Source organism: Hibiscus syriacus, unplaced genomic scaffold (assembly GCF_006381635.1).
Source record: "Hibiscus syriacus cultivar Baekdansim isolate YM2019G1 unplaced genomic scaffold, ASM638163v2 tig00110641_pilon, whole genome shotgun sequence".
Taxonomy (NCBI): domain Eukaryota; kingdom Viridiplantae; phylum Streptophyta; class Magnoliopsida; order Malvales; family Malvaceae; genus Hibiscus; species Hibiscus syriacus.
In genome coordinates, this window is record NW_024062809.1 from 1 (window position 1) to 72,089 (window position 72,089).

The 72,089-nt window shown below is 34.2% G+C and overlaps 1 protein-coding gene and 4 pseudogenes across 2 annotated transcripts; 3 read left to right on the forward strand and 2 right to left on the reverse strand.

Moving 5' to 3' along the window:
* Window positions 1-238: 238 nt before the first annotated feature.
* Window positions 239-1,599, forward strand: LOC120136964 (annotated as a pseudogene).
* A 1,392-nt stretch (window positions 1,600-2,991) lies between these two features.
* On the reverse strand, window positions 2,992-6,921 carry LOC120136962 (annotated as a pseudogene).
* A 62-nt stretch (window positions 6,922-6,983) lies between these two features.
* LOC120136963 lies at window positions 6,984-8,739 on the forward strand (annotated as a pseudogene).
* Window positions 8,740-9,319: 580 nt separating this feature from the next.
* Window positions 9,320-26,674, forward strand: LOC120136968 (phosphatidylinositol N-acetylglucosaminyltransferase subunit C-like). 2 transcript variants are annotated; one of them, XR_005517394.1, is made up of 3 exons: window positions 9,320-9,468; window positions 16,963-16,969; window positions 26,664-26,674. XR_005517394.1 is itself a non-coding variant. In XM_039152874.1 (2 exons), exon 2 carries the CDS (start codon window positions 10,244-10,246, stop codon window positions 11,153-11,155), a length of 912 nt encoding a protein of 303 aa, XP_039008805.1. In that variant the 5' UTR covers window positions 9,320-9,468; window positions 10,129-10,243; the 3' UTR covers window positions 11,156-11,178. The 2 variants fall into 2 exon arrangements, 1 of the variants encoding a protein (XP_039008805.1); XM_039152874.1 differs by lacking the exons at window positions 16,963-16,969; window positions 26,664-26,674 and adding an exon at window positions 10,129-11,178.
* Window positions 26,675-44,337: 17,663 nt separating this feature from the next.
* LOC120136966 lies at window positions 44,338-45,783 on the reverse strand (annotated as a pseudogene).
* Window positions 45,784-72,089: the final 26,306 nt, after the last annotated feature.

A 72,089-nucleotide genomic window follows, 5' to 3' on the forward strand; every position in this document is an offset into this window, starting at 1 on the left:
TACCTACACAATTCCAGTTTTATCTTCTTATTTTATCATAAGTTTTCATAATTATAAATCGTAAAGAAAAACACCTAACGCTAGAATAAAGATACAGATTATGATTATGTTGGAGAGAGTGGTGGGGGAACATGCGGGTCCCATCATCATCACTCCTCCACCACCAACTCTCCCTCTCTTTTATGCGTCCACCTCTCCCAAACTCTTACTTGTACTTTTCTTTGCTCTACTTTTGGTAATGGAAGGTAGCTTAGTTTTACTCGACGGCGGTAACGGTGGTGGCTGTCTGGGTTTTCCACTAATGAGTCAGCCGTGTCGAAAGCTGAGGTTGTTCTGGAGGTGACTTCATATCCGGCCGAGACCGAGCTCGAGCTAGGGCTCAGCCTTGGTGGTCTTACAGGGAGGACTAATGCTACCCCTGGTAGAATATGGACTGCCAAGGACTTCCCTTCAGTGGTTGTTCCGCATCGATCTTCCATCAACGGCGGCCCTACTCCTTCGGTTTCCGTTTCTGGGACTAAAAGAGTCGCCGACGACTGTGGCTCTCCGACTGCTATCAGGTATAAATGGGATCGTTTCTTTCCCGACGTTTTGTTAGTGCCGCTAGTTTATTGGGACATCTGAAACGCCACCAATAGCGTAAACACCGTCACTGTTGGCTCTAAAAGTTTTGGTCTAATAACCTTAGTTTAGGCCTTATCTCCTCAAATTTCGAGTTTAAATACTTAATAAACCCTTAGGTTTTTGAAGTTCAATAATTTAACCTCTTTTGATGTTCCATGTTGTTTTGAAGCAGTCAAGTTGTGGGATGGCCACCCATACGGTCTTATAGGATGAACAGCTTGGTTAACCAAGCTAAGCACCGAGAGCTGAAGAAAACAAAGCGATTAATGAAGTAAATAACCCAAAAGAAGATGGTTCCAAACTGAAACAAAGTGATGAAAAATTAGTGCATATTGGGTACATTAAGGTCAACATGGATGGTATTCGTATAGGAAGAAAAGTTGATTTGAATGCACATCTTCTTATGAGAGTTTGGCTCGAGCACTCGAAGCCATGTTCCTCCAATCCACTAACTCCGGAGGTAGTGTCGAAACCTAGGCTCGGTTTATTCAGTACGTTTAAGGTTTGATTTATCGAACATTACCCTTTTGTAGGTACTGAGAAGGAACAACTAACAATAGCCTCTAAGCTTTTGGATGGATCATCTGAATTTGTTTTGACTTATGAAGACAAAGAGGGAGATTGGATGCTTGTAGGAGATGTACCATGGGTGTATGCTTCTATGTTTTGCTATGTTTTTAATCCGAAATCGACCGAATCCGGGAAAAAAATCAAAAGTATAATTTGATCTTTCCATGTTTTTAATGTTTTTCATATTTCAGGATGTTTCACCTCGGTCCGGAGGCTCCGAATCATGAAGACTTCCGAGGCCAATTGCCTAGGTAAAATTTTTACTCTTCCCTTTATGTTCCTTTTTTTTCCGGTTTTCGACTTCTGATTCCCGTCATTCATATGTTTCAGCTCCGAGATTTCACGACAAGACCGAGCGGCAAAGAAGCAATCCGATATAGCGTCATTGGCAACACGATCCATCATTTAATTCCATATAAACAAAAGAAAAAGGCACAAAAAAAAAACTTTGTTCCACAGTTTGAACACAGAGCTATATGAATCTAGCCAAGTTGATCATGAGTTGAAGCACATCAATGCCACGATTGTTTTTTATCTCGAATTTTCTCGAGCTCGATCCTGAATCAATGTACTCGGTCATACTGTAAATACACGAGTACTGGAAAGTCTTTAAGAGTGTTGTTTGAGTTTTTATTGCAATCCAAGCAGCTTAGTTCATGTTGAAATGTTTTCCCTTCGTGTGCGATTCTGACATTCAAAGTGTTCCCGTTCTGTTTGTTTTATGCTTCAATTTTAATCCAAGGTTCAGAGTGTTTTGCTTTTGATGATGTTGATATGTGTTCATACGGATAAAAGAAAAATGTTATAAATTCTAGTTTATGTCAAATAAGAATATTAAAAGTCGAAGCAATATTGTAATTAGAGATGATCATGACTCGAGTTGGATAAGATTTTAGTCCATCTAAACCTGATGCAAAGAAAAATATAAAATAAGTACTATAGTGAGTCATTAATTGTATAAAGATCAATTGTACTTTTATTTTGGAGTTGGACTGACTATTTTTTCTCTAACCGAATCAATCATTTCTTTAAAAACCTCAGTCAGATCTGAATCGGTTTTTTTTTTTTAAAAAAAAATTATAGAATTAGATCAAATCAAAGTACATCACAATCAGATTAAATACTCAATCAGAACTTAAGTGGGTGGATATATGATAATGTTGGCTTATTCTTTAGAAGCATCATTCTCTACAAGTGCTGCAGTTGGAACCAACAACAATGGATTACATTTTTTTTAATTGAACATCTTTCAGAATTTTACATAATCACTTCTTTCAGAATATTTCATCTCTAATCACGTTTGGGTAATATTTTCCCCTATCCAGTCAAAATATCATTAAATTATATTAAAATATTATTTTAGTAAAATTTTTAAAATTATAAGTATCATTAAATCTATCGAACTATTCATAAATAATGAGTCCACATTATAAAATAATGATAAATTTATAATTTTTAAACTTTAATTGTTAAAAAGATATTTGAATATAGTCTTCATTTATGTACTTTACCTTAATTTTTCTTTGTTGTAGCTGGATTCAATCAAATGTAATATGGGGCATGAGAGAGAGTGGTGATGAGAAATGGAAGACATGTAGGTGATACAAGATTATGCAATCATTTTGATTTTGACTTGCAGATTACAAGCCATTGATGAACAATGGTTCAAGTTTCACCATATTATCAAAGAGCAATTTCAGTTTTTGAAGGTGAAGAAAAAGATGATCCAGTTACTGCATGAATCCCCTGAAAATGAAACAAGATTACAACACAAGAAAGCATTGCCTTCTCATTTCATGTTCCTTTTCAGCCTCTAGTTATTCATAGACTCATACATTAAGCTTAACACAAGTTTCTTACTGCAAAAACTCTCTTGGATCGGTGGCATAACCGGTCAAGCCGATGCAGCGCAGTATAAGGAGAAGCAAGATATATCTGGCCTTCCTTGTGCCCATCCGACCGGGGAAGTTCCTGTTTGTTGAGACACAAACCTGCAATGGCGATCCCATTAAATTTCTCAAAGGTGCGACTATATGTTCAATACGAGTATGCTCAACATTTTCAGTGTTTTTATATAATTGAAAGTTTAAACTCTCATTCGTATGTCGAATATATGTTGAACATGGGTAGGTACTTCAGGGAAAATGAAATCGAAAACAAATCATATGTTCTTTAAGGTACACCGGGTGAAGAAAAAGATTACCTTGTGCGTATGTGTCTTTAGGGCCACCCAAACAAGTGCCGCAGCTAGGGCTAGCAGGTGTATCACAGCCAGCTTCTTCGGAAATCTGAGAGCATGTCTCCCACCAGATCCGGGTATACAAGTCCAACCAAACTGCCAGTTTTATAACGAGTTAATACCACATTCTTCTATCTTTACTTCCTTGATTCTAATCACAAAGCGGATAATGTTTTAATTATTGAAGATATGAGCAAACACCTTCTGTGTAGCTGGCACAAGAAATGTAGGAACTTTGACTTTCTTTCCTGCAGATCAATCAAACTAAGTTTCAGACACAGCTTAATATTCGCTATAGCTCCAGGGGTTAGGAATGAGAATGTACGACTCTTACCGAAGCTAAAAAGACTTTAGTAGCAGCAAGAAAATCTTCAGTTTTTCCACCAGTACAAGATCCTATAGAATATACTCTATCGATTAACATCTTGCATTCTCTTGCCAATGCACAATTATCAGGAGAATGTGGCTACAAAATACATTTAAGAAATCATTCCAAGAGAGAAAAAGAGAAGAAATAAGTCCAATGTACAGACAGACGTGCACAAGAGAAGGGCAACGATGAAGATCGAATTAAAAGCAACTTTTATGAGATACCCACCTTAGCCACCAATGGCTCCAACTTTGAGATATCAAATCTGTACTCAGAAAGAAAACTGGAAGCAAGACCCAAAGATGTAATCATATTAGGACTGTCTCAAGGCAGTTCCAAGCATAAATGGTACAGTAAATATCACCCATGAAAGAACATAAAACATCCTATTGAACCAATTGAATAGTAGCAGACGCGGCCATCATAATAAGAAAACATTCTCTTCATCAACCATTTAATCACAAAAATATACCTTGCATGTGCATCATTGCAAACCGTTTCATATGACAGATGTTTATTCTATGCAAAGCAAACAATAGTAACCCGTAAGCTAGGCATGAAAGCAGAGCAATAGACATTAAATGAAATCAACCTGGTTCGATGATTTTTGCCCTCACCTCAAGGTACTTAAATGTAGTACTATCAGCAGGAACAACTCCATTCTTTCCCCGGCTTCAACAACCATATTGCACAACATTATCCGTTCTTCCATCTACCAAATACAAATAATCAGAATCAGGGTTTTAAATCGCGGTCGCGTTTTCGGTTATTTCGGATTTACCGTGATTGCGGCCGTCGCGGGCGCTATTGCGGTCGTCGCGGACGCTATTGCGGCCTCGTGGGTAACTCGGACGGCGGCGAAACCACTATATCGCGGCCAATATCGCGGTCGCGGACCGTTTTTTGAAACCCTGATCAGAATACCAAATTCATGATTTCTGAATCAAACTAGGTCAAATGAATTTCTAAGGACCTAATGTTAAAAGTTTGCAACATTTCAGGTTCACTTACATTTAGCCTTTCAACGGTGGTTCCAACAAACTCCATGGATTTATATGTTGCACCGGCTACAGATATTTCACCAACGATCTGCCCAACGGGAACCATGTTAAAAAAACATATACGACCAACCATTATATAAAACAGTGATCAACATGAACAAGAGTAGAATCCCCACAGGAATATAATTAAGATTAAGAATTAAATCTTATCAAAAGGGAATAATTGCCTAAAAGTATATGATCTTACCTGCAAAATCAAATCCTTTGCGAGCAGATAAGGAAACATTTCACCATCCATCACAAAGCTTAAAGTTGGTGGAACCTGCAATTGAAAATGCAATCAAATACGTGTAAAAATTTACCACTAAATTAATCGTAATTTTGTAAGTAACAGACTTCAACTCATAAAAACCTAAATGTCTGTTCAAAAGCAATAAATATAATTAACAAACCTTGAGAAGAAGCTTCCCGGTGCCTAATACAAAGCCTGCATCTGTCTGTATTTCCAATTCCCCGTAGCAAAATGCTCCAGCAGTTCAGGTGTGAGAATCTGTCCCTAACAAAACCTGAAAGCAGATATAAAGAATATAACAGCAGCTCGAGAGCGGAACACGTGAATAGAAGTTTTACAATTCAATATTCACGGTAAAGAATTGATACCTCTCCTGGCCTGCAGTGACCCTCTTGGGCAAGTGCAACATGGCATACTCCTTTGTAATCGGGGTTTGCCTGCAATGTTGTGAATTAGGATCAGCTCTATGTCAATAAACAGAGAATATACCTGTAGTTCCTCAGAATATTGGACCAGAATGAATGACAAGATAAAGAGTGTCATACCTTAAAATTACCGAGATCTTTTATATCATAAAAATACTTGATATTTTTCTCCATGCAAAAATCCCTCAAAATATCCACTTACGATTCGCACGTTCATCACTTGTGAATATGTAATGGTCGGGTATAATAACAACCTTTTCACAATCCCAAACCTTCAATACCAAACGATGGTACACAGTTAATGAATTCAGCAACTGCAAATAGACAGCTGTGAACAGGAGTAAAGACACACACGAGGCCGAACTCTCTACAGTCTACCAAAGTAATAATTAGGCTATCAAGCTAAAGGAAACTTAAAGTATTTTGTTGGAAAAATGAAACATGAGAAACCACAAAAACCAGTTTCCCTAACAAAAAAAGGTTTTCTTCTCCTTTCTCAGCAAGTCCCTCGAGGAACTTTCTTCCTCCTCCTGTACTTTGCTCTCAAAATGCCCTCCTTACACGGGTCCTATGCCACCATGGCAGGCGGCTCTAAGTCCAAATCAGAAAGGGTGAACCACCAACGACCACCAACACCACCACCCCCATCCGTTGCACATCAAAAAAGCTTACAACAGTGATATAGCTATTGTTACTTGATGATTTTTTTAAGTCCATTTTATTCTAACAAACGTAAGCAAAAGCTCAATTATGCACAAGACTAACATGAGAGAAAAGAGAAGAAAAAAACGAGTAAGATGGCATAAGAACAGAATACCGTTGCATTTTCACCAAATTCTTTCTTGAAGATACCAATGGAACCAGGACCACAAACATCATGTGTCATCAAAATATCAACATTAACCCAAACATTATCACCTGGACTCAACTGTGGTTTCTCAGAGGCTCTTGCAAGAATCTTCTCTGTCATTGTCATTCCAGTCTTAACCTGAGAAAAACAACCCAATTTTTAACAACAACAAATCCATTATCAAATCAATAAAAAAAATTAAAAGGAACTAACAGAGCCAGTGGTGGCTGGTTTACGCTCAGATTGCTGGGGTGCCATGACCGAGAAGATTTTGTTCGAAACTTTTTTTTTGCATTTCTGAATGGATATTTGAGGTGTAGAGGGAAAAGCAGAGAAGCCCAAATCTTTCTGGCCATTAAAAAAGGGTGTTTGTTATTCGTAGAAATAATCTAAACCAATCAAAATCATGAAATTGGGTAATCTAAAGCACTGACCTTGTTCTGATGAAGGAAGAAGCTGGGGAGGCAGAAACCAAAGAGGAGGTCATGAGATTCAGCTCTCAGTTACTTTCTCGTCGGTTTTCCGTTTGTTTCGCGAGAGAAAAACGAAAGGAATACAAGCGGCGTGAGCAGAGAGATAGGACACCTGCAAACTCCACCAGACCTTTTGTAAATGGATCCCACTTCTAACCTTTGGCTTTGGATCTTCGTACGCCACCAGTCAACAATATTGATTGAATGGTTAAATTACGTGTATTAATATATATTGGGTAAACTACACTCATAGTCACTTTTATTTTAAATTTATCTTATTTTATTCACTGATTTGGGAAAATTATATTTCACTTAAGTATGTATCAATTTATTATATTTTTATCACGAAATTATAAAATATTTCGATGATGATGTAACATATCAATAAAAATATTTAATTTTAATTTGATATCTAAATTTTAAAAAATTATTTTCATGAGAAACATTTAAAAAATTTATCGACCTTTCTCCTTAAAAAAAAAAAACTCTCTTCTCTTATTTAATCCAAACTCTATATTTATTGTCGTGCTATCCGTGTTATTTTTGATATCGTCTTTTGGTCTACGATTTAAATTTGTTGATGGAAATTGAATCACTTAATAATTGTTCTTTATTTATCTTTCTTATTGCTAACCACATGGATGAAATAATGCGAAGATTATACGTCTAGCAAAAAAAATCATTCTTTTTCGTTTTTTATTAGGCTAAAGAAGTTTATTAAATATTTTAAAATTTAATGATTCGACCAAAAACTTATTAAAAAAATTGGTAAAGTATATAAATAGTCTCCGAACTTTTAGGACGATTGTATTTTGATCACTTAACCTTTGAAATTTTCAATATAGTCATCAAATTTTAGTTCATTCCATCCCCCCTTTTATTACGTGGTTGGATCAAGCCAATTCTTCAAGGCCTTACCACTCTTCATCAAATGGAAAGCAAGTAATTGGAAATTCCTCTAGGTATCCTCTGCAGTTAGTAACGCTAGAAAATCATAACAAATCCTCGGAAAAAGCTATCATCTCAGCTGGAAACAGATTCATCTGAAACTAGTAGCCTTCGGGATGAACCAGAAAGTGCCCGAGCTCATACCTCCACCAGGAAAGATTCAAAGAGGGTTGCATCATGAATCCAACAATGTTGCTTCTAGGGATGTTACAGTGATTGGAGTTGGAAACTCTAGTGTAGCATCAAACTTTAGACCTAGGAGAAAATTTATTCAAAGATTTGGGTTAGGCAACCAGGATACTCTGGCCAGTCCATCTGTTACTTTGGGATCTAAAAGCACTTCCTAGGTGACTTGTTCTAGCACAAGCAAGTATGGTTTGAGAAATCTAAGATGTAATTCTATTTCTGATGTTTCATAACTGGTTCTTCATCTTCGGATTCAAGCCTCAGCAAAAAGAAAGACATGGTTAAAAAGAGAAACTCTGATGAGGAGGGTAGTTCCTCCACCAAAGGGAAAAGTTGAGTGGGCCATCTTCGGAGGGACAAAACAACAGTTTTGGCCACGGTGTTTCCATTTCTGGTTCAAGACGGGGCAGGAATTGGCCTCCAACGCTGTTGTTGCTTCAGTTAGAACTCAGAGGTCAAATAGTAGTTATGTTAGAGGGAGACTCCCTAACCAAGCAAACATAAATAGTTTAACTTAGAATGAGTCCCTTGTAGCAATGCCAAAAGTGCCTCGATAAGATATACCTAACGATTTGAGTGCTCCTGTTTCCACAGAAACTGTTTCAACTGGTGCTAGTCCTTACAGTCAGTCGGGTAGTATAAGTGAGGGTTTACTCAATATCATGCAGTCTAGTCCTTCAGAAGTTGGCACTACCCGCATCTTAGTGAACCAGGACAGCTTCTGGCGCTACAATATGGATGGCATTGCAGAGTTATATTGATCTCAACCTGCATTGTCCTATGCATGGAGTTAGAACTTTCTCATTTTTTCATTGATAGAAAAATATTTCTACATAAATCATTGATAAAAAAATAAATGATAAAAGGGGAGATTTCAGTCTGAAACAAATGAATAAGATAGGTTCCATGACTTCCATCACATACATTCTGGAGTCAAACTCTCCATTTTTCTTCACCTTCGACAAGTTCAATGGAAATATGGGACAAATTTTAGGGTTTACAGGAGAAGCTTTTGATATTCTTGAATCGAATTCTCCTTTTCATTTGGATTTAAGGCTTGGGTCAACCCATAGCCATGGACTTTGACAATCAAGAAGAAGAAGAAAAAATGGTTAACGAAAGTTAAGTGCCACGTCAACAAATACTAATGGGAGGTTACGACAAGTACCTTACCGAAAACGAATTAAAAACTCGATGACTGTATTGCAAGTTTAAAAATTAGATGATTAAAATACAAGCGCCCTAAAAGTTCAAAGATTATTTATATATTTTACCCTTCAATTAACTTATTTTATTTTATTTTCCTTAAAAAATAAAAGAATAAAGAATTTCACCCAACTGTTGGGTCTTAGTTGCACTTCATCGCCTCTCTCCAAAATCAGAAAAATCTCGCTTAATTTCCCTCCCTGGCCTTCGCCATTTCTCAATTCACTGACTTGAGAAGCTCCCACCTTTCTCATATCCAACGTTTCTCCGTCTCGGAATTTAAGGTACAGTTCCTTTCTATTTCGTTGCTATTTCTTAAATCTAAAAGACATAGGCGTTAAGATGTTTTGATTTAGTCGGCTTCTTGTTTTTGATTTCTATGTTGATTTACATTTTTCGGATTAAATTTTGAATTTTTTAGAGAATCCCATGTCGAACAGTTGATTTAATTGATGATTGTTTATTTGGGTTCTTCAACTTAATCTATTTTGATGAATTAATTATGGATATTTTTTTAGTACTGTGAATTTCTGCGCAGAAACCTGCATCTCTTTGATTGATGGATTGGAGTCTATTCTTCGGATAAATTGGGTTTCCCCAGATCAGGGGAACTGATGAAATGAACATGGGTCCATCCATCTGATGAATTTGAATCTGTTATTTTGATTTTTTTGAATATATGTTTGTGTCCAATTTCTACTAAGTTTTCTTTTTTGGAGGGAGTCTTGCAATATCATATTTTATCTGTGTTCGAAAATGTGTTTGACCCCAGTGTTAATTCAAAATTAGGGATTCTGTCTACTTCATAGTTGATAGATAATTCAATCATTGGAGCTGTTAGCTTAGTAAAGCTTTTTATTAAATTTGGATATTAATTGCTGCAATATTTGAACACTTTCTTTGTTTACTGTTCAAGCTAACCCCGTAACATTCTTCAATCGTAGATTTTCCTTAAAATTCTAATGGAGTGGAAGCAAAGGTTGCCCTAGAAGATGAACATTTTGCTTTGTGACAATCTGAAGCAGGAAGTTGTATTTCTCCCACAGCAGTAGCCTTGAGATGGATATGAATTTCGGTGTAGATTCTTCCCAGTCTCCTTCCAGATGGAGAAAAGTCGCATACGGAGGGATGCAACCCGGTTACGATGACAATCACACGGATGAAACTTTCCTGGAAGACATGGTCATGAACGCTAATGTCGTTAAACGGAATATGCTTAAGGTGATTCAAGATTCGGTTTCCATCTCCCAATATCTATGCATCGTTGCTCTTGTAGTCTTGGTATGGATCTACACGCTTAGGTCAACCCTCAATGAAAACTCCCTCTTGCTTCTCGATGTAAGCCTTCTCGGTTCCGGTTTCATAATCCTTGTATTAACCGAAGAGATGCTCTCCCTCAAACGTCTTTTGAGCTATGTCCTCAACGTTTCCTTCTTCACAACCGGGTTGTTTGTGTTGGCTCCTATATACCAAACGTTAACAAGGTCCATCAGCTCGGATTCCATATGGGCAGTAACCATCTCACTTCTCTTGCTCCATCTTTTCCTACACGACTACTCCGGCTCCACGATAAGACCTTCAGGGGCTCTCAAGAATCCTAACTTAACCAGCTGTATTTCCTTGAATGCTTCCATCGTCGCTTCGGTTTTCATAGCGTCCCGGTTACCCTCCCGAGTACATGTTTTTGCAACCATGCTATTCTCCTTGCAAATCTTCCTGTTTGCACCATTGGTCACCTACTGCATCAAGAAATACTCTTTCAGGCTGCACCTTTTGTTTTCTTTGGGGTTAATGACTGTAACTTTAACATTTGTCTATAGCCTTCATTGCCTGCTTTCTGTGTTATTGGTGGGGATATTGATCTTTGTTAATGTGGTTTGCCCTTACTGGCTTATAAGGATTCAAGAATACAAGTTTGAGATTAATGGGCCATGGGATGAGGCTAAGCTTTGCTTTGATATTACAGATTGAAAAATTACTGATGAGAATTCGATTTCTATGTTCCTCGGACTCGGGTTTGAACATCGGCACATGATATTATGTTGTTAACTATGTATTTTAGAGCCTTGGAAAGGTTGTATCTTAGCATCCATTTCCACATGTTGTAGGCTGCAACTAACTTTCAAATCATTTATTATATGCTATATTATTCAGATTTGAGATGAATGTCGAATATATATATAAATCTGATAGCATTTATATTCGTATGGGAATATGCTACCAGTGATGACATGTATTTATGCGTTAGAAAGATAAATGATGATTGTAATTATATAGTATATTTCCGTTTGTATATTGTAGTGGTGCAGTTAGTAGTCACCCGAAGATACATATATATATATATAATTCAGATTTGGATGTCACAAGAACAAAGCTAAGAACAGCTCATCAATAAGCACAACTTGATCATGTTCTCTTACTCTCTTGTCAATGCACACAAAAGTTCACAAATGGATCAAATAACCATAAGGGGGTTTTATTTGTTAAAATCACACAGCTTGTTCTTCTACCGAAACAACTTTTTCCCTCACATAGAAGCAACTGCTTTAGCCGGAACGAATTTGATCGAAACGCTGTTGACACCGTGGCGTTCGTCGGTCGGCACCGAGAACCCTGTTGCTGATCTGGTTAGGGAGATTAAAGAATGTGTTCGTATGAGGCTTAGTGGGATTTTAATTAGGAGGGGTTTATGGTCAAAATACTCTAATCTGACGGGCCTCGATTTGACCTGATTTTATAGGAGCGAGTTTTTTTTTTTTTAATTTGAGACTCAAGACAAGGCGGGACGAGTTATATATAGGCGTGCTTATCGAGCGAGTCGATCATGAGTTAAAAGTACTTGACTTGTGCTTATTAAAAAATTTTGTTACTCGACTCGTGCTCGTTAAAAAAATTCTTGCTCAATTCATGGCTCGTTAAGCTCTTTACTCATTAAATTCGTTGCTCGTTAAGTTCATTGAATTTTTACCTTATTTTTTAACTATAGGTAAAATCTACTAATAATATATAAAACTTAATATAAACATAAATTAATAAATTTAACCAAAAAATTATCAAAACATTAATAATTTAGTTTTTCCTATTGTTTATTAAAAAATTAATACATTGATAATTTAACATCATATTATTATCTATTAGAAAATTATTTAAATGAAATATTTTTTAAGATAACTACTGAAAAAATTATAATAAAAAAATAATAAACTGCTCACAAACTTATCGAATCGAGTTAGATTTTACTCGATTCAACTTATAAAGGTCTCGAGTCGAGCTCGAACTTGAGTCAAGTTAACTAGAATTGAGCTTTTATCGAGTTTTGAAAGAATCAAATTCGAGCTGCTCATTTGCTGCTCAACTCATTAAGCACCCCTAGTTATATAGCATATAACTTCGGGACAAGGCGAGGCCGGGTTTAAGGTGTAAAATCACCGATTCGATCCGACCCAATTAATTTTTACTTATATATATCATATTTAATATTTTAAAAAAATTTATTTTTATATTATTAAAATATATTATTTAATTATTAAATATTATAAAATATATTAATTTAAACGTATAAAATATAATAATAATTATAAAATATATTATTTTTAAAATATTAACTTTAGAAATTGGGACAGATTCGAGGCGGGGGAAAAATCTAAATTCATCTGGCGAGGCAGGTTTTATATATATATATATATATCGGGACCCAAAAAAACCCGTCTACCCCGCCCGCCCCATCTCCTTTTAAATGATATGCTATGTATGAATTGGGGTAGAGCTGCTACTGCGAGTTAAGTATATAGGTGTATGTAACCTGTTTCGGGTTGTGGGGGGCCTTAAGCTGATTTTTTCTGTTGCTCAACTCTCTCGTGATTGCTAGGTTGTTAGTTCTGTAGCAGTTTTACTGCTTCTTTGGGTGAAAAAAACCCATCGATTATCCAAAAAAAAAAGAACGCTCCTCATGAAGTGACTCACCTGCCAAAGGGAATGTCAAAGGAGAATCAACCGGATAATGCATATACGCAAAGACCAGAGAGTCAAGCGGTTAAAGTATATACGCAAAAACCAAAGCCTTCACCTTAGGTCACCAGCTAAAGTTGCAGTTATGGAGAAAGCAAACAATGACGCTCCTTTCAGGAAATAGTAGTGAATACTCAACATAAGTAGGTTGGCGAAGCAAAACACAAGTTATGAGGTTAACATTACTGTCATAACCATTTTTTTTAAACAATTAAATATTATTTTAAAAAATCAATTATGACTTTATTTGAAAAATTGATAATTTTGAATTGATTTGGATTAAATTGGACAAGGAGTCGTCATCGACCTTTGGGTTAGGTAAGTCGAATACCTAAAAACCGTCTTTTAAAATAATTTTAAGGAAAAATCGTTTCTTAAGACAAAAGCTGGTCTGCGTTTACCAAAATTTCGAATTAAAGGTCCGGGAATCGATTAAGCGTGGGGAAGGATTAGCACCCCTACAGCGCCCAAAATCGGTATTGTGTCGCTTACACTTTGTCGTAGTAGTGGAAATTATAAATTGAATATAAAGTTAAATTATGATATATTTATTAAAGTTTAATTAATTTGTTTCGAATTGATTAATAGGGAAAATCCTTTAATTTGAAAAGAAATATCGAGATTAGCAATCTTCCATCGAGAAAACTATATTGTCTATTTCTTTGTCTAAAAGAATATTCCCTCATCGATATAAAAATGTGAATCAAATATAAATTGACTATCAACGTTTGCATAAAATAAAAATGCATCGAATCATTCACACAAAAATATTTAATTAATAAAACAAACTAGAATTATTTCAAGTTCCCATTTCGTTAAAATGTCGTATCGAATCGCATTACTTCGACCAAGTAATACTTTCCACACTCATTCTACAAATCGGTGTTCTTGAAAAACATTCGAGTGATCTCATCAATATATAGAAAAATCCAAATGGAAATAAATGCAGCTGGAAATATATAAAATAAAATATTTACATTAAATGGAGCTAAACATATTTATAAAATATAATACGAATAACTACATAAGGTGTGAAATAAATATTTAATATAAAGGACTAAAATACACATTAGAAAATATTACATATTAAAATACAAACAATACAAATAAGCTCATTCAATGATTTAAGGGACCAAAATAAAACTAACAGAAACTTGAAGGACCTAATAACAGTTATAAACAAATCAGAGCCTCAATAGTCACTTTAAACAAATACATGTACCAGAAATGGAAATAACCCATAAATGATGCTGAGGACTAAAATAAAATAAACCAAAAACATAAAATACCAAATAATAATTAAACCAAATGTGAAGCAGTGGCCAAAAGGAAATAATTACAAATATAGTGACCAAAATCAAACACTAATAAAAAGTAATAATCAACCAGATAAGTACTAAAATGAACTAATCAAGAAAATAGTATGCTTAAGTATAAATAAACTAAAACAAGATTACCTAGGCTTAAATAAAACATAAAAGCATACAAAGGTAAACAAGGACTAAATTACAACATACACAAAACAAGAGATCGAAGTAAAAATAAACTAAAATTGTATTGATGACTAAAATAAAAGGTTACAAGATACAGAGGACCTTTTTTGTGAATAACCCAGGCACGAAAATGCTCTTCAGGCCCCCCTAAAACGACGTCGTTCGATGCCCCATATATAAGCTAAAAATCGGTCCAAACTGACCCACCTTCTTCATTTTGCTTCATTTCCTCTATTTTGAAAGAGAGAGAAAAGAGAGAAAGCTCTAGAGAGCTTCAAACGGAGTATAAGGATTCCCAGAATTTAGTAGGACTCCGACGCGTCGGTCGACGCTGGCCGACGACAACCGCCATTTGTCAGCGCCGGAGAAAAGAGAAAAGGGAACTATTCGAAGTGTTTCCTCCTTCTCAGTATGAATTTGGGGTCAGATTTTCGAGATGGGGGTTAGGTCGGAGCAGATCTAAAGAAAAAGGTAAACTTTTTCTTCCTTTCTCATTTCCTTTCTTTTCTTTTCTTTTTCTTTCGATGTTTTTTTCTTTTTGATTCTGGTATGATTCGGTTCTCCCTCTCTCTATTTTTTTTCTCTCTTCGAAAAGCTCCCATTACTCTCTTGTTTCTTCTTCTTTTATCTTGCATGTGCTTCTTTTGTGATAATTTGTTGTTTTTCAAAAATAGGGTTTAAGTGCCCTATTTTAGGCAGATTGACATCCAGACTACCTCGGTATAATGGGGGATTTTCTTTTGTTTTTTTTCCTGTTTTTCTGACTGATTTGGTGGATTGTTGATTGATTCGGTCACTGTATGGACAGGTTTGTCAATGGTGGCATCAGAGGAGGTCGGCGAGGGTGAGGCTCGACTTGAGCGACAGCGATTGAGTTGGTGTTAGTGTGAAAACCTTAAACTGGGTCATCTTAGACTGTTGGATCAAACCTGATCCAGCGGTTGTGAATGAGGCGGTGATGGGTAGAAGATGATGAAACCCTAACAAGTTTAGGTGTTAGCCTGGACCGGTTTAGATTTGGGCCTCAAGTCTGGGCTCTATTGGGTTGGGTTTTACTGTTGGATTGTAATCTGGGTTCTGGGTTTTTCTGGGTCTATTGGGCTTGATTTGTAATTTGGGCTCAAGGTGAGGGCCTGTAAAAATATGTCAAAAATTACAAGAAATAATAATAATAATAATAATAATTAATAATATTTTTTAAGGGTCAGACAAAAACGGGTGTCTATAGCTGCCCCTATTTGCACATTCATGTGTTAACAAGAATAGGGCAAAGACAAAAAAGACAAAAAGTTTTTGTTCGATTCTCTTTTTCTTGGAAATTTGATATGTTTGTTGTTGATGGCGACCTTGCTCATACGTGATAAAGTGTTCTGGTCATATGAGGAGATCTTATCGGTGGATGGCATGGTTCCTACGCGATAAGGACGTTTGGCCTCTTTGGGGATGATGATAACACGGTTCCTACGCAATGAGGAGGACTGGTTATCTATGGGTGACGCGGCTCTTATGTGATAAGGAGATATGGTCGGGGGATGACACGGTTCCTATGTGATGAGGACGGCTGGCCATCTTTAGGGATAATGGTTTCAAGACAAACCGTCTCAAGAGAGATCAAACTTGTTTCAAGGGAAACAACCTCAATGTTTGTATTTAAAGGGAAACTGTCTCAAGAGAGACAAAACTTGTTTAAAGGGAAACAAACTAAAAGATTTGTGTTTCAAGAGAAACTGTCTTAAGGGAGACAAAACTTGTTTCAAGGGAAACAACTCAAAGATTATTTTCAAGAAAAACTATCTCAAGAGAGACAAATCTTTGTTTCAAGAGAAACATACTCAAAGACTTTTGTTTCAAGAGAAACTGTCTCAAGAGAGACAAAACTTTGTTTCAAAGGAAACAGACTCAAAAACTTTTGTTTCAATAGAAATTGTCTCAAGAGAGACAAAACTTTGTTTCAAGAGAAACAAACTCAAAGATTTTTATTTCAAAATAATGTCTCAAGAGAGATAAAACTTTGTTTCAAGGGAAACATACTCAAAGATTTTTATTTCAAAATAATGTCTCAAAAGAGACAAAACTTTGTTTCAAGGGAAACAAACTCAAAGATTTTTTTCAAGAGAAATTGTCTCAAGAGAGATAAAATTTGTTTTGAGTAAAAATTGTTTCAAGTGAGACAAAATTCATTTTTTTAGAGAAAACAATCTCAAGTGAGATTAATTTTGTTTTAAGAAAAATTGTCTCCAGCGAGATAAAATTTGTTTCGAAAGAAACAATCTCAAGGATTGGTGTTTTAAGAGAAATTATCTCGAGCGAGACAAAATTTGTTCTTAGGAAAACTATCTCATATGAGATCAATTTTGTTTTAAAATTTTCAAAATTTTGGGGAAAATGTCTCAAGCGAGATGAAGTTTGTTTTGAGAGAGACGATCTCAAATGTTTACAGACTGCCTACTCCTACATGTTGAGGAATTTCTTCAGAAGATTTGATCGTTGACTTCAAGATGTCCAAATCTGTGGATGGCATTGTACTCCTGGATGATATGAGCCTCCAAAAATGCCCCAACATTCATCATTTCTTGCTTCAGCACTAATTCCAAGCATGAGCTTAGTGTCTAAGAGCCATGTGTCAGCTATCAAGATCTACTCGAGAGAGATTGTCTTGTTTGAAAAACGTTTTTCTTCTTCTTATTTTATTTTCAAATGTCTGAAAAATATCACTTAAAAGAATTTTGAAAAATGTTTAATCAAAGATTTTGAAAAATATTGTCCCTTTCTAGGTTTCATAATTAAGACAAATCATAAAACAAGAGTTCATTGGATATCAAAGAATTAATTACTCTTTTAATCCTTCAATAAATTAAAGCTATTTGACAAGTGTCAAGATCAATGCTATCTTTAAGGTATGGTTAAGTAATGAAAGAACAATGTGTCTTGGGTTATTGTCTTTGGTCAAAGGTATGACATTCTCGTTTCTTTGATGTTCATTGATCTACTGGAGTAGCTTCTATGATCATCTACTGGAAGTGTTCTCCGGTTCTCAGCTCTCCTAATCATATCCGGGTTGTGCAATGCCTTATCAAGGGATTTGTGAGGTTGCATTCTATACAACAGCTGCAAAGTCTTTATTTCAAGCCGCCTTTTCATGTTTTCAACTCGAATCCTCCTTTGTTACAAAACGTTATTAAGAATCTACGTCTTGAACCCCTTTTTTATTTTTCTATATCATGCATTAAAGATTTTAGAAAACCTTTTTGTAAATAAAAGATTAATCCTGATGCGTGGGATGAGATATGAAGATAGTGTCTTCTGTTTAGAAATCCATGTATCTTTAGAAAGGACTTTTAAGGCATGTAATGTAGGTTGTGGTTCATGGTTATGAAAGAAATGGATAAAAGGCCCAAACAAGTGTAAGGGTAATTGAACCAAGAATCAATTCATTTTGATGTCTTCAATATTGTCTTGCTTTATTTGAATCTGTTTGTATGTGTCCTTTATGATCTTCTGGTGAATTGATCTTTGAACCGACCGTACTTGATCAATCTTATGGTTTGAAGCTCGATGCATCATTTGACTTGAGGGAATCTTTGAGTGTGCTTCTTGTCCCCTTTTCTTTGTTTTTCTTTGCTTATTTTTTCTTTGTTTTTTTATTTCCTTTTTTTATTTTCGTTTTTTTGTTTTTTCTTTCTTTATTTTTTTTCTTTCTTTTCTCTTCGCTTCTTTGATCTTCACACTTTGCATTCGGTTCACCTTTCGGTATCTTATATGGACTGATGCCTTCACTCATGCGAGCATATTTGCTTCACGTTACCCCCAGTATAGTGGGTGATCCTTAGTTAGGGTTGAATCAGAAGAAAACATAATTTAGGCTCAAATGGGGACACAAGCGATATATATTTTCTCCTTTTGTGAAGGGATAATGAAAGAAAGTTGTTCATAATTTCATACACAAAAGTATTTGCAGAAGAGGTATCCCCACGGGGATAGATTTTTAGGATTAATTTTATTCATATGAAAACAATGTAATTAATGCATGATAGAATTATTTTCAATTAATTTCCTTTTTTCTGCTTCTTGCTTCTAGTATGTCTCACTGTTCAGGCTCTTTTTTAGAAAATTGATACGAGATTCCCCAAGTTGTGTCTTCTTGTAGGAAGGTTCATGTTCAAGTGAACATCTTGTACTCTATGTCTTTAGGTCTTATTGGTAGAAAAATGTCGGTTTTGCGTCTAAGAAGACGATGGTGACTTTATAGGCTCAAGAAAGGTAAGGGTATGACCTTTTTTTGTGTATCGAAAAGATAAATGCAATGTTTCAAGGTCTCAAAGAGAGGGAATGTCAAAATTTGGTTCTTTGGTAGTGACCATGAATTATTTTGGGTAAAGAATCGAGAGATTTTATTTTTGGTTTTGGATGGTATAAGAAAGGTCTAATCTTGTCATATGTTAAAATTCTATAATTCTTGAAGAACTAAAAGAATCTGTAATTCATTCGATATTCTAATAACTACAAAATTAAAATTCGTTCAATTATTCAACCTTAGAAGGTAGCATAAATTTAATCATTAAAAGATTTAAAAATATTTAAGCAAATAATAAAGACAAAACAAAAACTAGTTTAAACAAAACAATGCTCTTAATGCAATTGCAAAAATGTTTCTTGGCAGATGCAAAAATATCTTCTTGATTAGAATGCCCCATCATTCTTTGATTGTCTATGCCCCTGAATCAATTAGATCTTGGACCTTGCACTTCAATGTCCCACAATTCTCAGTAGTGTGTGAACGAAGTTTATCAGTTAGAAACACTTCCTCAAAGTCCCCACGAGATACGATTAATGCATGTATAAATGCTTATATGAATGCCATGCAGAATGCAATGATGCAAATGCAGATGCAAAATGTTGATCCCAATGGTGAATATCATAGATTAATTTTCACCAGAGATAAAAGCCTTCACATTACAAGGTAGTCCATTTTACAGACATGTTTTAGCTTAGATGTTGAGTCTGAAATGTATCACTGCTTCGTCTTTGAAAATGATGCCCCTTAAGCACTCTGTAACCTAACACCGTTAATACCCCGACAGTGCTGAAGTCAGTGTGTCACTCATTGGTGACTAGCAATAAAATTATCATAGATAAGAATCTACTGCTGGATTACTCCTCGGATCAGTGGATCATCATATCAATCTCGAATGCTACACGATCTTCGAGTAAGTCTCATTCTTTTACTCTGAACTTCTTTTAGCCCTCGGCGCATGTCTGTGTACGTGACTGATTGATTGAAAACTTTTACCTCTTCTTGTGAAAAGTTTCTCTCGAATATCCCCTTATGGATAAACACTTTTGCATTATGTCATGTCGATGAAATGAAATGAAAAAAAAATGTGAAAAATGACACAAACAAAAGAAAAGAAATAAGTTAGTACAAGTAAAATAATTTATACGGATAAAATGTTATTCAGAGATGAATATAACATCTACCCCGTCATGATGTCTACCCGAACATGCTTTTATTAAATAGCATTCCTACCCGGACATGCTTTCTACCCAAAATGATTAATCTCAAGAAATTGATCATAACTACATGGTATCTAGTTCGCATGCTTTTATTCAACAAAATTTAAAGCAAAAGGAAAGGTTTAGAAGTGGTCGTCCTTTGTGTATACTTATTTTGGGTACCAATTTGACGGAAAGAGGTTCGGTATAACTATATCTAGGGTGAACGTTTTACGATTCATTATATGTATGGTTTCGGCTCTATAAGGAAAGGGTACTCGAATTGTCCTTGATGTCAGTGCCCCCTTGGGCTACCAAACCCTCGATCCTTACCCATTACAGGTTTCGAATGGAATGAGTTCAATTTGAGGGGATTCACTTCCCCTTATATCCATACGAGGAATAAATCCCTACGAAGGTATAAGGTATGTTTCCCATCAGTTATTTGCTAAAAATCAAACGAAGAATAAATTATTACGAGAGTAAAGCATTCACCTCGACTTATTTGGAACGAAGCTCGGGTCTAGAGCTTATGTTATGCAAATGTACTTGATGTGTATGAGGAGGAACATACAAACCTTTGACTCAAAAAACGAAAAAGTAAAAATCTCAACAAAAACTTCGACAGAGCTGAAAGCAAATAATTAAAATGTTAGTATGACAATTAAAAATGAAGAAATTAAAAACTTCAATAAACTCGCCAAACTGTCATAACTATTTTTTTTAAAACAATTAAATATTATTTTAAAAAATCAATTATGATTTTTATTTGAAAAACTGACGATTTTAAATTGATTTGGATTAAATTTGATAGGGAGTCGCCATCGACCTTTGGGTTAGGTAGGTCGAATACCTAAAAATCGTCTTTTAAAACAATTTTAAGGAAAATTTGTTTCTTAAGACAAAAGCCGGTATGCGTTTACCAAAAAATCGAATTAATGGGCCCTGGACTCGATTATGCGTGGGGAATGATTAACACCCTTACAACGCCCAAAATTAGTATTGTGTCGCTTACACTTTGTCGTAGTAGTGAAAATTATAAATCGAACATAAAGTTAAATTAATTTGCTTCGAATTGATTAGTAGGGAAGTCCTTTAATTTGAAAAGAAATCTCGAGATTAGTAATCCTCCATCGGGAAAGATATCTCGTCTATTTCTTTGTCTAAAAGAATATTCCCTCATCGATATAAAAATATGAATAAAATATAAATTGACTATCAACGTTTTCATAAAATAAAAACTCATCGAATCATTCACACAAATATATTTAATTAATAAAACAAACTAGATTTATTTCAAGTTCCCATTTCGTTAAAATGCCGTATTGAATCGCATCACTTCGACCAACTAATGCTTTCCACACTCATTCTATAAATCGGTGTTCTTGAAAAACATTCGAGTGATCTCATCAATATATAGAAAAATACAAATGGAAATAAATGCAGCTAGAAATATATAATATAAAATATTTACATTAAATGGAGCTAAAAATATTTATTAAATATAATACGAACAACTACATAAGGTGTAAAATAATCATTCAATATAAAAGACTAAAATACACATTAGAAAATATTACAGATTAAAATACAAACAATACAAATAAGCTCATTCAGTGATTTAAGGGACCAAAATAAAACTAATAGAAACTTGAAGGACCTAATAATAATTATGAACAAATCAGAGCCCCAATAGTCACTTTAAACAAATACAGGTACCAGAAATGTAAATAACCCATAAATGATGTTGAGGACTAAAATAAAATAAATTAGAAACATAAAATGCCAAATAATAATTAAACCAAATGTGAAATAGTGGCCAAAAGGAAATAATTACAAATATAGTGACCAAAATCAAACACTAATAAAAAGTAATAATCAACCAGATAAGGACTAAAATGAACTAATCAAGAAAATAGACTGCTTAAGTATAAATAAACTAAAACACGATGACCTAGGCTTAAATAAAACATAAAAGAATACAAAGGTAAACAAATACTAAATTACAACATACACAAAACAAAAGATTAAAGTAAAAATAAACTAAAGTTGTATTGATGACTAAAATAAAAGGTTACAAGATACAGTGGACTTTTTTTGCGAATAAACCAGGTGAGAAAATGCTCCCCAGGTTCCCCTAAAACGAAGTCGTTCGATGCCCCATATATAAGCTAAAAATCGATCCAAACTGACCTACCTTCTTCATTTTGCGTCCTTTCCTCGATTTTGAAAGAGAGAGAAAGAGAGAAAGCTCTAGAGAGCTTCAAACGGAGTATAAGGATTCCCAGAATTCGGTAGGACTCCGACGCGTCGGTCGACGACAACCGCCATTCGTCGGCGTCGGAGAAGAGAGAAAAGAGAACTATTCAAAGCGTTTTCTCATTCTCAGTATGAATCTGGGGTCAGATTTTCGAGATGGGGGTTAGGTCAGAGCAGATCTAAAGAAAAAAGTAAACTTTTTGTTCTATTCTCCTTTTCTTTCTTTCTTTTTCTTTTTCTTTCAATGTTTTTTCTTTTTGATTCTGGTATGATTTGGTTCTCCCTCTCTCTATTTTTTCTCTCTTCGAAAAACTCCTCATTTCTCTATTGTTTTTTCTTCTTTTATATTGCATGTGCTTTTTTTGTGATGATTTGTTGTTTTTCAGAAATAGGTTTTGAGTGCCCTATTTTAGGCAGATTGACATCCGGACTGCCTCGGGATAATGGGGGATTTCCTTTTGATTTTCTCTATTTTTTTGACTGATTTGATGGATTGTTGATAGATTCGGTCACTGTTTAGATAGGTTTGTCGACGATGGCGTTAGAGGCGTTCGGCGAGAGTGAGGCTCGACTTGAGCGGCGGCGGCTGAGCTAGTGTTAGGGTGAAAACCCTAAGCTGGGTCATCTTAGACTGTTGGATCAAACTTGATCCAATAGTTGTGAGTTAGGCGACGTTGGACAGAAGATGATGAAACCCTAGCGAGTTTGGGTGTTGGGCCTTGATCGGGTCAGATTTCGGGCCTCGGGTCTAGGCTCTAGCTGGGTTGGGTTTTTCTGTTAGGTTGTAATCTGGGTTCTGGGTTTTGATGGGTCTGTTGGGCTTGATTTGTAATTTGGGCTCAGGGTGAGGGTCTGCAAAAATGTGTAAAAAATTATAAGAAATAATAATAATAATAATTTTAAGGGCCGGATAAAAACGAGTGTCTACAACTGCCCCTCTTTGCACATTCTTGTGTTAACAAGAATAGGGCAAAGACAAAAAAGACAACAAGTTTTTGTCCAATTCTCTTTTTCTTGGAAATTTGATATGTTTGTTGTTGAGGGCGACCTTACTCATACGTGATGAAGTGTTCTGGCCGTATGAGGAGATCTCGTCAGTGGGTGGCATGACTCCTACGCGATGAGGATGTTTGACCATCTTTGGGGATGATGATAACATGATTCCTACTCAATGAGGACGACTGGTTATCTAGAGGTGAAGCAGCTCCTACGTGATAAAGAGAAATGGTCGGGGGATGACACGGTTCCTATGTGATGAGGATGACTGGCCATCTTTAGGGATGATAACACGATTCTTACATGATGAGGATGACTGATTATCTAGGGGTGACGCGGCTCCTACGTGATGAGGAGATCTGGTCGGTGGATGACACGGTTCCTACGATATGAAGATGATAGACCATCTTTAGGGATAATGGTTTCAAGAGAAACCATCTCAAGAGAGATCAAACTTGTTTTGAGGGAAACAACCTCAATATTTTTATTTCAAGGGAAACTATCTCAAGAGAGATAAAACTTGTTTCAAGGGAAACAGACTCAAAGGCGGCGTTGATTGATTTTTTTTATTTTTCTCTATTTTTCTGACTGATTTGGTGGACTGTTGATTGATTCGGTCATTGTTTGGACAGGTTTGTCGACGGCAGTGTCAGAGGCAGTTAACGAGGGTGAGGCTTGGCTTGAGCGGCGGTGGCTGAGCTGGTGTTAGGGTAAAAACCTAAGCTGAGTCATCTTAGGCCGTTGGATCAAACCTGATCCAATGGCTGTGAGTGAGGCGGCGATGGGTAGAAGATGATGAAACCCTAGCGGGTTTGGGTACTAGGGCTGGATCGGGTTGGATTTAGGGCCTTGGGTCTGGGCTGCAACTGGGTTGGGTTTTGCTATTGGGTTGTAATATGGGTTCTAGGTTTTGCTGGGTCTGTTGGGCTTGATTTGTAATTTGGGCTCAGGACAAGGGCCTACAAAAATGTGTAAAAAATTATAAGAAATAATAATAATAATAATAATAATGATAATAATAATAATAATAATTAATAATATTTTTAAGACCCGGACAAAAATGGGTGTCTACAATTATCAGTCTGGTTTTGGCTACAATATTGTGTTACTGTATATATATTTCTCTCATTGGCATCTTTCCTTTCAGGTTGTGGAGCTGACATGCTGCAAAACAACGGCAATTGCGTGAACAAAAGCAGTTGGCAGCTGAAGCTGCACTTGCCACTTAGAATGCCAGTTCGGCAGAACAATGATATAAGATCATTTTTTTCTTGTTCTACTGCAATTGTCGGATTGTGTGAGTTGTTCCGAGTTTTGTCTTTTGTTTTCTGTGCAAGTAATTCTAATTCTAATTTCTTATTTGAGACATTTACACTGAACCACTGCTCCTCTTCCACCTGAAAAAGATAGTTTCCAGTTCAGTTCTGGTGGCTGTGATGATTCATTGTGTGGACACATTGCCTTAATTTCTCTTCTTTCATTGTCTTTGTTCTTTTTATCGATCCCTGTGATGAAACATCATTCTATGTTCTCCAGATACTAAACAAGGAGATCAACTGGAGCAGAACCAGGGTTGGTCCCGTGGTTGTTCTCTAAGATAATGCCTTCTGCAGAAGATAGTAACGATGATGATTTAGCCAAACATCTCCTGGTTTGTCGATATGGGTTCCTAGCTTATCTGATACCAATCAAACCTGCTGTCTGTCAATTGTGAAGGATTCAAATTATGTTAATCTAGATGAGACCGCATCTGGGGAAAGTGCAATATTATTCCTTATCTTATAACATTCCATGGAAGCTCCAAAAGGTCCAACTACATAACCTTCTGAATTTAGTTCCTCCTGGTTCATGCTTACCGCTTCTGGTCTTAAGTGGTTCTTATAATGTAGAAGTTTCTGATCCTTCCTCAGTTATAGTTAATGAACTGAGGCTGCATGACATCCACAAATCACGAGCAAGTGGATTTTTGGTTGTTTTCCTTGTTGGTAAGCAACATTCAGAATGCTCGAATGGGCTTTTCAGTGGAGCTCAACAGAAAAAACTGCACCACTCGAATGCGCATTGAAAGATTGTCGACTTCCCCGATTTCCTGACGACATCTTATTGTTGCAAAGTGGTTCCAAGATATTGATAACCAGTACAGATTACTAGAAAACTCCCTGGTAGAATACCTAACACAATCCACAAAGATGATGGGGATTCAACCAGATACAAGACAGACATCCGTGATGCTATAAAGAACTACACAGCTTGAACTGCGGAACTTGAGACCTACTATCTCCTTCCAGACACATTTTCAATTGGCGGGTTTCAAGTTTTTCAACCGGGGCCTGCTCCTTTTCTTATGTATTGCAGTCTCATCGTGTCAGGAGATTCACTTTAGTTCCAACTTGAAGTCCACACTCACCTTATTATTTGGCTCATCCATCCCTAGATGAAATACTTGAAGTTGGTTGTACACCCTGTAATAACCATTTTTTAAAAAAAAAATTAAGTTTAAAAAAACAGTTATGACTTTTTTTAAAAAAATTGATGATTTTGAATTAATTTGAATTAAATTGAGTAGGAGTCGCCATCGACCTTTAGGTTAGGTAGGCCGAATACATAAAAACGGTTTCTAAAACAATTTTAAGAAAAATCATTTTTAGATAAAAATCGGTTTGCGATATCAAAGATTCAATTTAATGGGCCCGGGAGTCGATTACGCGTGAGGAATGATAAGCACTCCTACAGCGCCAAAAAATCGGTGCTTAGTCGCTTATATATACGTTGTCGTAAATGGTGGAAAGCATAAATTGAATATAAAGTCAAAATATGATCAATTTATTAAAGTTTAATTAATTTATTTCGAATTGATTGAATAAAGAAAATTCTTTAACTTAACACGAGATTTGCAATCCTCCATCGGGAAAATTATCTCACCCATTTCTTATCTGTAAAGAATATTTCATCTTTGAATTACTTTAAAAGAATAAATTAATATCAAAATTTTGCATAAAACAAAATATAATTCATTTTTCTAAAATTTACACCATTAATACTAACATTAAATATAATAAAAAGAAAGTAAAAATTAAAACAAAATAAGACATTATGAAAATAAAATATAAAATACTATAATAAATACATAAAAATGCTCTCTTTTTCAAGTTCCAATTCCGTTTGAACGTCTTATCGGATTACACCATTTCGATCAAGCGGTGTTTTCCACGCCCGTTCTACAAATAAAGTTCTTGAAAATATTCGAGTATGACAGATGTTAAAAATTAACAAATAAAACGAGCTTTTTGTAGTCTTTGAAAAATATCGAATCTAAAGAAACGAAACATACACATGGTATATATATATCAGGGTCCTAAAACATTGAATGTATACACATCTACTAATATTGTAACATTAATATCTACTATTTATAAAAATATGAAAATAATTATATAAGATGCAAAGCAATCGTACATAAGAATACATATATATATATATATATATATATATATATAGCACCAATGAAAATAAAACACAAAACATATCATACAACCATTCCAAGGATTAAAATAACTAAAAACAAAACAACGAGGATTAAATGGGCAATAAGCCCCAAGCATTAAGCACTACTATAGTGACTAAAATGAATATGATGCTACATTTGAAACCTAAAACATAAAGTACATAATAATCTTTTAGGCATATAAAAATACAACTAGAATAAACTAAATAACAAATCAGGAGTTATCAAAGTAATTATCCCAAAACACATTAATGAAAAAATAATGATCAAAATGAAATGTAAACAAATATTGAATCCAAAATGAAATAGACAGAAACCATTAAATGATGACCAAAATGAAAACTACGCAAAATCAACAAATGAATATCTAAATATTTAAACAAATATAATACTAAACATATATGACTAAAATGAAACACAAAACATATAAGGAGCTCAAAATGGAAGAATGAAATTTCATTAAGTGACCTGATTACAACCATTACAAAGATAGAGGGACCTAAATTGTGATTTACCCCAAAAAATAACAAACACAGGTGAGATTACAAAGTAATAAGGACCATAGCTGCTATTAACCCAAGCATGAAAATACATTGAACCCCCTTTCTTATACGATGTCACACTGAAGCTGAGATATAAACCCATTTTAAGGGTTTTCTCTGAAACCCTATTCCATTTTCCTTTCAGCTGACTTCTAAAGAGACCAGAAGGGAGAGATTTCTCTCACAACACACCCCGCTGCTGTGAAACAGAAACCATACAAACTAATCAGCCATCGTGAATCGGCGGTCCCGATGAGGGAAAAGAGGCTAAAGCCCCTCCTCTCGATACCCCGAGGCCCCAAAACAACCTCATTCAACGGTTCAAGACCCAAAATCAACCTACTAAAACCTAAATCCCCACTATGAAGGAAAAATAGAACTTTTTACCTTTAGTGGGTGTTTCTTCGCCCACGATAAAGCTGAGAAGCTTCAGATCTTACCCAAAAGGTAACTCTTCATCTCTTTTTCTCTATTCTTTTCCTTTTTTTTTCTGGGGTTTTATGTTTTTGTTCTTTTTTTTTTCGAACTAGTTCCTCTCACTCAAAACTCCCCCTTTGTTCTTCTCTGATTACCCCCCTGAATCCTCTCTCTCTATTTGCTTCCTCTCATTTATGGTTGATATTGGGTGATAATGATGAACTCCTTTGGGTAGGGGCATGGTCCATCCAATTTAGTAGGGGAATCCTTGATTTTTGGGATTTAGGGTATTTTAAAATGGGGGGTTTTTAGATTTGGTAGATTGACTGACTGATGGGGTTATTGGTACACTGTTTGGCACAGATTGCTGACGACAGTGGCTTGGGAAGTTATCGACGATGACTCACGCGGCGGGGAGATGAGCGGTGAGGCTCACGCACCGGTCTGGGTGGTTGATCTTCATTGGTGGCGACGACTGCTTCACATATTAGGGTAAAACCCTAATTACTTGATAGTTAAAGACCGTTGGATCTCCATCAGATCCAACAGTTGGAAATTGGGGTGGCTAGGGCTAATAGGTAAAAACCCTAGTCGGGGTTGGGCCTACTGTTTGGGGTTGAATCGGGTCATCATGGTCGGGTTGGTTTCCTGGTGGGCTGCTGGATCCTCTTGGGTCATTGTAATGGGTTTTGTAATTTAGGCCTGTAAAAATGTAATAATAATAATAATAATAATAATAAGCGTAATTAAAATCCGGACAAAAACGAGTGTCTACAGTTGCCCTTCTTTGCCCATTCTTGTGTTAACAATAATAGGGCAAAGATAACAAGGCACCAAGTTTTTGTCTGGTTCTCTCTTAGGCTTTGAAACTTGATATTAAAGATGACGCTGCTCATCTATATTGAAGTGATATGGCCGCTTTCAGATAGATTCTTTGTTGAAGACAATGTTGTTCATTCTTGGTGAGGAAATCGAGTCAATTCGGAAGTAATTTGTTGTTGACGATGACACTGCTCATACGTGATAAGAGTTCTGGTCGTTTTTGGATAAATTTGTAGACAACACAGTTCCTACGTGATGAGGAAATCTGGTTATCTAAGGGTGACACTGTTCCTACGTGATGAGGAGATCTGGTCGGTGGATGACATTGTTCTTACGTAATGAGGACGTCTAGTCATCTTTAGGGATAAATGGAGATAGCACGGTTCCTACGTGATGAGGAAGTATGGTTATCTAAGGATGACACTACTCCTACATGATGAAGAGATCTGGTCGGTGGATGACATTATTCCTACGTGATGAGGACATCTAGACATCTTTAAGGATAAATGGAGATAACGTAGTTCCTACGTGATGAGGAAGTCTGGTTATCTAAGGATGACGCTGCTGCTAAGTGATGAGGAGATCTGGTCGGGGGATGATATTGTTCCTACGTGATGAGGAGATTTGGTCGGGGGATGACATTGTTCCTACGTGATGAGGACGTCTAGTCATCTTTAGGGATAATTTTTTTCAAGAGAAACTGTCTCAAGAGAGTCACAATTTGTTTTAAGGGAAACAATCTCAATTGTTTATGTTTCTATAGAAACTGTCTCAGGAGAGACATAATTTGTTTCAAGAGAAACAATCTCAAAGTTTATGTTTCAAAAGAAACTGTCTCAAGAGAGACAAAATTTGTTTTAAAGGAAACAATCTCAAAGATGTATGTTTCAAAAGAAACTGTCTCAAGAGAGACAAAATCTGTTTCAAGAGAAACAATCTCAAAGATGTATGTTTCAAAAGAAACTGTCTCAAGAGAGACAAAATTTGTTTCAAGAGAAACAATCTCAAAGTTCGTGTCTTAAGGAAGACTGTCTCAAGTGAGACGAAATTTGTTTTTAAGAGAAACTGTCTCAAGCGAGACAAAATTTGTTTTTAGAGAAAACAATCTCAAGTGAGATCAATTTTGTTTCAAGTGAAACAATTTCAAAATCTGTGAAAATCTGTCTCAAGCGAGAAGAAATAAAACAATATCAAATGTCAGTAATTTTGTTTCAAGTGAAATAATTTCAAGATTTGTTTTTCAAATAAAATTCTCTTAAGAGAGATGGATTTCGTTTTGAAAGAAACAATCTCAAGGCTTGTGTTTCAAAAGAAAATGTCTCAAGCGAGACAAAATTTGTTTTGTGAGAAACAATCTCAAAGGCTTACAGACTGTCTGCTCCTGTATGTTAGGAATGTTATCATTAGAAGATCTAATAGTTCACTTTAGGATGTCAAAATTATTACTTCAGATTGAGGACATTTGGTCATCACCAAACTTTGATTTCCTGAAAGATCAATATAAAAATGATGCATTTATGAATGACTATCTTGGATGTTATGACGAGTGCCAAGATGAAGTTTATTTTATGTGTTTGATTTGATGATTTTTGAATTTCTCCTCATGAGAGGGAAAAATGTCTCTAATAAAGACAAGATTTCAAGAGAAATTTTTAAAAGTATCCTCATGAGAGGGAAAATCAAAGTCTTTATTGCACGTGATAATGAATGTATGATGCAAAAATACAACTTTCATGTAACATTTATGTATACGTTGATGTATGTTTTCTCGATTTATGAGGGGAATGGTTGCGTGAGCAGTCTTCATTCTATCCCTAATTCAGTTATCTTCATTTTCCACCAGGGTGTAGTCTTGCAAACTTCGATCTGTGACAACTTTTTTCCTTGCCCCCAAAAATTTGGTTTCCCTTGCCCCATCTTCGATCATGAACTTCAGAGATATATTTGTTGAATTCCAAGATATACTTCTAGAGAGATTATCTTGTTTGAAAATGTTTTTCTTCCTTTGAAAAATAAAAATCAATGAAGAAAGAATATGTGAATTTTTATTGTCAAAGGATTTAAAATAATATCCCATCTTTGGCCTCACAATTGAAGCAAATCACAAAACATGAGTTCATTGAATATCAAAAGAATCAACTGTTTTTTTAATCTTTCATAGCTATAAATGTTTGACAAATATCAAGATTGACAGGTTAGTTTTGAGGTTAACTACCTACATTTTGAGGTTTGTTTCATCGATTCATCCTTTTTCCTTTTCTCGGTCATCGTGAAAATTAGGTCATACCCCTCTTTCTTGGTTTGACATTTTGATCGGAGGTGGACAAAATGATGCAACTAGCATACTCAATTGCTAGACTTTTTAGAATACTTCTATTTCAGTTCTCTGAAATCTTCCATTTGTTCAAGTTTCTTAGACTCCTCTAGCCAGGGTAGTGTAGAAATATCGATCTAAAAATGAGATTCCTGAGTGCTCGTGTGAAATTGACTATAACAGGTGTTCCTTAACTCCCTTAGTCTATATTCACCGAAACTCCTTATTTAGTAAATTCAATTTAATTTTTCATGGTTTGGCTAGTTAAAATCAGCTTTATTATACATATATATATTATAATTGCCTTTATTTGGCTAGATGAAGGATTCATGTCGTCACAAAGTCTTCGACTTAACAATCACATTAGAGCAAACACCGAATTGCCAAGTACCCTATCAATGTAATGGTTTGAATGTAATCTATTCATAACGCCAGGGCTTTTGAGTTTCTTCTATAAACAATTATTTATATTCTGGGTATACGGATTCCATTTCTTAAGTTTGTCAAGAAGAACATGTTATAGTTCATGTGTTGTTAAAGGTAAGAAAATCTTATCGTTAGAGTTCAATTTCCAAGCAATTGACCTAAACTAGATTTACCTACTCAACCATTTCATCTGTGAATACCATGATCATAATTGAACATCATCAACAGAAGTAAAAACCAATAAGCTTTGCAATCTCATGTGCAAGATGCCCCATTTTGTCCGCTCCTAACACATACATAAATGTCAAGCCCTTAATTGACTCTACATGCAAGGAGAAAGTTAGCTTGGTCCATGTAAGAGAAGGGTACGTATTCTGGTGTATATTTTGGAGTAAGATTAGGGGTTCTTATTTCATGCCCCTAAATCAATCAGATCTTAGACCTTGCGCTTCAATGCCACACAATTCTCAGTGGTGCGTCCTGAGCTCACAATATGATAGTTGCATATGGCATTAACATCATGGCCTTAAGGATATGTGGCCTCTCTTGGTTTGGATTGAACTGGAGTCACAAGGTTCTTCTCAACTAGTGTTGGGAGCAATTCCTCATACATAATTGGAATTGGATTGATATGAGACTTTTCATAGAACACCTTATGAGGTATGGTCCCCTGATTAGCTAGATAAGATCCCATTATGTTAATCTCAACTCTTTCCTCAATATCAGTACTGTAAGTGCCTCTTATCCTGTATTCTTGACATCTCTTTCAACCATTTCTCCACACATGATGACGTCAGAGAAACTCTTAGTAACAACTCCTATCATGTGGTTAATATATGGAGATTTTAATGTATCGATGAATAAAGTGATGAACTCTCTTTCAATCATTGGTGGATGCACTTGAGATTCAACATCCCTCCATCGTTGTGCCTATTTTCGGAAGCTCTCATAACTATTCATCTCCATATTTTACAGCATTGTTCGGTCAGGGGCTATATCAGTCATATGTTTGTATTGACCCAAAAAGGTACGAGTCAAATCTTTCTAAGAGCGGTTGGTTATACCACTTAGAAACGGGTCCAGTCAAACTGTCTTGAAAGCAATGAATCAACATCTGATCATCGTTGGTGTATCTAGTCATCCTTCAAATAAACATCATAAGATGGACAGCAAGGCAACTAGTTCTACTGTACTTTTCAAAATCATGTATTTTGAATTTAAACGGGAGCAACAAGTTAGGAACTAAGACTAGTTCTCTTGCATCCATTTCATTATGAGAGCTTTGTCCTCTCATTCCCTTGAATGTCTCTCTACACCATTTTTTAAGTTCTCAAGGATCTCATTCTTGGCTCTTTTCATCTCATCAGAAGTGGACATGTTGTGATCAGTAGGATTATCCCGAGAATCTAACACGGTTGCTTGAATTTTAGTGACGGAGAAGCCTACTTGATGGCTTGGAAGCCTGTCTAGAGAAATGAGTATTTATGGATTAGCATGTGCCATCACACATTCAGAGGTTTCCACGATCGAGGAAATATTCTCTTTGCCTCTTTCTTGGTTGAACCTAGTCAGTTTTGCTACAATTTGGTCAACTAGGTTGTCTTGGTTTTGTAAGATGCGATTCACAGTGGTCTTTTGCACTTGCTCCATTTTAGCTTTCCAATCTTTTTGCATTCTTTGCAAATTCTCTTCCAGTTCTTTATTCAGTTTCTCAAATTTTGCTTTCATTATCAGTACTGTGTGAATGAAGTTGTACAGTTAGAAACACCTCCTCAGAGTCTTCCACCAGATAAATCCATGTATCCATGATTAATACATGTAAAAATGCCTAAATGAATGTCATGCAGAATGCAAAGATGTAAATGCAAATGCAAATGCAAATGCAAAAATGTTGATCCCAACAACGAATATCATAGAACAATTTTCACCAGAGATAAAAGCATTCACATTACAAGATAGTTTATTTTACATACATGTTTTCACTTAAATGTTGACTCTGAAGTGGGTCACTGCTTCATCTCGGATCTTTTTCCTTGATAATGATGCCACTCAAGCGCTCTATAACCCAACTCTGTTAATGCCCGGTGGTGCTGAAGTTAGTGCGTCGCTCCTTGATGACTAGCGATGAAATGATCGCAGATAAGACTCAATTGCTGGATTACTCTTTGGATCAATAGATCATCTTTCCCGTCTCGAATGTTGTATGATCTTCAAGAATGTTTCTTTCTTATAGTCTCTGAACTTGTTTTAGCCCTCAGTGCATGTTTGTGTACGCAACTACTTGATTAAAAACTTTTACCTCTCCCTATGAATTTTTTTTTCTTAAATATCCCCTTGTGGATCACCACTTTTGCATTATGTTATGTTGATGAAATGCAATGAAAAAAGAATGAAAAATGACACAAACAAAGGAAAAGAAATAAGTTAGTGCAGACAAGATAATCAATAAAATTAAAAGATGTTATTTAAAGATAAATATAACACCTACCCAATCATGATATCTACCCGAACATGCTTTTATTAAATAACAATCCTACCCGGACATATTTTCTACCCAAAATGATTAATTTCAAGAAAATAATCATAACCGCATGGTATCTAGCTCACATTCTTTTATTTTGAAAAGAATAAGTATATTCTACGAACTTAAAGCAAAATGTAAATGTTTAGAGTCATTCCTCCTTTGTGTACACTATTTTGGCACCTACTGATGGACAGAGGTTCGGTATGTCTATACCTAGGGTGACCGTTCTACGGTTCACTATATGCATGGTTCCAGCTCTATGAAGAAAGGGTACTCGAATTGTCTTTGATGTCAGTGCCCCCTTGGGCTGCCAAACCCTCAATCCTAACCTATTACAGGCATAAATTGATCGAGTTCAATTCGAGGGGATTCATTTCCTTATACTCATACGAGGAATAAATCCATATGAAGGTATAAGGCATAAGTATCCCAGGGGTTATTTGCTAAAACTCATACGAAGAATAGATTCTTACGAGAGTAAAGCATTCACCCTGACTTATTTGGAACAAAGCTCGGGTCTAGAGCTCATGTCATGTAGATGCTCGTGATGTGTGTGAGGAGGAACATACAAACCTCTGACTCAAAAGAAAATAGAAAACTCTCAATAGAAACTTGAACACAGCTGAAAACAAATATTAAAATATTAGTATCACAATTAAAAAGGAATAGATTAAAAAGCTTCAATAGATGGATCATAAGCTAACTATAGACTCAAACCCATAATTTCCACCGCTACGGCAATGTGTAAGCGACTTGCAACCTGACTCTATCGAAAAACTCCACAGTAGAGTCGCCAAGCTGTTATAACCATTTTTTTTAAAAACAATTAAGTTTAAAAAAACAATTATGACTTTTTTTTTGAAAAATTGACGATTTAGAATTAATTTGAATTAAATTGAGTAAGAGTCGCCATCGACCTTTAGGTTAGGTAGGCCGAATACCTAAAAACGTCTTTTAAAATAATTTTAAGAAAAATCATTTTTAGACAAAAATCGGTCTACATTATCAAAGATTCAATTTAATGGGTCCAAGAGTCGATTACGAGTGGAGAAGATTAAGCACCCCCACAGCGCCCAAAAATCGGTGCTTAGTCGCTTATACGTTATCGTAAATGGTGGAAAGCATAAATTAAATATAAAGTTAGAATATGATCCCTTTATTAAAGTTTAATTAAATTATTTCGAATTGATTGAATAAAGAAAATTCTTTAACTTAACAAGAAACCTCGAGATTTGTAATCCTCTATCGGAAAAACTATCTCACCTATTTCTTATATGTAAATAATATTATATCTTTGAATTATTTTAAAAGAATAAATTAATATCAAAATTTTGCATAAAACAAAATATAATTCATTTTTTCTAAAATTTACACCATTAATACTAACATTAAATATAATAAAAAGAAAGTAAAAATTAAAACAAAATAAGACATTATGAAAATAAAATATAAAAATACTATTACTTTAATAAATACATAAAAAAAGGCTCGCTTTTTCAAGTTCATATTTCGTTTGAACGTCGTATCGGATTACACCACTTCGATCAAGCGGTGTTTTTCACGTTCGTTCTACAAATAAAGTTCTTGAAAATATTCGAGTATGACAGATGTTAAAAATTAACAAATAAAATGAGCTTTTTGTAGTCTTTGAAAAATATTGAATCTAAAGAAACGAAACATACACATGTGCGTGTGTGTATATATATATAGGGGTCCTAAAACATTGAATGTATACACATCTACTAATATTATAACATTAATATCTACTATTTATAACAATATGAAAATAATTAAATAAGATACAAAGCAATCATACATAAGAATACATAAATAAATAATTAATAATACATATATATATATAGCACCAATGGAAATAAAACACAAAACATATCATACAACCATTTCAAGGATTAAAAAACTAAAAACAAAACAACGAGGATTAAATGGGCAATAAGCCTCAAGCATTAAGCACTAATATAGTGACTAAAATGAACATGATGCTATATTTGAAACCTACAAAATAAAGTACATAATAATCTTTTAGGCAGATAAAAAAATGACTAGAATAAACTAAATAACAAATCAGGAGTTAAAACAAAGTAATTATCCCAAAACACATTAATGAACAAATAATGATCAAAATTAATTGTAAACAAATATTGAATCCAAAAAAACATACAAAAACCATTAAATGATGACCAAAATGAAAGCTACACAAAATCAACAGCTGAATATCAAAATATTTAAACAGATATAATACTAAACATATAGGGCTAAAATGAAACACAAAACAAATAAGGAGCTCGAAATGGAAGAATGAAATTTCATTAAGTGACCTGATTATAACCTTTACAAAGATAGAGGGACTTAAATTGTGATTTACCCCCAAAAATGATAAACGCGGGTGAGATTACAAAGCAATAAGGGCCATAGCTGCTATTAACCCAAGCACAAAAATACGCTGAACCCCCTTTCTTATACGACGTCGCACTAAAGCTGAGATATAAAACCGTTTTAAAGGTTCTCTTAAACCATATTCCATTTTCCTTTCAACCGACTTCTAAAGAGACCAGAAGGGAGAGAACTCTCTCACAACACATCTCGCCGTCGTGAAACAGAAACCATATAAACCAATTGACCACTGCAAATTTGTGGTCCTGATGATGGAAAAAAGGCTAATAGTCCCTCCTCTAGACACCCCAACACATCGAAACAACCTGTTGGGATTATTAAGATGCTCAATTGAACAACCGAAAAAGTGCAAAGGGGGTAATTGACAATAATTTTGATAAGGGAGTAAGGAGAGTAAAAGATAGAAAGATATGGCACAATGATTTAAAGTGGTTTGACTTATCAACCAAGTCTACATCCACTACCTTAGTTCCTCACTAAGGATTTTATAACAAAATCACTAATTTGTTCTTTCTTTTTCAAAGACAAAGAGATAACCTTTACAACTCACTATTTTTCAATTGGCTAAGATAGAACCAAATCCCTTTACAAAGGATAAAAAGAAGTAAACAAAATAAACCTCTTCAAGGTAGGTTGTTTACAAATTGAAAGCTCACAAGAACAAAATATTTACAAGAGAAATGAAATAAAGAGTGAAAAGCTCTTCTCTTGTGTTTGATTGCTTGGATAGGTGTTATAATCCTTCTTCAAGTATCCTTAACTTGTATTTATGTGTTGGAATGTTGTTATGGTTGTTTCTAGCCGTTGGAGGTGGTTTCAAGCCGTTAAGGATCAATTTTTGTGCAAAATAAAGTTGCCCAGACCAAGGGGTATCGATACTCCTAAAGGGAGTATCAGTACTACCTTTGTCAATATTTAAATCAACAAGCCGTTAATAGTCGTTGGGGCCTCATGGTATTGATACTATGCTTATGGTATTGATACTACTATACAGAGTAATATTGGTACCCCTTTGGGTATCGATACCATTTTTGCATTCTGGAATTTGAGCAATGTTGGTAGTATCAGTACTACATAGTTAGTATCGATATTTCCTTTACTTTGGTATCGGTACCGTATGAACAATATCGGTACTTGTTCAATTGGTATCGATACTGTAAGAACAATATCGGTACTGCTTGTCTAAAAAATTATTTTGTGCTCAATTCCAAGTTTTAAGGACTTTGAATTTTTTTTGAAAACTTTGAAAAACTTTAAATAAATTCAATTCAAGTCCAAAAACATTTTACCTTAATTGTTATATCAAAATATAGTTCAACAATCTCCCCCTTTTTTGATATAACAAAACATTGAAAAATTGTTTTTGGAAAAACTCCACCTTAATAAAATGTTTAATGAAAAATATACCAATTGATGGAAAAATATGTGAAAATGTTCAGTTTCCCCCTTTTTTCATTAAGAAATTGAATTTTTCAAACCCATACTTCTCCCCCTTTTTGTTAAATCAAAAAGAATTCAACTTTAAAGTTCAAAAATAACTTTGGAGAGTAAGTAATAATTTTTACATTAAAAACCATTTGAAAAAAAAATCAAAGCTCCCCCTCAAAAAGTCCATTCAAAACAAAATTTAACTTTAAAAGCTTGACACTTAAACGAAATTGAATTTCAACAAAAAGTAACAAAATTGTTAGTAACACATGAAATTCAATTTGTCCAAGTCTAAAATACTTTATGCAATATTCAAATGTTGAAACTAAGTACACATGCATAAAGCCTTTAAAAATGTCATGCATTTGAAAAATTTGATATTAATTGTTAGAGAGATATCTTTAACATTTAAAACACATGCATAAACATTTAAATTTAGGTCAAAAAATTAAATTTTGTAAAATAAAAGCATTTGAAAAATTTGATATCAATTGTTAGAGAGATATCATTTGCTTAAAATCAATTTTGACCAAAATTCATTATGATGAACTAAAAATTATGAAAAATCATTAAAAATTTAAATTTTCATCATAAAGATTTTTCAACTTACATGAGATGAAAAACAAAATCATAATCATTTAAGATAAAAAAAACTCATGCATGCATAAACAAAATGAGCAACCAAATAACCAAAATAAAAAACATTAAGCCTTGAGGTTACTCACTCCTTTTCAAGTGTGGCTAGAGCATCTCAATTTCTTCAACTTCATCACCATTGCTCCCACACACCTACAAGAGACATTTATTTATATTTTGGTATCCAAATTACTTTATATCCTTGGATGTTAATTTCAATGCCCTTTGTTACCTTAGGAACCCATACTTGTCTAATTTTAAAAGATTTTCTTTTCTTTATGGGACAAGTATGTTCCAAATGACCATAAAAATGGCAATGTGAGCATTTTATCATTTTTAAACATAATGAGTTGTTTTGAGAAATTAATTCTTTTTCTTTTGTTAAGCTTTCAAGCTTAACTTTCAAATCAAAATTTTATTTTTCTAAATCATTGATTTTAACTTTTGAAAGCTCTAAATCATTTTTCAAAATTTCATTTTGTTTTTCAAAATCAACTTTGGCTTTCAAAATCAAATCATTTTCAACTTTAAATTTTGAAATTAATTTCTTATATTTGGAATTCATGGTCTCAAATTCCAAATACAACTCATTTTAGGCATCTTGTAACTCATCAAAAGAACATGAATTAAATTTGTTTGAGTTAGAAGATACCTCAGAATCTTCTTCGATGGCCATGAGGCATAGGTTGGTTACTTCTTCATCATCATTGGAGTCATCTTCATCACTCCACACTGCCACAAATGGCTTCTTCTTAGATGATCCATTCTTCTTTAGGAGAGGGCATTCATACTTGACATGCCCCTTTCTTTGACAATTGAAGCACACTAGGGGACCCTTCTTCTTGGTTGATTCATGCTTCACTTCCTTGGAAGACATGAATCTCTTGAACCTTTTGAAGAGCTTGGTCATCTCTTCTTCTTCATTTCATCCTCATCCACCTCTTCACTTGAATCTTGATCACTCTCATTGGTGGACTTGAAGGCAATGCCTACATCATTCTTCTTCTTGTTTTGCTTCTCTTTATCTTCTTCCTTTACCATTAACTCATAGGTGAGTAGAGAACCCATTAGCTCATCGAGAGTTAGAGACTTAAAGTCTCTAGCTTCGATAATTGTTGTCTTAATTGTTATATCAAAATATAGTTCAACACAACCTCGTTCAACGGTTCGAGACCCAAAATCAACCCACTAAAACCTAAATACACACTATGAAGAAAGAAAAACAGAACTTTTTACCTTTGGAGGGTGTTTCCTCGCCCACGATGAAGCTGAGAAGCCTCATATCTTACCCAAAAGGTAACTATTATTCTCTTTTCTCGGTTCTTTTCTCTTTTTTTCTGGGTTTTTTATGTTTTTGTTCTTTTAGTTCATCTCTCTCAAAACCCCCCTTTGTTCTTCTTTGATTCCCCCGAATCCTCTCTCTTTCTATTTTCTTCCTCTCATTTATGGTTGATGTTCAGTGATAATGATAAACTCTCTTGGATAGGGGCTTGGTCCATTCGATTTAATAGGGAATCCTTGATTTTTTGAATTTAGGGTATTTTAAAATAAGGTTTTTAAATTTGGTAGATTGACTGACTTATGGGGTTATTGGTGCACTGTTTCGCACAAAACGATGACGGCTCAGGGAGTTATCGGTGGCAGCTCACACGGCGGGGAGATGAGTGGTAAGGCTCATGCGTTGATCTGGGTGGATGATCTTCACTCGTGGTGGTGGCTGCTTCACATATTAGGGTAAAACCCTAATTACTTGATAGATGAGGACCATTGGATCTCCATAAGATCCAACAGCTGGAAATTAGGGTGGCTGGGGCTAATAGGTGAAAACCCTAGTTGGGTTTGGGCCTGCTGGTTGGGCTTGAATCGGGTCATCCGGGTCAGGTTGGTGTCCTGGTGGGCTGTTGGATCCTCTTGGGTCCTTGTAATGGGTTCTGTAATTTAAGCCTACAAAAAATAATAATAATAATAATAATAAGTGTAATTAAAACCCGGACAAAAACGGGTGCCTACAGTCCCTTCAAGTCTAAGACGATCATTTTCATCCCAAACCTTCTCGAGTAGAGACAACTTTCCATACTGTAGTTCAAGAGGCAACTATGACAAGTATGTCCCTCTTGTCAATAAATTAATATGATGGAGCCAGAACTGAAACAGTAGATTAAACCAGTTGTTGGAGAAATGTATCTTCTGCGTGATGAGAAATTAACAAGGGTTTGAATATCTCTCTCTATATACATACATACATATACACACACATATACATACACGTATATACATATATTATTTGTAACAGGCAGACCTTCTCTTTTGGCAATGTATTGATATAAAAGAATTTGATGTGTTTCACTATTATAGTGTATTGATTATAAGTAAAACCGACTTGAATCAAAACTATTTGTGACCTTAGGTGGTGTTGATCTGAAATCGATTCGAGTTTGAACTCGTGTTGATTTGAACCTGAGTTGGATTTGAACATTATGGATCTGGACCCGATCTGCACCCGATATGAGAACAACCTAAACCCGAATTGAATCGATAATATGATAACCAAACCCAAGATTAACCTGACAAATAATTGGTATTATCCGACCTGTTATCAACTTGACATGGTATGAATCTGACCTGTAATTTACTCAACTTGTAAATAATCCGACTGTTATTTAACTGATATGATATTTAATTTGATATTTATCTGACTTATACAATTGATGAAGTTGTGAGATTTTAAATTATGATATTATAACATGACAAAATACATCTTCACAATTAAAAGTAGATAAACTATGATAATTAAATAAATATGTTTACTTTTTAAAATTTAAAACAAATTGTTAATTATGATAATTAAATTAATAAATTTACTTTTCATATTAATTATAATCTTTATATTATAAATCTTAATTATAACTATTAAATTATTTTTATTAAATAATTATTTTTTGACCATGACTTTATTAGATTAAAATGATTATATAAAATTATTTTAAATATTTATAAGTTTAATTTATTTTTATGTGATAATTTAAATATAATTTAACTTCAATATATATATATATATATATATATATTAAAAATGAGTTTTCTTAAGATTAAACATTTAAATAACATGATAAATATTAAAACCAACTATTTGTAAATGAAAGAGTTACAAATATTTGGAAAATAAGATGAATGACTTGTGGAGGGAAACAAAGTAAGAATAAAAGGGGCAAAATGAGAAGGTCATATGGTATTTTGCTTTCAAAACATGGGATTGACGGCATTTGGTCAATTCTTCGCTTAATTCTTGAGTTTTTAACCCTTCTTTTCTGAATTTTGGGATTTGAGTTTTCCGTGTAATTTATATTTTAGATTTTGAAATATAAAGATGAAACAATTTAGAGGTGGGAGATTTGGCGCCAATTAATCTCGTCTTTAATGGGGATTGTAACTTTGTCCCTAAGTTTATAAATTCATATAATTTAGTTCAAAATTATATTACTTTAACCTTTATATTTTCATTTTTTTAATTTGATCCTTATATATTTTATAATTTATTTAAATTTTGGTTTAAAATTTCATATGTATTCCATCTAATCCAAAATTATATTATTTTAAACGTTATTAATTATAAATCTATCATATTTTGATAAATTTAGTTTTTAATAATTATAATTTTTTTTTATTTTTACTTTTATTTTTAAAAATTTAAATTATGATATATATATATACACACACACATATATCATATATTAACTTATATATATATATATATATATATATATATATATATATATATATATATATATATATATATATATATATATATATATATATATATATGTATATGTACACACACATCAATATATAAGTATACTTGCATGTTAATAAAAAAAAAGTATACATGCATGCTATATATAATGGATGCATAAGATAATAACATTGTATATACATACATCATAACATTCATCATACATATATTATGTAATATATATTATAATTGTTTTTAAATTATAGTTTGTAATTTCATGTTTATTTAATTTGATCCTTAAAATTATATTATAATATTCAAAATCTTATAATTTTTTGTTCCCAACTTTTGAAGTGAATGCAATTCAATTTATTTTTGTACTAATTTCAGCTTCACATTTTACAATTATTTTGATTTGATACCTATGTGTTGTTTATTTTATTTAAATTTAAATTTTAATTTATAATTTCATATTTGTTTAATTTAATCCTTAAAATTATATTTGTATATGAAATTAACTCATACTTATTAATATTTTTATAATTTACTTCAAACCCTATAAATTATATAATAAACTTCATTTTAAACTCTATATATTGCTTCATAATCTCCAAACCCTATAAACTTTTATTCACCAATATTTTTAAAGGATGCAAAGTTATTTTATTTTTATATTAATTTAACTTCGCATTTTATAATTATTTCAATTTAATTCCTCATCCATGCATGTTATTTAATTTATTTAAAATTCAATTTGTAATTTCATTTTTATTCAATTTAATCCTTAAAATTATATTTTTATTAAAATTAACCCATAATTATTTATATTTTTTTAATCTACTCCAAATCATATACAGTTACAAATTACAATTTTTCGTTCAAGACAGACGAAAATAATTAACCTAAAAATGACCCAACTTTAAGTCAATCCATACACGATAAGATTCAACCTGAATTTTGTCTATCAATGATGTAACTCGATCTGAATGAGATCCGACCCAAAGTCCATCCGAACCTAAATTAACCTGGTGTTTAATTGATTTGGACTTGAACCATTTTGACATGAACTGAAATTAACCCCACTCGAACCCGAACTGAATCTGATTTCATATCAACTTGAAAATAACATGAACTAATTTGATCCAGACCTGACCTGATCCGAGTTGAACCATTAAATTGAGCTGACACAACCTGTATCCGAGTTGACCTAACCTAACAGGATTCGACTGAAACCTGAACGATTACTTGATTTCACATCCCTACTACAGAGCAGAAAATAGAATTTAGACTATCACTATACAACAAAACATAGATCATAAAGACTGTTAGTTTTTCATTATGAAACTTATGTACCATAAAAGTTACTACAGTTGACGTATCTCACATGAAACTTACCGAATCCATGTAGGGCAGTAAACAATCAAGGTTATAACTCTGCCCCCACATCATCCCGCCATTGCTCAAAACAACTGATGTCTCCTCGTGGTAATGTTTTCGAGGCAACAAAATAGAGGTCTTCCTCAAAGTGTATTAATAGTCCTAATCCCCGTTCAACCATCTTGCAAATATCTGCTCTTAATTTGCTAACATAATTACCTTCAATCTCCAATAAAGTGGTTCCGATTCTCTAAGCATTCGGATTGGCAGGAGCAGGATCATAAGTATCATGCGGTTATCAATTCAACTATTTTATCAGCAAAATTAGCAAGATATCGTGGAGCCTTGAGATCATTCACCATGAGAATCTTGTAGCAAGAAAGAAGCTTCTCTTGTTTCCTTTTGGCTACCCCACATTCAATTGTAAAGGCCTCTGCTGCATTGGTGATGGAACAACAAGCGCAGCACTTTGATTAATCGAAACACTAGTATGTTGGCAAGACTGCTGTGAATCGGAAAGATCATTTCTTACTGAACCAAATGTTTACAACTGTGAGACACTGCATGTTGAGACTTCCTTTAGTGGCCTCATAACCATTGGCCTGCAATTAATCGAGTGAAATAGGAAATTAACACATATACTGGTAGAATAAATAGATCACAAAGAATATTTACACATGTAATTACAAGTTATATCAATTTCAGAGTACAAAATGTAATTAATCTCTTTCTCTTTTAAATCAAGATGGATTATGCAACTCTTACGCATAATTTAGTCATAAAGAAAGCTTGTACTTTTATACATTTTAGAATTTGAACAGAAAAAGGGAAATTTAAATAATGCAGACATTAGACAAGCCTTTAATCTGTACTATGATGACTGTAATATCATCAGTCCGATTTTCATTCTCCAACCAAAGTTTGTAGGATTCTCCGCCAATTGCATCACACGCATCCCTGGGATCTGTGTGTGCTGCTGCCTATGTGAAGAAAATAAAAAAATTGTTAAGGCTATGCTCAAATGACTCAAATATCTTCGAATAAACGTTACATGATAATTAGTAAATTTTACAAGATACCAATAAGTTAAGAGTTCACTAACAGTACAAAAAACAAAAGAATGATGGAAACACAGTATTCTAAGCAAAAGAAAAACATGATGGTCAAATATCAATTCCGAGGATTTGTATGAATCATACCATGTTGACAACAGTTTGGCTAGGGAGAAACTCAAAAACTCCATCACTTGCAACGACAAAGAATAGATGATTATTTGTAAGTCGAACTACTTTAATCTCAGGAGCAGCAATCACACCAATCATCTCTGCTGTACTATCACCTACACTCCTAGTAAATGCAGTCCCAGGATACATGTCATTAGGAACCCATAACTTAGGAGGATCAGCGCCTTGACTTTCTTCAGCGCCCCAAATTTGAACATTCTTTAAGGCCTTCCACTTGATCAACAATCAAGACCCTGGCACCACAAAGCTTCACCCTTCCACACTCATCTTTCCTAAATGGTATTTGATCCTCGGATAAATCCTCAGCCAAAATTTGATCGCCATCCTTAACAGCAACCACAGCTCTTGAATCACCCACATTAGCAACATAGAGTGTATCCCCAACAACAAGCACGGTTATTGCTATGGTACCACTCATAGTTTCATCAATCTCACTGTTATGTAACTCAGAATTTGTAGCTAAAAATGCTGAATTATAAGCTTTAAAAGGATCATCCAACAGTGTAGAGTCACTAGATAGCATCTCTATAAGTCTATCCTCAACAAAGTTGGAACATTGAGTACCGTATGGACCATGTCCATCAAAGACGCCGAAGAAATGAACATTTGGGTTACCTTGGATTTGTGTTTTGATGCAGAAACTATCTTGGTTTTCCCTCTCAACTGCGTCTGGGTATTAACCATGCTGTGTTAAGGCTGAGCACTCCAAAGTAAAGTTGTAAGATGGAACAGGAACCAACTCCAATGACCTTTGTGTAAGAATGTGTTTGCATTGGCGATGCTTCTTTTCTCTATGGTGACCCGAGTCGCCATCTGATGATGATATATATCCGGTAACACTTTCCATGAACACATCCCATGATTTCAAAACACAAAGTTGCACACACACACACATACAAATTGTTTTTATAATAAAAAAAAAATCAAAAGGTGTAGCTTAAGTGTTTGACAAAAGGCCAAAAAGAAACTAAATTTGAAAAAAAAATGGAAACAATATAAAGGATGCAAACTCTAGGTGAAACTGCAGAAATTTATTTTTGTTAAAGTAACATTTTGGGTATTTTCTAGGATGTTTGGTTAGAAAACATGCTTTAAAGAGAAGAAAAGGGAAAGGAACTGCAAAAGAGAAACTGAAACCCAGGAAAAAGAGAGCGAAAGAACTCATTTTTATAATGACAATGCATAAGCAGGAGAATGACAAAGGAAAGAGATAATAAACCAAACTTAGCAAAAAGAGAATAAGTGAAATTCTAAAACAACGATGGAGGAAAAGAAGCAAACACGGTGAGGATTTAAGCGATGCTCTCTCCAATTCAATTCTGAACAAAAAGAATATTTCTTGAGAGAAAACTGGGATCGGAGTGTGATCAGTTACTGGATGGGGAAAAGCAAGGAACCAGTGAAAGAATATCAAAAAAAAAAAAGGGAAACCCTAAAACGGAGGGGAAACGTGGGATTGATTGCAACTTTCTCGAGGGAGAGGGAGAGAATCCATAACTGTGCATGGATGAGTTTTGTCTTTACCCCCGGGAAAAGCAAGATCAAAGAAGAATTTTTCTTTTAAAGAATAAGATTTTTTATTATTATTAAATTAACTTGATTTATAAAGTAATTTCTATTTTAAAACTTTTAATTATTGAATATTGAATTTTTTAATTATCAAGAAAAAAATCTTTTCAATAAGAATAAATGAATAAAAAGACATGGTAAAAAGGAAAACTCATTTCCCGATAAATCAAAGCAACCTTCGTCAATTGCATAATTATTAAATAGGTATGTAAATAAGATGAAATACATAGTAAGTTACTTGAATTTAATTCGGTTAAGGTTTGATAAATACTCGGATCGAAATGATTCAACTTGATCTCGAGTTCAACTCAAGTTCTTAACGAACTAAAACGACCTACTTGGTACTCGACTCGAAAAGCTCGTGAAAAACTTGACAATATAATATATTAAGATTTTATTTAAAAAAAATTTATTAAAAATATTAACATTTATGTGTTGATTTTTTTTAAATACAATAATGTTTTCATGTATTTAATGTTCATGTTTAAATTTGAGTTTGAAGCTTCAATCAAGTTAAATTTAAGAATTTTTTTCTCATTTCAAGCCTTTTACGAGCTGTTCACGAGCTTCAGTTCAAGATTTCGAGTTCGAGTCGAGCTTGAAAAATTTAAGCTCGAGAGTTTTTGAGACTTTTCCAGTTTCATTTCAGAGTTTTCGAGTCGAGTCGAGCTCGACAGTATTCAAGCTCGACTTGGCTCGTTTACAACTCTAATCTTAAATAGATGCCAAAAAATTAAAAATAGAAACTAAAGGTGTAATTGTTCAGTTTATAGAAAAGGTATAATGACAAAATTTATTTCAATATTATTTTAATTTATTTTTAATCAAAATAATTTGTATTGATGAAATTTGTTATTTGATTAACAGTCAAAATATATTGGTAACATGATATTTTTACATGTGTTTAATTATTCACTTGTTACATATTAATTCATCAAAATAATGATATGATAAATGTTACATGACTAAAATAATAATATGATGTTTATGGCTTATCCTTGTCAATGTTGGTTTGTTATGGATGGCTTGGATTTAAGCCTATGTTTTGAAGGGGTGTTCTATTTAGCAGGTTCCATTAAGAAATTGTTATAGTTGGGATTTGAGGAAGATCAGGAAGTTACATGATGACTTTTATCTTGTAGGGACCTTTGATAGGCAATTCCAAGCTAAGAATGCATGAGATGCTCTTCCACATAAGCATGAGAGAGTTCCATGGTCGTGTATTATTTGGGGTGGCTTATCAATAGCCCATCACTCTTTCATTTCTTGGTTGATTATTCTAGATCGGTAGCTAACGAGGGTTCAGATGCTTTGTTGGGAGGTCATTTAGATCTTGTTTGTGTTCTTTGTGATGATATTGATGAAACAAGAGACCATTTATTTTATGAGTGTGTTTTCTCAAAGGGTGTTTGGGGTATGTTTATGCAAACTTGCCATGTTAGTGGTTCTATTTCTAGTTGGGGGGATATGCTTCGTTGTTTCTAGGATTGAGGTAGGGAAAATCCTTGAAGGTTGATGTTGTTTGGGTTGTTTGGTGTAGTTATCTCTACTACATTTGACAAGAGAGAAATGGTAGGATCCATGGGGCACTGCCTAGATAAGTGGAGGGCGTGGCTATGCTGATTAAGTGAGTTGTGGCTTCGAGGCTGAAGGGGCGCATTAAAGTTGTCTCTTTCTCATTAGCTATTGCTGCTAAATGGGATTTGGTATAGAAATTGTTTTAGAATTTATTGTTTTATGTTTCTTGGTGTAATGCCCCGAAACCCAGGTCAGTAGTTTAGGTCAACCCGAGACCTTTAAGTCAAGCCAATTAAACTTCCCAATATAGTTGGACCGAGGTATATATGTATTGGGCTTAAGTAAGGCCCAAGAGTTAAGGGTAAGTGATGGTTTTAAGTAGAGGTAAAAAAAGAGGGACCAAAAGAGTGGTTTACCCATAGCTGGTTTTAAAGGTAATAAACCCCCTTCATTAGATGGATTTCACAAGAAGCTTCAACAGAAATATATTCTTCTTCCTCTTCTCTTCTGCTTTCTTCTTCCTTCTTTATTCTCCAAAATAAGCCAAAGACGAGCAAGTTTTAGAGTTCCAAGTTTAGTTTGAAGAAACCAAGGTAAGAACCTTAATCTTCTTCCCTTAAGCTCATTTTTAAGCCCTAAATCATAGGTTTTTAGTTAAGATTTCAAAATGGGTTTTTGGGAGTTGAGAGAAATCAAGTGTTTTAAGCTTGTTTTTGGGTAGATTTAAGTTGTAGGAGTTGTATTTAAGCTTAATCTAACCTCTAGTTGAGTAGTATTCCATTTCCTTGCTTGGTTTAGTTAAAGAGGTGAAAAAGAGTTTCAAAGCAAATGATAAAGGTAAGGTGACTCCTAGTTGAGTTAAAGGAGATTTTAGCAACCAAGCAGGTCAGGTAACACACTATCAACCCTTTCATACTCCTAGTGACCATTAAAGATGTTTTCTAGCTTGAGAGTTAATTATAAAGCTTAATGTTGCATGACCATGGTAGTTTCCATGTTTTGATGTTTAAATACCTTATAAAGTCTTATTTATGCTCCTATTTAATCATATAAGACTTTAAGAACGTTTGGGGACCTCACTAAGGTCTTTGGATTAGATGAATAAGAGATTTTCAAGTGAAAATGTATTTTCTGCACGTGGAGTATCGATACTATAGGGATAACATCGATACTTGTTCATTATTCCAAACAAAATATGTGTTTTTTGGATAGGAGTATCGATACTCTTACAAGAGTATCTATACTTTAGGAATAGTTTTGAAACTCCCAGGAAAGTATTGAAACTTGCCAGAACAGAGGACTAGAAAGTATCAGTACTTATATAAAGTATCAAAACTTTAGCAGGAGTATCGATACTCTAGTGATAGTATCGATACTTTCAGTCAGTTTTGAGCAGTAAAGGCAGATTTTAGCGTTTTAGACTCGAGAAACCCCAACACTTTAGTAATTCTTCAGATAAGACTACAAGTGAGAACATTAATGTTATTTTCAAACGTAGAAACAAGTTAAAGTTAGGAGAAATAAAATTAACCTTGTTTGAATGCTCGGGAAAATGACTAGGACACCCGAGTTCATTTAGAAAAGCTAACAGAGTTGACATTATAGATTCAATCCAGATATCCTTATGCAGGATCATGTCCCTTTTGACTAACTATGTTTGTCGAGACCTTAACACTCTTTAGAAGAAATGGTGGATTAGTCAGGGGTATGGTTTCCGATGCAGAGAATTCCAGGGGTCATATCCAGGGTAGACTAGAGGGGTGCGTGAGCTCCGAGATGCAGAACCCTCTGCCGCACCATGATGTCTACCATAGCTTAGAGAGTGAATATTCGAGAATACTCACTAAAGAAGTTTTAAAGCAAACTAGCTTGGGTGCAAGGTCCAACACTCAAGGAGTGGGCTAGTATAACAGAACAAATAGTAGAACAAATAGCAGTAGACCTTATACCAGTAGACTTGATAGCTTGAGCTTTTCAGCGATGATTTTAGTATGTTTTAGTTGTTAGGGTGGCGTTGGCACTTGGCTACCTATGTTATGGTAGGGCTAATTGCGTTTTAGGTTGTACAAGATTGTTATTTGTTGGGACAGTTGTACAGGGGTGGCTCTTTTGGATTTGGATGAATATAACCTTCATTTATCCAAAAAAAAAATAATAATATGGGGAACGATAACTGACTTCGGGTGACTGTGTTATGAAGATGGTCATGGATTGAGCTAGCAAGTGATGATAACTGAATTTTTATAGATATGGATGGTGAGTTGAAGTGGTGTACTAGATCTTAGCCAAAGGGTGGATTTTGGATGACATTAAAAAGGGCGATGAACCATATGATATTTATGTTAGGGGACTCGTCTGACTTGCAAAGGAACAAAGGATTTTCAGGCATCTTCTGCTGTTTTAATTCTTTTTCTTTCACTCGTCCTCCCCCTTCCTCCCAAGTTTCACCACAAACTTCATCGTTTCCTTTTTTTTAATGACAATCGAGATGTAATTTCTCTGAATCAAAGTTCTTTTTTCTTTTTCATTTTCCAGTTTGGTTAATAATTTTTGTTTGTATAACTTGATGGAATATGGGTTATTCATTTTTTTCTCGCATATGATAGATTTATTATCATCGGAGGAGGCAAGACAATGTTGTTGGATATGCATCGAGGATTTCATTGAACATGGAATAGTTTATGGCAGGCTTTGTCTATTAAAAAAGACCTTTTTTCCCCTGATACGAAAGGATTAATTTTTTTTAAATTGAGTCGCTTCTTATAAAGTTAACGACGTAATGACAAAAACTCAATATAAAATCAAATGCTTAAATTAAAATTTTTTGAAGTACAATAGATAAAATAAGAGTGATAAGAAAGTTCAATTATTAAATTTATAATTTTCCTAAAAGTACAAAAACTAAGGCAAAATTTATTAATGAAACAATTAAGGACCAAATTGAACTAATTAGAAACTAGACACCCACCATTGGCCACAAACATAAAAAGATGCAAGCAAAGGTCCAGAATCTTCCTCGTTAGGCTCTAATTTCTGTCAGGCAGTTTCGATGGACAAAGCAAATAATGTTTGTAAAAAGCAGTATTACTAAACCGGACCGGACCGGCCGGTTGAACCGAAAATCAGTTGCCTGTCCGATCCGGTTAGCCTCCAAAATCAATTTTGTAATGAACCGTTAAAGAATCGGTAGAACTGTGTCGATACCGTTTTTCTCCCGGGCGAGGGAAAAACTTAGTACGACTTGGGGATTTCTTTTGAAAAGGTTTTGAAAAGATTTTGAAATATTTTGGAGTCGCCATCGATCTTTTGAGTTAGGTAGGTCGAATACCTAAAAATTTTCTTTTAAAAGAGTTTTTTTTAAGAAAAATGTCATTTTAAAAGATACACTGATCCACTTGTAACCAGAAATTTATTTTTAAGCAATAATAAGGGTTCGGGGGTCGATTATGTGTGGGGAAGGATAAGCACACCCACAACGCCCATAATTGGTACCCCACGATTATAAATTGTCTCTAATAGTGGAAATCTAAGAATTTGAATATAAATTTAAGTTACGATCCTATTATTACAGATTCAACCATACAATTTTTATTTAATGAAAAAATCTATGGAGAAATAAAAAATATTCTAATATTTCCATTTGAAGAGAAAATAATCCCTAAAATACTGTAGGACGAATATTTCTCTTTCCAACTGAAATAAAAAGAATATAATAATTTCTCCCAAGAACTCAATATTAAAATAAAGTAATTCAACCAAAATGAATAAAACTAAAATAGGCAAAAATAAATAAAATTAAAATATCAGAATAGGACATCTAGTTACTTTAAGACCGTCCCTTCTTAATATTTTAAAATAAATAAATACTACCCTTAATCTAATTATGAAATCGATTAAGTTATGCTTATGAATCTTTCATACATATTCCAAATATCTAGATCTATATGCAAAAACAAATTTTCATGGCAAAGGTTATAAATTAAAAATACTAATTAGGAACAAATAAATGAAAATTAAAGCAAAGATAAAAATTAAATGCTATTCAATGATGGGAATAAAATTGGACTAAATTAACAAGTGCATACTTTAAAGTATAAATATTACGTTAAATAAGTAAACAAAATATAATTGCTAAAATGAACATTACAAAAATTAAAGTTCTTAAATAATAAAGATTAAATAATAAATACAAAAATGAACATTACAAATGTAAATAAAGAAATTAAAGTACTTAAGTTAAAAAAAACAGAAAATTGTACATTCACCTAAATTATAAATAATCAAATATAAAACATATGCATCACTTAAAATACATACTACAAATTTTACATGCCAAATATAATGTATAATACATTACACCACAACTCGGGACTAAAATAGAATATTACAAATTATATGCCAAATGAGAAATAAAAAAAGTGACTAAAATAAATAAATTACAAATATCACATCCAAATCATAATATAATAAGAAGCAGAATCAAAACAGTGACTAAAATGAATAAACATAAAAATAATGACTAAATTCGAAAGATAATAAAATTAATATACATATTCGAAATAAATAACAAAGTACATAACCAGAATGCAAAAGAATCTAAAATACAAGGAGCTTAAAGATGATTTTACCCTGATAGTGACCAAACTGTAAGACGCTGAAACTAGGAGGTCCTGGAAAGCAATTTGACCCTAAAACAAATAAACAAAGCAAAAAGCACCTAGAAGCCAGGGACTGCTACGTGGTTTACCCTTTTTTCATACATCAACCATATTTTCCCCCTCCATTTACGTAAACTGCAGAGAATCTTATCAAAGCTTCAAACGATTCATTCAGCCGTCGCTCACCGGCCCCCACACGCCGTCCACCGGCCAGGGACCGACCTACACCCACCGTCGACCTCAAGCACGATGGAGGAGGACCGAATGATAAAAAATCTCACCGTTCTTCCTATCGCACTCTCTCGTTCTTTCACTCACCCCATGTCGATGAGACTTAAAACCGACCCTAAATGATGACCAAAACACCTTGGTAACCACCCCATGCTCTGAACGGCGACCGAGCCCGCCGAGGGATGCTAAAACGAAGGTCAAAGTGACCTCCTCCTCTCTCTTTGCTTTCAACCAAGGCCCTAACAAAGACCCCCACGCTCACCTCCGGCCACCCACAGACGGCGCTAGTAGGCCATGAACAGACTCTCTCGTACACTGGCCACCGTTCAACGGTGGCCAACCCTTACGCAACCCGTCAACCCCCAAAACAGCCAAGGAAAAAAGAAAATAAAGAAAGCAAAAAGTAGAGGGAAAAAATATCCCAACTACTTTCTTTTCATTCCAACATTTTAGGGGACAAAGGTTGAGTGATTTGTGATATCATTCCACTTCATTCTTTGATAGAATCACCAAGGTTGAACAAGTTCTTCTTATTATGAACTTCTTCTCCCTTATCGGATGAGTTCTTCTCATTATGAACTCTCCACTGGAAATGTTGATATACCTTCTTCTGTGATAACATCGAACAAAGTTGAACAAGTTCTTCTCATTATGAACTTCTTCTCCCTTGTGGATTGGTTCTTCTCAATATGAACCTTTTCACTGAAATGTTGGTCCACCTCTTCTATGATGGTTGACCCAAGGTGATGCTGATCCAACTCCTTATGTGATGGATTAGCGAACTGATTATGCTGATCCAACTCCTTATGTGATGGACGAGCAAAACCGATACTGTTCGAACTTCTTATGCAATGGAAACAAGCTAAGGTTGAACAAGTTCTTCTCATTATGAACTTTTTCTCCCTCATCGGGTGAGTTCTTCTCATTATGAACTCTCAACTGGAAATGTTGATCCCTCGAGTGAGGTGTTGCTGATTCAACTCCATATGTGACGAATCGAGCTAAGGTTGAACAAGTTCTTTTCATTATGAACTTCTTCTCCCTCATCGGATGAGTTCTTCTCATTATGAACTCTCCACTGGAAATGTTGATCCCTCGAGTGAAGCATCACTGATTCAAAATGTCGTGAATCGAGTGATAGGTCGAACAAGCTCTTCTCATTATGAATTTCTTTTCCCTCTATCGGATGAGCTCTTCTCATTATGAACTCTCCACTGGAAATGTTGATCCCTCAAGTGAGGTGTTGCGATTCAACTCCATATGTGATTCGGATGATTTCTTCTCATTATGAACTCTCCATTTGAAATGTTGATTGGTTCATCTTCTCTTTGAAAAGTTTTAAACCTGCTAAAAGATTATCATATGTCAGTGATTTGGTGTTCGAAGTACCCGAAGGTATTGATTTAAAGGTCTTCAAATTTTGCTGAGATCCATTTCTTTCAATGGTGAAAAAATATGGATTGATTCTTTGATGAAGTCGTGAAATGAAATCTTTGTTGGCTCTTTGAAATCCTTAATGTTGCAAATTGCTATGTTTTTGTCTTTGTTGGGTCCATCCTGGAAACGAAACTACTCATTCTCATTGAAGTGTCCTAGAAAAGCCAAGTTGGAAGAAAGACATAATTGAAAATGCTTCTAGGGAAAAATCTTAAAAAATACTCATGCGATATCCCAGAAAAACAGTCCTAAGGAATCAAACAATTCTCTAAAAAAAATGATCCTAAGAAGGACAAAATAGTTTTTCAAAATAAACTTTACAGGAATCCTCATTAGAGGGAAATCAAAATTTATCATGTGTATGAAATGATGAAATGTATGATGCAAAGATGCTAGTCATGTATGAATGATGGTTTTCTTGATCTGTTGGAAATGGTTGCGAAGAGCGGTCTTCATTGCTAGATTAGTGTGATTGTCTTCTTTATCTGCCGCACCTGAGTGTATTCTTTCGAATCTTGACTTGTGAATGGACGTATCTTTCTCCAGTAAATTTTTTTTCTTTTGATAAATTTAAATTCTTCAAAAATATTCATTTACAGTTATCAAGAAACGCCTAAAATTAGGCTTAGCTTCTTTAAAAAAAATATTCAAGAAACCCCTGAAAACCAAGCTTAATTTCTTTGAAAATCATTTGAAAACATCAAGAAACTCTTAAAAATTAGGCTTAATTTCTTTGAACGGTCATTTGAGAAAAATCAAGAAACTTCCAAAAATCAGACTTAGTTTCTTTAAAAAATTTGAAAAGCATCAAGAAACTTCTAAAAATCATACTTAGTTTCTTTAAAAACTCATTTGAAATCATCATGAAACTTCTGAAAATCAGACTTAGTTTCGTTGAAAACTTATTTGAAATCATCAAGAAACTTCTGAAAACCAGACTTAGTTTCTTTAAAAACTCACTTGAAAATCATCATGAAACTTCTGAAAATCTGACTTAGTTTCTTTAAAAACTAATAAAAAATACCATGTCAAGAAACCTCTGAAAATCAGACGTAGTTCCTAAAAACACATTAGCTAGGTAACATGCCCCACTTCAAAAATGATGGTTGTTCTGTGTATTGGTTTCCTCAATTCCTGAGGTTCTGCCACTATTAATGTAATTCCCTCCATTTGAGGCTTGAATTATGACTTTTCTTTTATTTCTTTCTTGGAAAATCTGTAAGAATTATGTATGTATATATGAATGCACTTAACTGAATCTAAATGTAATGTATGACTTTCTTGTATGCAAATATGTTAATTATTCTTCTTCTCGCTCCAAAGTGAAGATCTCAGTCTTCCCTTACTTTGATTTCCTTGAATGAATTTTGCCTCAATGGTAATTTATCAGCTTAAGCTTGCATCTTCTAAGGAGTAATTTGACTACCTTGTGCAATCGTGTCATTTTGTCTTCTATCTTTGGTTTCTTTGTTACAGTCTTAGAAGAAGTGATCTCCTGCAGTCAGGCATACGATCTTGATACCTTTTTCTGGCTCTAATTCAATGGTTCTATCAGAAACAGTGAGGTAAGCTCTTCTTGTCCTCATATTCTTCCCTTGGCACTCCCAAATGGCAAAGCTCATTCACCATGTATGTTTGATTTGAATCATGTATCTTAGCGAGATCTGGTTTTGGTAATGCCCCAATGTGGGTACTTGTGGCTTTCTGTTGAAAACATTTTGATATTTCGATATAACAAATTAAGTTAAATGAATTTTAAGATTTTCCAAAAAGATTTTCTAAGTATATTCGATATAATTATTCGAATATCAAAATATTACTCCAAATCTTTCAAATGTCATTTTAATCCTTACTCAAGTGTAAAATTAAGTTTTAATCTTAAAATAATTTCAAAACGATTTTACAAAATATTTCGAACCATTTCAAAGCCAAAAATTCCAGATTGCTCAGAGGGAACCGATTCCCCCCCAAGGGGGTACCGATTCCCCCTGAATGGTTTGGCTCCGAGAATTCCAGTATGCTTGGAGGGAACCGATTCCCCCCAGGGGGTACCGATTCCCCCCACTGTTCAACGGTCGAAATATTTGAATTTTACACTTAGGGAACCGATTCCCCCTATGGGGTACCGATTCCCCCACGCTCCAAGCAGAAATATTAATTGTTTTCACACTTAAACGGCTCCAAAAACTTCATTAATGATCCCTAAAATTCAGAATTGATTCAAGGTGTATTTAAGCAAGCTTAAAAGCCATTGATCAACAACAAGAAACATCAAACAACTAGAATCAAGAGAGAATCAAAGAGAAATCATCAAACCTCAAGTTTGAGCATTTCAAGCCTATTTTTCATTCAATATTCATTTTGCTTTCAAGAACACTTAATGTGCTCAATTGTATTCATTCTTGAGTGTTCTTTTCTTTGTTCTAGAATTGTGCAAACAATCTACCTTGTGAGGATTTCCTTATAAGTTTGCAAATTTGTATTGTTCTCTTTGGGAGAGAGTGTTCTCAAGAATTTGGGCTCTTTGTCCTCAAAAGAAAGACAAATTAGTGAATTTTTGGAAAATCCTTAGTTTGGATAGCTAAGGTAGTGGACGTAGACTTTGGTTGAGAAAGTCGAACCACTCTAAATCGCTGTGCAATTTCTTTCAATTTTCTGCAAAAGCTTCCACCAAATTTTTTATTGCCAATTCACCCCCTCTTTGCCGATTCCGTCAATCGATTAACTCAATAATTGGCATCAGAGCCTAACTCATTTGAAGGTTTAATCGCCTCTTGAGTCGATTCGGGAAGAGTTACATCGATAATCAAAGTCATAATGGCCTCTACTTCAAACTTCTACTCCGGTCTCGATTCAATGCCCGTCAACAAGCCTCCTTTCTTCAATGTGGATAATTATGCCTATTGGAAAAATAGGATGATGTACTTCATTCAAGCAAGTGACATGGGAGCATGGAATGTCGTAGAAGAAGGATACTTCAAGCCTCTCAATCATCCAAGATTATGGAGTGAATGAGAGACAAAAATGTTCCAGCTCAACTCCAAAGCCATCCATAACATATTTTGTGCTCTTGGACCAGATGAATACGGAAGATTTTGATCTTGTACAACCGCCAAAGAAATATGGGATAAACTTCAAGTCACTCATGAAGGTACCGATGAGGTAAAGAAATCTAAAATTAGTATTCTAATGCATAGCTATGAAAATTTCAGGATGAAACCAAATGAAGATATCAAAGCTATGACGGATAGATTCTCAACGATTCTCAAAGGTCTCAAATCATATGGAGAGATCATTTCAAATGAAAAGCTTGTGAGGAAGTTAGTCTACTCCCTCCCAAAATTGTGGCAATCAAAAAAGACGACAATCATCGAGTCTAAGGATCTAACGTCCTTAACTCTTGAAGAGCTAATTGGTTCACTCCTCACTCATGAAATGATTCTTGAAGATGATGTGGACCTTGATAAGATTGAAGAGACACCAAAGGAGAAGAACAAAAATATTGGAGTTGCTCTCAAATCCATAAGAAATGAGAGTGATTCGGATGAAGATGACGAGGAAATGGCATTGTTTGCAAACGGTTCAAAAAAATGATGAGACCTTACCGAGGAAGAAAATTCAAACGAAATGAAGGCCTAAAAAATGAACCAAAAGAGAAGGACCCAATTATTTGCTATGAATGCAAAAAGCCGGGGCATGTCAAATATGATTGCCTATAATTGAAGAGAAAGGGTCAATCAAAGAATAGGCACAAGGCTCATGTGGCTACATGGAGCGATGAAGAAGGTTCCGATGAAGAGGAACAAGAAGTAGCAAACTTGTGCTTAATGGCATTCGGGGAAGATTCTAAGGTAACCTCTAATTCATCTAATTTTGATGATTTATCCTATGATGAGTTATTAGAGGAATATAATGGGTTGGCTTCGGATTATGAGAATTATTTTTAAAATATAAAAATGATGTTTCAAAATTGAAAAATGAAAATAAACTCATATCCAAAACCAACAACGATCTTGAAAGTAAAATCAAAGATTTGCAAATCAAACTAGAAGAGTTTGAAAAGAAATTTGGATTTGCAAAATTTACTTTCAAAGGTCAATGATGATCATCAAAAGAAAATTGATGATCTTAAAACTTCTTTTGATAAAGTTGGAACAAAACGTTTTGAAAATGGAGAAAATTCAAAATCCAACTTTGTTAGAAAAAGTTTTAAAAACTACAATCATAGAGGTCCCCAAAGAACCTCTAATGGAAAAATTATTAGAAGTATATGGGTTCCTAAAGAGCTCATTACTACTAAAGATAAGGATATCCTACACAAATGGATACCTAAGGGGACTAGGATTTTGGAAACTAATGAATATGGACCCAAAAGAATTTGGGTACCAAAAATTAGAAATTAATCTATGTTTGTAGGAAAAGGAGCATTGCTACAAGACACGAGAAACAAATCCAAATTCATGGTACCTTGATAGTGGATGCTCAAGACACATGACTGGAGACAAAAATCGGTTCATTGAGCTTAACGCCAAAAATGGAGGAGAAGTGACTTTTGGTGATGATTCAAAATGTCACATTGAAGGTATTGGTACTATTCGTAATACCTATTCCATACAAATTAATAATGTTTTATATGTGAATGGATTAAAGCATAATCTATTTAGTATTAGTCAATTTTGTGATAAGGGATTCAATGTCATGTTTGATATTAATGGTTGTAAAGTCATTGACATTGCATCTAATCGGATTATGCTTGTTGGTCATAGAATAGGAAACATATACATGGTGCATTTAGATTCTATTGATATGACTAATTTGTGCCTAGTTGCTAAGGATAAACATGATAGTTGGTTATGACATAGGAGGCTAGGACATGCTAGTATGAGTGTTTTGCAATGGCTAATTCAAGGTGATTTAGTTCAAGGGTTGTCTAAGCTTAAATTTGATAATGATAAAATTGTGATGCTTTTGCTAAAGAAAAACAAAAGCTAGTTTCTTTTAAATCCATTAATGACGTATCAACTAGTAGAGTATTACAATTGATCCATATAGATCTTTTTGGGCCAACTAGGACTACTAGCTTGGGTGGAAAACAATATGCATTTGTCTTGGTAGATGACTATTCTAGATATACTTGGGTTCTATTCTTAAGTACTAAAGATGAAGCATTAGAAAAATTCATCACATTTTCAAAAGTAATCCAAAACGATAAAGGTTACTCTATAACTAGTGTTAGGAGTGATCATGGCACTGAATTTGAAAATCTTGGATTTACTGAGTTTTGTAATTCTAATGGTATTAGTCACAATTTTTCAGCACCTAGAACCCCTCAACAAAATGGAGTTGTTGAGAGGGAAAATCGAACTTTAGAAGAAATGGCTAGAACCATGCTTTGTGAAAATAATTTGCCAAAATATTTTTGGGCGGAAGTCACAAATACCGCTTGTTATGTTGTAAATCGAGTAATGATTAGGCCAATTTTAAAGAAAACTCCATATGAAATTTTCAAAAATTAAAAACCTAACATTAGCTATTTTCATCCTTTTGGATGTAAATGTTTTGTTTTGAACAACGGTAAAGAAAACCTTGGCAAATTTGATGCTAAAAGTGATGAAGGAATTTTTCTGGGTTATTACTTAAATTCTAAAGCTTATCGAGTATTTAATAAAAGAACTTTATTTGTAGAAGAGTCTATACATGTTGTTTTCGATGATAATTCCCTTCTGAGGAAAGATTCTTGTGTTAACAATGATGTAGGGATTATAAATATAAATAACATTAGACATGACATTGGAGAATCATCATCTAAGGAAGAAATGAAAGATGAGGAAACTCATGATCCCCTCGAGAATCCAACCATTGAAGAAAGGGAAGTATCTTATCCAAGAGAGTACAATTATGTCAAGGATGGTGAGATTATAGGTGATCCATCCAAAGGGGTAACAACTCGATCTTCTCTTAGAACTATTTGTAATTATGTTGCATTTATTTCATGCATAGAGCCTAAGAATATTAAAGAAGCATTAAATGACGAACATTGGATAATGGCTATGCAAGAATAATTAAATCAATTTGAGAGAAGTAAAGTATGGACATTAGTTTAAAGGCCTAGTAATAAATCTACTATAGGTACTAGATCAGTGTTTAGGAATAAGCTTGATGAGAGTGGTAATATAGTGAGAAACAAGGATAGACTTGTTGCTCAAGGGTATACTCAAGAAGAGGGCATAGACTATGATGAAACATACGCACTCGTAGCTAGGATGGAAGCAATTAGAATGTTATTAGCATTTGCATGTTTTCATGAATTTAAATTGTATCAAATAGATGTTAAAAGTGTATTTTTAAATGGTTTTATAAAAGAAGAAGTGTATGTGGAACAACCTCCAGGTTTTGAAAATTCAAAATTTCCGGATCATGTTCTTAAATTGACAAAAACACTTTATGGTTTAAAACAAGCTCCAAGAGCTTGGTATGAAAGATTGTCAAACTTTTTAATTGAAAAATGTTTTTCAAAAGGGAAGGTTGACACTACATTGTTTTTAAAGCATAAAGGTAAAGATTTATTAGTAGTTCAAATTTATGTTGATAATATAATATTTGGTTCTACTAATGATATTCTTTGCCAAGAATTTTCTAAGCTAATGCAAAGTGAGTTTGAGATGAGCATGATGGGGGAGCTCTCATTTTTCTTGGGACTCCAAATCAAGCAAAGAAAAGATGGCATCTTCATCAATCAAGCTAAGTACGTCAAAGATATGCTCAAGAAGTTTGGACTGGAAAATGGGAAACCTCACGACACTCCAATGAGCTCTTCAACAAAGCATGACTTAGATGAATGAGGTAAATGTGTAGATGTTAAATTATATAGGTCAATGATTGGATCTCTACTTTATCTAACTGTAAGTAGACCTGACATTATGTTTAGTGTTTTCTTATGTGCTAGATTTCAATCATGCCCTAAGGAATCACATTTACTAGCTGTTAAGAGAATCTTTAGATACCTTAAGGACACTCCTAGTTTAGGACTTTGGTATCCTAGAGACTCTAGTTTTAGCTTGCATGCCTTTTATGATGCGGATTATGGAGGATGCAAATTAGATAGGAAAAGCAACTCTGGTACTTGCCAATTCCTTGGAAATATGCTGATTTCTTAGTTTTCAAAGAAACAAAATTGTGTTGCATTATCTACCACTGAAGCCGAATATATTTCAGCTGGTAGTTATTGTGCACAAGTTTTATGGATGAAACAACAACTTTTTGATTATGGAATTGAAGTAGATACCATTCCTATCAAGTGTGACAATACTAGTGCTCTCACTAAAAATGCCATCCAACACTCTAGAACTAAGCACATTGAAATAAGACATCAGTTTATTAGAGACCATGTCACTAAGGAAGATGTAGTTCTAGAATTTGTTGATACTTTGCACCAATTAGCGGATATCTTTACAAAACCTTTAGACAAGGAAAGATTTTGGACACTTAGGAGAGAATTAGGTTTGACCAACCTATCTTCACTTAGTGTTTAAAATAATTTTAGCACTTTTAAGACTAAATGAAAAATGCTTAATTTTTGATTACATTCATTGCTATTAGTTAGGGGGAGTTTATGATTCTTGACGAAAATTAATTTTATGTTCAAATATAGTTTAAAGATTAATTTGATTGTTTGAACGTGATTAATTTTCAATATATGAGTTGCCAATACCACTAGAGAAAATTAATTTAGCATTTTGTGTGTTTAAAATCGGATTTTAGCATTTTGGTGCAGAGGGAATCGATACCCCCTTGAGGGAACTGATTCCCCCTTTGAAGGGGAACCGATTCCCCCACAGGGGAATCGATACCCCCTGGGGTTCTGGTTTTATCGGGCAGAACCCTTGGTTTTGGCTCAAAACATCTCTTCTCTTCCGTCGTTTCTCCCCTCTACTCTCTCAAATCTCCATTCTTGCCTCAAAACAACGTTTTTAATCGGAATTCACTTCAAATATCATCTTCTAAACCTGCTAGCATCATTAAAATCGTGCAAACAACATCAAAATCCACTCAATCTCATCTTTCAAGGTAAATTTTTCTAAACTCTCTATTTCATTGATTTTGAACATAGGACTAGTTTTAATTAGTTCTAGATAGAAATAGTGATCAGGCATTGATTGTTTAGTGATTAGAAACTAGATATTACAACTAATTTCATCAAAAACACAAGATTTTTCAAAAAATTTGAACTTTTCGAAATTAAAAAAAAATTGTTTGTCAAATTATTATGTTTTAATTGAATTATGTTGTTGTTATGAAAACTATACATATATTGTTTTTCAAAATCCTATTTTTCAATAGTTTTCAAAAACTTTGCCCATTAGGATTGATTTAGAGAACCTTGTAATATTGAGAACTCAATTGACTTTTGGGATTGATTGAATTGCATACATGTATTTTCTAAATTACAGGTTATCCATTCTATTCTGATTTCCTAAACCATGTCCAATCCTAAACGTGCTAGGTCATCATCTAGTCGCTCACACCGTCAACCAAATCCACCTCCAAATCCTTCTCATATTCCTGAAATTCCAATTCCTAATCCTAATTCAGTTGATCCCAATTTAACTATCAAAAATTCATGCTTCAATCATCCTGGTCCCATAAATCATCGTTTTTTGGTATTATCAAACTCTTACAAAATTAGAGAAGAACGTATCCCTTCTCGTCAAGCTATGTTAGATATTAATTTTAAATATCTTCCTCTTTTACAAGAGTGGAAATTCGATAAACTTTGTGACCTTAAACCTATAGTTTACCATCAACTTGTTCGAATCTTTTATTTTAATGCCGTTTGTGTCAAAAACCGAGCTCAAACTGAGACCATAGAAGTTCGTTCCTACCTCCTAGGACAATTCTTACATATTAACTCGGCTTACATAGCCAAGGCATTAGGATTAGATAACGATGGTATTTCAAATGAAAACAAATTTTAGGTTCTCGTTATAAAAGAAGGGATACTGCGAGTGTCTTAGACCTTATGAACGTTTTCTTCACCTAATGATTTCTTGGTGGTTTCGACCATCCGGAGGTCGTTATTCTACTCTTATAGCCTTGGATCTTTAGTGGTTACATTGTTTCAAAACAGTATTAAAATAAACCTACCTCATATCATTTTTATTGAAATTGTTAAAACCGTAAATCTTGTTCCTAACAAGAAACTCTGTTCATCTCTAGTTTACGGTTGCATTTTGAGTAATTTTTTACTAAAGCCGGGCTTAGAGTTGGTCTAGATGCCTCTTTTCCTCTAAAGAAACAAATTAATCTTCTTTCCTTAACGAGAGTGGGATGGATAAAGGATAAGGAAATCGGTGAATGGGTTCGATCTTCTGAAAATACTCCGGGTGCTACTTCTTCACGAGCTCCACCATAAGGTGACGATGATCCCGAGCTTCAACAATTAATGCGAGACATTGATAAAGTCGAAGATGAGCCTGAACAGCCCGAGGAGCAAGCACAACAAACGCATCAAATGCCTCCATATTTTCAATCTTTTATGGAGACATTCGATTTCCAATATGCTACCATGGATTCGCACTTTACTTCTATAGAGTCCCATTTATCCACAATGGGAGCTCAACAATTAGAAATCCTCCGAGAGATGCGCACAAACAACGCTTCGATGAATGAACGTATTGATGCACTCTTACATGAGATGGCCGCTATGTGAGATCGTTTTCCTCCTCCTGATCTGGATGTTTGATTCTGTGTTTAGCTTTAGAACTTTGAACTAAAAGATTATTGTTTCAACTTTTTGAATATTTTGGAATGTTTGATTTTGTGATTGTTAGACTTTGGATTTGTTTGGATGTTTAAATTTATATATTTGGTTTAGTTAAATTTATTGCATCATTTACATCATGTTAGATATATGACCAATTTTGCCATGTCACATTGTTTATGAATATTGATTATGAAACTAATGGCTAACGTTTCTCTTGATTGTGATCTTAGCAGCTTAAACTATATATAATCAATTGGCTAAATGATTTCAAAAATCCTTGTTTAAATTCTTTTACGAGTCTTTTTGATTTAACAAAAAGGGGGAGAAGTGTTAAATGTTTTAAATGGGAGAAGTGTTAACGTAAGGGGGAGTAATTTTTCAAGTGTTAAAGTAAGGGCGATTAATTTTTCAAAAACGTCGTTTTTGATTTCAAAATCTTAAAATTACTAAAATGTTTTGTTATATCAAAAAGGGGGAGATTGTTGAAAACATTTTGATATTTCGATATAACAAATTAAGTTAAATGAATTTTAAGATTTTCCAAAAAGATTTTCTAAGTATATTCGATATAATTATTGAATATCAAAATATTACTCCAAATCTTTCAAATGTCATTTTTAATCCTTACTCAAGTGTAAAATTAAGTTTTAATCTTAAAATAATTTAAAATGATTTTACAAAATATTTCGAACCATTTCAAAGCCAAAAATTCCAGATTGCTCAGAGGAAACCGATTCTCCCCCAAGGGGGTACCGATTCCCCCTGAATGGTTTGGCTCCGAGAATTCCAGTATGCTTGGAGGGAACCGATTCCCCCCACTATTCAACGGTCGAAATATTTGAATTTTACACTTAGGGAACCGATTCCCCCTATGGGGTATAGATTCCCCCCACGCTCCAAGCAGAAATATTAATTATTTTCACACTTAAACGGCTCCAAAAACTTTATTAATGATCCCCCAACGTTCAAAAAGTGATTCAAGGTGTATTTAAGCAAGCTTAGAAGCCATTGATCAACAACAAGAAACATCAAGCAACTAGAATCAAGAGAGAATCAAAGAGAAATCATCAAACCTCAAGTTTGAGCATTTCAAGCCTATTTTTCATTCAATATTCATTTTGCTTTCAAGAACACTTATTGTGCTCAATTGTATTCATTCTTGAGTGTTCTTTTCTTTGTTCTAGAATTGTGCAAACAATCTATCTTGTGAGGATTTCCTTGTAAGTTTGCAAATTTGTATTGTTCTCTTTGGGAGAGAGTGTTCTCAAGAATTTGGGGTATAATTCTTGATGGTTTGTAAGGTTACTCTTTGTCCTCAAAAGAAAGACAAATTAGTGAATTTGTGGAAAATCCTTAGTGTGGATAGCTAAGGTAGTGGATGTAGACTTTGGTTGAGAAAGTCGGACCACTCTAAATTGCTGTGCGATTTCTTTCAATTTTCTGCAAAAGCTTCCACCAAAATTTTTATTGCCAATTCACCCCCCTCTTGGCCGATTCCATCAATCGATTAACTCAACACTTTCTTTGTGCCAAAATCCTAATCTCGAAGGGTCTTTCTCTTCTATCACTAACCAGTGATGTTAACGAATAGCTTGAAGGCTTCTTTTCATGATGCACCATCAGATGGACACTTAAGAAGTGATCATAAGTTTCATTTTATTTTTTCATGAGTTGGGATATGTGCCAACTAAGGCAATCATATGCTTCTGATAATGTCACAATGAAGTGTTAGAAGTTCCATCCTCTAGTCCTTATGATCTCTCAGATTATCTTCTTTCAAGAAACGCTTCATTGTTCTTGTAATACCGATAACCCGTATAATTATACCTATACAGATTATAAATGTTATCCGAATTTCTAAAACCGTTTTACAATTCAAAAACAATTTAAAAATTTATTTACTTAAAATAGTAAATGATATTATAAAAATTTCATATCGTATAAATCATGTTTCGTTGTAACCAATTTAATTCAAAACATTTTTTTAAATAGTGAATAGTACCCGTGAACAGTGGGGGAATCGGTTCCTGTTGGGGGAATCGGTTCCCCTTTTACATTCTGGAAAATTGGCTAAAACGTCGTTACTGGTCATTGCTACAACCGCTACAGTAACTGCGAAAATACATACAAGTTCATAAAATTTCATTTTTTTCCAATTTTGTTCAACAAAGCAAATAAAACATAATAATTACATGCCACTAATTAAATCTACATCACATATTAGGATGTCTTATGATAAGGCAATATACTTCTTGATGCTTGATGTTGCCTTGAACTCTCTATTCCTCTATGGCCTTTTACCTACATGTGAAAATCATCACACGCTAAGTATATACTTAGTGAGGCAATTTAAAACAATAACAGTGCAATACAACTCATGCATGAATTTAAATTTCAAATCAAATGCCATAAAACCATGCTAATAGCATATCAAATATTTTACCATGATCAAAATATCATAATTGAATATAAAAATATTCTTTCCAATATATTTGCCATTTATTCCATAAACTCGTAAGCTTAATTTTCATGTTTACTATTTATTAACCAGTAATCTATAAAACCATAAACCATAGACAATAGCCATAAACAATAGACAATAGCCATAAACAATAGACAATAGCCCAATATACAACCTGAGGACCCTGGTACACGAGTCAAATATATGCACCGTAATGCAATCCCGAGTATGGCACATAAGGTCGTGTCCACCATCTGTACTAGGTATCCTTAAGTACAGTCCCAATATGACACATAAGGGTGTGCCCACCATATACACTAGTATCCTTTAGTGTATTCCCGAATATGCAACCTGCTACTGGACTCTATGGCATGCCAACTATACCCTGTCCCACAATGACTTACTTGGGCGTATAGTCTATTTTATTTGATCCATCCATGGCAAAGTATATTATCAATATTTAACAATGGGGCAGTTCATACCCGAAATAACATTCATGGTAAAAATCATATGCAAAAATCAATGATCAATGCATTTTAATTTCATACTCTGACATATCAATGTCAATTTATAAAAATGATATAAAATCATGCCGATATAAACAAGGTCGACTTATCGCAAGTCTTCCTGATGATGTATAAAACATCCATGTATAATTTTAAGCATGTATTGCACTCACCTTAACACTTTATAATTTTCCAAAATATGAGCCTCACTATTGTCCACAATAACCCTTTTCTTTTATATTCGTATCGTTTTGAACGCCGAGTAAATCACAAACTGTACAAAATATAAATTCATACCAATATATGTTAGTATTTACTAACATAAATATATTTTCAAAATATATTCCATAATCATACTTCAAACTATTCACCACAAAATACTTTAACACTTATTATTCTTTTCAGTATTGGAACCAACTTTTCCAATTTACTCAAAATGGTCCTTCACCATTTTACCACGAGATTCTTAATACCAATAATTCCATCATTGAAATTATTACTATTCAAATGTTGTACTTAAATCACCAAACTTTTCAAACTTCCCAAAATAGTCATTTTTCACATATAACACTCATTTAATTCCCAATCAACGATTTCCAGCATAGTACATCAATTATATAACACTTACACAACAATCCATCTATTTTCCAAATTTTTTGAATTGATCCCCAACTTTTCAAAACTTACAAAATGGTCCCCAAATTTTCTAAGGCTTGTAAAATACTTCCTTCATCATTTCCAATCATTATATAATTTTTCCATAATTTTTCTAAATCAAACCATCAATGGCCGAAACTTAAAGAACAAGTTCTAAAAAGATTAAACATGTTATAATCATCCTACATGCTTAAATATGAATCAACTACTTCACAAACATCAAGATTCATCTTCAATTTCATGATCCCTTATATAAACACAAACCCTTAAATTTGGGATCTTTGAACACCAACAAGATTACCATGCAATATTAGTACCAAAAGATAGAGTTTTTCATGTATAACAATTTTCTATACAACTTACTCAAGATCCTAAGTAAATTGCTTGAAAATTGAGTTGAAAATTTTCTCTTACCTTGAGAGAGAAACCACAGCTGATTTGGAGAAGAAGATAGCAAATTTGGGTGCATTCATCTTATTTTACTCTATATTTCACCATAAATGAATATTATATTTATTTAATTGGATATGACCAAATCAGCCTTAATGAATCTTCTTATTTACCATAAAACCATGACAACTCATCCTTATCATAATTCAAAGTCAAAGATGAATTATTTTGACTTTAATTTCTGAAATTTCCCATGAAATTTCAAAACTTGCATTTTAGTCACTAAATTCCACTGTTTCGATTAAATCTAAAAAATTCCATATTTTCAGACCAAATTTCTTTGATCCAAAATATTAAAATAATATTTCAACCATTTTAAAATATCCTTTAAATTTTTGTAAAATTCCAATTAAATCTGAAATTACCGATTCCCTACCGTTTTAACCATTTCTAATTTTTCTTTACTAAAATTCCAAATCCAAAATATAATTTCCATAAAACCCCACCCTCAAGAGTAAACCATCTATCTATGGAATAAAATTCTTTTTAGGACCTTTATCTCTTAATTCCCTAAAATTTCTTCCAAGTTTTATACTTTGACCATCAAACTTTCAAAAGTTACATTTTGGTCACTAACCTGAATTTGGGGTATTACAATTCTCCCCTCCTTAAATAAAATTTTTCCTCAAATTTTTAATACGTTTATGATGAAAACATATGAGGATATTGCTTCTTCAGGTCCTCATCTCTTTCCCACGTAGCTTCCTCGACTTTATGATCTCGCCAAAGCACTTTAACAAGTGGAATCGTCTTGCTACACAGTTCTCTGATTTCTCGAGCTAAAATATGAACTGGTTCTTCTTCATAAGTCTAATCTGGCGGATTTCAATTTTCTCTGGTGCAATGACATGTGAAGGATATGATCGATACTTCCTAAGCATCGACACATGAAACACATTATGAACCTTATCCAATTCTGGAGGTAACGCTAACTGATACGCCACCGGTCCAACTTTCTTTATTATTTCATAAGGTCCAATGAATCTTGGACTTAATTTTCCTTTGCGCCCAAAACGAAATATCTTTTTCCAAGGTGATACTTTAAGAAAACTTTATCGCCTTCATGGAATTCAATCTCTTTTCGCTTCAAATCTGCATAAGACTTCTGACGATCAACTCTAATCTTGAGTTATCTTGGATTATTCTCACTTTATCCTCAACCTCCTTCAATAAATCAGGACCAACAATATTTCGATCTTTCAATTCGAACCAATTTAATGGTGTCCGACACTTTCTTCTGTATAAAGCTTTGTAAGGAGCCATCTTGATGCTAGATTGGTAGCTGTTATTGTAAGCAAATTCTGCTAAAGGCAAATACTTTTCCCAAGATCCTTCAAACTCAATCACACATGCCCTCAACATATCCTCCAAAATCTGGATAGTTCGCTCAGACTGACCATCCGTCTGTGGATGAAATGCCGTATTGAAATTCAATCGAGTACCCAAAGCTTTATACAAAGAATTCCAAAATCTTGAAGTAAACCTTGGATCCCTATTAGATATGATTGATACTGGCACTCCATGTAGCCAAACTATTTCCTTGATATACAACTCTGCATATTTATCCAAGGCATAGTCCATTCGCACAGGAATGTAATGTGTCGATTTAGTTAATCGATCAACTATCACCCAAATGGAATCCTTCTTATTTGATGTCAATGGTAGCCCTGTAACAAAATCCATAGTAACTCTCTCCCATTCCATTCCAGAATAAAAATTGGTTGTAACAATCCCGAAGGCACCTGATGTTCAACTTTCACTTGCTGACACGTCAAACATGTAGCAACAAACTCAGAAATGGCTCTTTTCATACCCGACCACCAAAATCGACTCTTTACATCATGATACATTTTGCTCCCACCTGGATGCATAGTCAGTGGACTATAATGTGCCTCAAAAAGAATATCTTTCTTTAACTCGTCATCATGTGGAATACAAATTCTTCCTCGATAATACAAACATCCATCTGACTTGACTTCAAAGTCTTTATTATCACCTTTTTCCACTAGTGAAATCTTTTCCAAGCATCTGCCGTCTTTCCTTTGTAGCTCTAATATCCGATCTAAAAGCATCGACTTTATTTTTAATTCAGCCAATAGTGCGCTATTTTCTTTCAACAATAGTCGCACATCCATAGCTCGCAAAGCTTCAAAAGTTTTTCGACTAAGTGCATCTGCTACTACATTTGCTTTGCCTGGATGATAATCAATGACAAATCATAATCCTTTAAAATTTCTATCCATCTTCTTTATCTCAAATTTAGCTCTTTTTGAGTCAACAGATATTTCAAGCTCTTATGATCTGTGTAGTTGTGGCATTTCTCCCCATACAAATAATGACGCCAAATATTTAGAGCAAAAACTACCGCTGCTAACTCAATATCATGAGTAGGATAATTCCTCTCGTGCGTCTTTAATTTCAGGAAGCATAGGCTACCAATTTACCATCTTGCATAAGTACACAACCCAAACCATTATGAGATGCATCATTATACACCACATACTCTTTTCCCGATTCTGGTTGTACCAACACTGGTGCTTCTGTTAAAATCTTCTTTAGAGCTTCAAAACTCTCTTGACATTTCTCAGTCCAAGCAAATGAAACATCCTTTCGCAAAAGTTTGGTCAAAGGAGAAGCAGTCATCGAAAAGTTTTTCACAAACCTTCAATAATAACCAGCAAGTCCCAAAAAACTTCGGACCTCTGTAACATTCTTTGGAGGTTTCCACTCCAATATTGCTTGAACTTTCTTAGGATCATCTCTTATGCCTTCAGCCGAAACAACATGACCAAGAAAAGAGACTTCAGATAACCAAAACTCACACTTTGACAGTTTGGCATATAACTTTTTATCGTTAAGTATTTCAAGTACAGTACGAAGATGAACATCATGTTCTATCTTTGTCTTTGAGTATACTAGAATGTCATCAAAAAGACCACCACAAATTGATCTAAATAAGGTTGAAATACTTGATTCATCAAATCCATGAAAGCTGCTGGAGCATTTGTCAACCCAAATGGCATTACTATGAACTCGTAGTGTCCATACCGTGTTCTGAAAGCTGTTTTTGGAACATCTTCCTCTTTAATTTTTAACTGATGATATCCCGATCGAAGATCAATCTTAGAGAAAACAGCTACTCCCTTAAGTTGATCAAACAAATCATCAATCCTCGGAAGAGGATACTTGTTCTTTATGGTCACCTTGTTCAACTGTCGATAATCTATGCACAAACGCATTGATCCATCTTTCTTTTTCACAAACAACACAGATGCACCCCAAGGTGAAATACTTGGTCTTATAAATCCTCGATCTAGTAGCTCTTGCAATTGGGCCTTTAATTCACTTAACTCTGTTGGGGCCATTCGATAAGGAGCCATCGAAATAGGTGTTGTACATGGGAATACATCAATCCCAAACTCTACCTCTCTATCTGGAGGTAATCCAGGTAACTCATCCGGAAACACCTCTGGATATTCACGTACAGTTGGAATACCTTCGAACTTAACTTCCGTTGTTCTCGTATCCAACACATTTGATAAAATTTCTTGACATCCCCGTGACAACAATTTCTTAGCAGTAAAAGCTGAAATCACATTGGATAAAGGATTTAACCTTTCTCCAACAAATATTACCTCTGAACCCGTTGTATCCTTTAAAAACAATCTCTTCAAACGACAATCTACCCAACCATAGTAGGAAGATAGCCAATCCATGCCTAAGATTATCCCGAATTCCTTAAAAGGCAATTCTAACAGGTTTGCAGGAAATTTCACTCCCTGAATCTTTATCGGACATTTATTACTAACCCAACAAATATTTGCACTGTGGCCCAATGGATTGATTGCCACAATATCCCTAGAAATAGGTTCTAAAGAGATTCCCCTATCTCTTACCAGTTTTGTACTTATATATGAGTATGTAGAACCGGATCAATCAATACAAAAACAGGTTCATCAAAGAGATAAAAGGTACCTGCTACAATCTCAGGAGCATCTCTGTCATCATCAGTCTTGATGTGATAAACTC

What these genes read in the sequence shown, in the direction of transcription:
- LOC120136968 (XM_039152874.1), top strand. Translation starts at nt 10,244, where the DNA reads ATGGATATGAATTTCGGTGTAGATTCTTCCCAGTCTCCTTCCAGATGG.